General features: G+C 40.3%; 2 protein-coding genes across 2 annotated transcripts in view; both read right to left on the bottom strand.

The window, feature by feature from the left end:
* Nucleotides 1-10751, bottom strand: part of PDCL2 (phosducin like 2) — a 26138-nt gene extending 15387 nt beyond the window's left edge. The window contains exons 1-3 of the mRNA XM_024216235.1: nt 10746-10751; nt 2555-2675; nt 858-948 (exon numbers count right to left, since the gene is read on the bottom strand). Coding sequence (XP_024072003.1) covers nt 858-948; nt 2555-2675; nt 10746-10751 — 218 coding nt within the window. The remainder of the gene's footprint in view (nt 1-857; nt 949-2554; nt 2676-10745) is intronic.
* A 5443-nt stretch (nt 10752-16194) lies between these two features.
* Nucleotides 16195-49247, bottom strand: NMU (neuromedin U). Its single transcript, XM_026647792.2, has 9 exons — nt 48905-49247; nt 39064-39122; nt 34057-34107; nt 33894-33953; nt 33009-33038; nt 32853-32903; nt 30777-30851; nt 18483-18536; nt 16195-16230 (listed from the first exon to the last, which is right to left on the bottom strand). The coding sequence occupies exons 1-9, from the start codon at nt 49245-49247 to the stop codon at nt 16195-16197; spliced, it is 759 nt and encodes a 252-aa protein (XP_026503577.1).
* Nucleotides 49248-72089: the final 22842 nt, after the last annotated feature.

Raw genomic sequence — 72089 nt, 5'->3', positions numbered from 1 at the left:
GTTTGTTGCAGATAACCTGAGCCCAGATTCCCCTTAAAGGGGCAAGCAACCTCGTGACAATGTCATACACTGTATTTTTATGAGTCATTACACAATACTACCCAAAGATCTTGGCAAAAGTATACTTTGTAAATTATTGCTATAAAATACTTGCTATACACATGGGGTCAATATGACTAAATTGACTATACCCTAAAAATCTTGGGTGTAAGCTTCTATGATTTTCTGACCCAGAAGCCAAAGTGCTTAGACATATTGATTCTGTATCATACTGTATGTAAGAAAGCATTGTATAATAATATTAATAGTTTATCAGGGATTTGAGATTATATATAATCATTCATAATAAATACTGTGTATATATAAATTATTAGTTAGATAAAGCCATCCTTCTGAATTAAGAAATAGGAAACCAAACAGAATGGGTACTAGATAAGGGGCAAAAAAAGAAGGTTCTGCATATATGGGACCAACAATAGATGTATTAAAAATCTTTTAAAAATACTCAATCGTATGTGCTAAGGGTTCTAAAGTAGTAATTACAGTGTGTGAATGAAATACCGTACCACTGAATCTTTAATTATAAATACACTACACATACATTTTTCTTTATTACCGGGATATATCTTTAAAACATTTACTCTATCTGCAAACCAATACCATCCAGAAGGCAAAGTAATATTTTTCTAACTAATAGCATTAATTTTTAGCTGACTATTTAATTTTCAAATATATAACTATGTAGGTAGTTTTTCTTCCTTTCAGTTTGTGGATGGAATTTTTCTTTATCCCATATGTGTGAAACATCCTAAATAACAATATGTACTGTGAATATGGCAAGAAACATCTTACTGTACCTATACATTTCAAGAGCTTTCATATCATCCTCATCAAAGTCATCTTCAGCTTCATTTAGTTCTTTAAGAGTCATTCTTTCATATGGTTTCACTAAAAAGAACAAGCCAAATAATTAGACAGCTTTTGTCCACTAAAAAACTATGCATATTTCAACATTGTTATGTACAGAATCTTTAGATGCAGGCAGGAGAGCAATATCAGTTTGAAAAACATCTCAAATCTCACCTATAAATTTGGCCAACTCTGGAACAATCTTGTGCAAGAAAGAGAAAAACAACTGAAGTTTGAGTAACTATAAGTTACTTTATATGCTTTGTCATTTTCATATTATGTTGCTCTCAGACAGCATGTCACAACATAACATGGTAATTCGTGGATTTAACTATGTCTGTACTGGGGTTAAATTTTCATAGGAGCCTCAGATTTCCCATTTTGTTCCAGCCATTTTGCATCTTTCAGGTAACGCAAAGTCTTTGGATTTTGGCCAGAAGCGACCAACAGAGAATTCTCCTTACAACAGGGGAACTCCCAGTGTCATAAAGCAACTTGAGCTAGCTCCTACACTAGCTGCATTCCCGCCACCAATGTAAATGGCATGCTGGGAGTTGGAGGAGGCAGAGTGGGAACGAGGCAGGGGCATGACATAATTCTGCTCCACTCCTCGAATCTTCCACTGAGATAAGATCCCTAGACTGCTCTAACTCATGCTAGGAATGGCTGGCACAGATTCAGGGAACTGTAAATAGCTTCCTGACAGCCTCCCAAAACCTACATCAAACAGGGCTGAGGAAGAGGGCACAATTGAGCCTGCACTCTCTACACTGGCACTAGCAGTTGTGCACATGGATGTTTTGAGGCACTCTAAATCTTTGCTTTGAGTACACATGCTGACTAGATAAGCGTAACTACCTAGGCCCCAATCCTGCAAATACTAAAATGTGTTTAACTCAGCACAATGAGTAGTCTTATTGAACCTCCTGGCACATAGTTAAACATACGTGTAAGCATTTGCACGATAGATGTGGGCATGCAATCTAGGCCCCAAGGTAAAAGGGAATGAAAATATTTGATGTGCCAAGCAGTGGACACAAATTCAGAGGTCTCTTGAAAATTTTGCCCTTATTATTTTGGGTCACATACACTGTGTAAAAATTTGTTTTGCAGTGCTGGATACACAAAACACAGGGGGAATTTGGAGTACTGGAAAGCAGTTACAAGAAGATAATTTTCTGAGACATATTTTCCTTCTGAAGACTGATTTTCTGATTCGATCCCCTTTGTTCTTACCAGCCTGTGTGGGTAGATAACTGATCAGTAGTTTGTTTGAACGTCAATATTGCTTACGTCAACCACCCTGTGTGGTAAAATCCGAAAGTAGGTTTTCCTTTTCCAATGGTGAATTGTTGATTTGTCATTTTACATACCGTGTATGGTAACATTTGTTATTAGCACATCTATATATTTTATTGTGCTATTATTCTGTTATTTTACAAGTATATTGCACTGAATAAAATAACCAAACACAAATAAATGAAAATTAAAAATAAAAAACCACTACCAAATAAAATAACCAAAGTATTCTATTTTTAAGAGTGGAATTACGTTAGAACTTTTGTGTCATGATAAATGTTTCTGAAGAATCCTCAGATCTTCATACTTTGCTATATTAAGAGCATAAATTTTAAACTTTACTTGCCCTCTGCTTCTTTCTGTAAACGTAAAACCATTTCTTCAGTTTCATCTTTTGGTTCATCTTTTGGAGGTAGTATTCCAAAATCTCTTAATATGTCATTCCATTCCGTATCTTCATTTGGATCCTATTTTGAAATTATGAAACAAAACAAAAATCAACAGGTTAATCTACTCCCGTATTTTTGTTTAAACAAGAATGTTCCCTTTTGCACTTTGACATATAATACAGAGCATGACATTACAATAAAATAAGTTAAAATTATAACCAAGCCTGGACAAAGAAAAGACAGCAGTACATTCATGGACTATTCTATTCAGAAGAGAATTGATATCACAACTTCTGTATTGATTGCTAAGGAGGAAATATTGAATTTATGAATATGAAATGTAAAATCAAGCTTAGAAAATTGAAAACAAAAATAAACTTTCTTTTAAATCAGTATTAACATTAAGAAGCCACCCTAAATACTACGACAAATGGTTCCTTTTTATAATATAGAACACATGAATGTGGAATTCTAAAAATATATGGCAACATCAATGGGACACTCAACAGAAAGAAACTGCTTGCAATTTGACAAATTATATTTTTATTTCATTGAGATTATCTTTGCTATCAGAAGCATCTCTTTATTATAGCGATTTATTTTGGAATGATGGAATATCCGAGTAGGACAACTGATGTATATCTTCAGATATGGACAACAAGAAAATATTCACTTATTGTCATAACAGATTTCTAAATTAGGTAGTTAATCAAAACATGTACAGTTGACTCTGATATACTACCTTATTTGTAAATGCCACAAAGTTTTATGGTGGAAATAAATAGCACTGTTTTAACATATAAGACAAAAGATTATACAAAAAAGTGCTTCATAAACACTGTTCACTTGAACCAACATGCAATCCCCGGGAAGGAATATAATACATATGAACAAGAACACTACACAAGAGCTTTCACATAATGAATGCTATTTAATTTTTTTGCTTGTTGGGTAAATGCTCATAAACCATTCCACAAAGGTGTGTCAGTCTAAAATCCCACAGATATATGCTAATATATATATATCTCAAAGTTTGCTAAGGGTGAAATCATTCCTTTAGCGCTTAGGGGAATATATATCTAAGAAAGCCCCGAAGAAAGACAGAAAGACAGTACCCGCAGGCAAGAAGAAGAAAGTGGAGAGTCTGTACAGGGAGTCTCCACAGAACCTTACAGGGCTGGCCTTACCATGAGGAGAACTGAGGCAGCAGCCTCAGGTGCCAGACTGTGGGGGGGCGCCACTAGGACCCAGAGTGTAGAAAACTGTGTCTGCTGCTGGTGCATATGTATTCTCTCTGCTCTAGATGCACAGAGATGGTGGAGTGCTGTGCTGGAGGAAGGAGGGCACAAGAGACATAACAGGCAGGCAGGAGAAAAGGTGAGAGGGAATAACAGAAAGCAGCAGGAGTTGCAAGGAGAGAGAGGAGGAGGAGCTTATGTACCTCTTATGTACCTCTCTAGCACCCAGGAGCCTGGACTGATTAACACCAGCTTCTCAGGGAGCTTCCTGTTTCCTGCTGCTTCCCTGAACCCACTTGAGGAGAACAGGCAGTCAACTGAAGTAGTAGGAGCCCAGGCCCTTAAGACGCTGATATCTTCCCTCACTCAGGCTCTGCTACCAGCCTGCTTATTTGTCCGCTTCAATTGAGTGTTGAGAGCTACTATAGCGGGCACAGAACCGCAGTCATGAGTGAAAGAAGAAAACGCCCCTCTGGGGCAGCATTCAGAAGAAGAAAGCAAGCAAAGGAAGCTTTTCTATCTAAGCAGGAAGGAGCTCTCCTGAGATACATAGACACAAATGTTCATGGTGAGCCTTCCAGCCCCAGTGAGGATGTGAGTGGTGAGGAGATGTCTGATCTTCCAGTTAGTCAGAGTGCAGGTGACCTGGCAGCTACTGCAGCATCCATATCTCCATCTCAGATGGATGTAACCATGCACATTCCTGAAGAAAAGTGTAGATCAGAGAAGAGTGTGGTGGAGGCGCAAGAAACAGCTGCTGCTGAGTTTAGTTCCTTAAGTCTAGATGAGCCAGGACTGTGGACCCACTTGAGCAGTAGCCTGAGGGACTTCCTTGTACTGCATGGGCCATAGCAAGTGAAAAACTTCATGTTCCCCAAAAACAATGAAAATAGAAGTTTCCATCCAACACATTACTGGCATGAAATCCCCAATGGTGACAAAGTGGAGAGGCCATGGCTTCAGGCGTTTGAAAGTTAAGTGTTACTTAAAATTTTTGAACAAGGCATTTTAAGTTGTTAGTTCTCCTTTATTGGGGTAGGTAGCAGAGCAGTACCATGAGAGGAGCAGAACAGGAAGAAGGCAGAATTGAGACCTTTCAAAGTTTTGGCCCAAGCAAGGAGGCATGGGGGTGTCATTTGAGCTCCCCGCCTCAGGTGCCAAAATGTTGTGGGCCTGCCCTGACGGTCCTACAGCCCGCGCCACTTCCCGCAGCTCCCATTGGCCGGGAACAGCAAATCGCGGCCACTGGGAGCTGCAGGCGGCCATGCAACTATAAACAAACTGTCTGGCAGCATGCCAGCGGATTACCCTGACACGCCACGTGTGGCCCGTGGGCTGCAGGTTGCCCACCACTGCTTTAAATCAAAATTTGAGGACTTCAGTAACTCAGTCACAGGTTATATGGCCTATTGCAGGAGTGGGTGGATGGGATTCTGGGGCATGTGATGTGCATGATAATCATGATGGTCCCTTCTGTCCTTAAAATCTGTGAGTCTAAGATCATATTGATAGGGTCAGCATTATCCTATATGAAGAAATCTCCATGGGATTGGTGGGGAGTGATGGTACAGAGAACAACTCTCCTCAGGCCCCACTCTGAAACCATCTATGACCATCCGGATGTGAATAGATTATACATGTGTAGGTGTGACAGATTTTGATTTTGTGGGTTTTTTTAAATATAATTTTGAAGGATAATATAAATTTTTATTTTTAAGCAATCTTTTCTATATTAATCAATTTAAATTTTCAAAGTTGTAGGATATTATGGGTCATGGTCAGACAATAAATATTTATTGACTGTAGACACTGAGATTCAAAAAGTTAAAGCTTGATAACCATTAAAATACCAATTGTCAACATCACGTCAGAATATACAAAGTAAATATCCTTAAATCAAACTCTAATAAGTTCTCAAGCAGCATTTTTTTTACTTTGTTTTTCTGTACATTTCTGTTATTGATGGAAACTTTTTTTTTTATTAATTTGTGTGTGTGTGGTAAAATCTATGTTTACTAATAAAAATCGAATTTTTCCAAGTTTACATATGTGCCTCTGTGAAGTTGGAAGGAGAGAAGGAGAAGATGCCACTCAAGCTTTGCCCCTTGCCCGCTCACAAACTTTGGCTCATTCTTCTAGGCTTGTTGTTTTCCTTGCTTTCTACAGATAAAGCTCCATTATTTGGCTCCTTATCAGTTGCTGATATCTGAGCAGCTTTTTATTATGTCTATGTAGGTTATAACTTAAATATCCCAAAACATTTTGTTCTTTTCTGAAATATTAGTGTAATTTTCCTACAATACTAGAAATTTTGTGGAGAAAATGTGATAATAGAATAGAAATGAAACACTAAAGATATTTTCATTGATTCATTGTTGGTCAGTATTTAAAGGTAGAAAGTGGATTTAAATGTGTTTAGAATATACAGCAACAACAGTCAAAATTGTCATTTACCTTCCCATTTACTTCAATTTTAGTCGTGAGCTTTTAGACCCCACTTGAGAAATCATGAATCAGACTAATTTTTAGTCACAGCAGAAAGATGAAATGTCATTTATTCTTAAATCGTCACTTACAGTTCAGCTGCATATGAAAAGCTAATAGAAATTGCTAGCATAGCTGGAAGACTTCATGACAAAATGACTAAATTCAAAGAAGGGAAGAAAAATACAAAAATTGATATTTCAAGTGGTACAGCTAACCATTAGAGTGAAATTGTAGTTCTTAGTACAAAATCTGAATACAAGGATTTGGTAATGGGAACCAATGCAAGGGTTTTAAGGATGGATTCTTTCCCTCATCTTAGTGGCTGGGCACTGGGTACTTGCAAAAGCTAGATTATAGTAGTGGCTGCAGCCCCCTGAGACGTCACGTTCATAGGTTCCAAGGCCATAAGGGACCATTGTGATCATCTAGTTTGACCTCCTCTATAACACCAGGCCATAGAACTTCCACAAAATAATTCTTAGAACATATCTTTTAGAAAAACATCCAATCTTAATTTAAAAATTGTCAAAAATTTTCATTGTTCCAATTATTAATTACTTTCACCATTAAAATTTACACCTTATTTCCGGTCTGAATTTGTCGAGCTTCAACTTCCACCCATTGGATCATATTATACCTTTCTCTGCTAGACTGAAGAGCCCATTATTAAATGTTTTTTCCCCATGTAGATACTTACAGACTGAAATCAAGTCATCACTTAACCTACTGTTTGTTAAACTAAACAGATTGAGCTCTTTGAATCGCTCACTATAAGACATGTTTTCTTATCCTGCAATCATTCTCATGGCTCTTCTATGGACCCTCTCCAATTTATCAATGAAGATTCTATGAGAGTTGCATGGACCTCTACTACACACCTGCCACTACTAAATCTTCAAAATTCCTCTTCTGTGTTCATGTAGAGATGACATGAAATGGTGCTCAAGCAGGGCCGGCCCACAATATTTTGGCACCTGAGGCAGGGAGCTCAAATGACTCCCCCATGTCCCCTCGCTTGGGCCAAAACTTTGAAAGGGCTCAATTCTGCCTTCTTTCTGTTCTACTCCTCTCATGGTACTGCTCGGCTACCTACCCCAATAAAGGAGAACTTACAACTTAAAATGCCTTGTTCAAAAATTTTAAGTAACACTTAACTTTCAAACGCCTGAACAGCAAATGTAACTTTTCTTGTTTGCGTAGTAAACACTGGCATTTTTATCTGTTTGAATAATCAAAGTGGTGCTTTCCATACCCTCTTGGTTGCAAAGATTTGAACTGCTTCCTGCTGAAGGTCCACAGTCTGGGCCAGCTCATGCTCTATTGAGATGGTTGCAAGGCCGACCAGCCTCTCCTGTGTCATTGTGGAGCGTAGATGTGTTTTTATTTACTTCAGCTTGGAGAAGCTGCATTCTCCACTGGCAACTGTTACAGGAAGTGTAGAAGTATGTGCAGAGCAACAAAAACATTTGGAAATAGGGTGGTCATCTAATTTGTGCACATATATTCCAGAACAGCCTTTGGAGTTGATCCTGCTGAAATGTATCTTGAAAGGGCTTTCAGTTCATCACCTAAATCACTCGCATCAATATTGCGCATGTCATCATGAGTCAACACTGTCTCTAGTGCCCTGCATTGCTGGTGTAGGTCTTCTTCAGGTATAGTGAGGAGTTTTGGAATATCATACAACATCTCAAACATACTGCTGCATTCCTTGAGCTGCATGAAAAGTTCTTCAACTGACTGTATTGCACAATCTAGCACCTAGTTAAAGAATTCAACTTTGAATTGTTTGGGGTCTCTTATGGGATTATCCAGTGCCTCGTAATCAAAATGTCTTCTTCTTCGGTGACTCTTGTATTCTTGAATGGGTGGGAAAATAGCTTCAGTGCGAAGTTCCTCTGCCAACTTCTGTGCACTCTTCAGAATGTTTTGAAATCCCTCATCTGACCGGTAAGACTGTAGGTATGACTTTGCTTTGTCCATTTGTTCCATTGCTCCAGATATATCAAGGTCAACACGTTGGAGTCTCTTGCTTACAACATTTATTTCAAACAGTATGTCATGCCACAACACTAAGCCACACAGTAATTTGAAGTTATGTATGATTCTGGTGATTCCATTTCCCTCTGCCACTCTTTTCCCACAAACAGTTCCTGTCATAGCATTATCCTCCATAATGGCAACTATGGCATCATCTATCTTCCCAATTTGGTGTTTGATAGGTTTTATCGCCTCCGCTCGACTTTACCATTGTGTGGCACTCAGTGGTTTCAGTGTCAGAGAGGATGTTCCCAGATGTTGCTTCAAAATTTGCCATCGATGAGTTGATGCAGAGAAAAATACATAGATGCTTTGAATTACATTAAAAAATTCAGCAGCCTCACTAGAAGCCGATGCCGCATCACTGACCAGCAAGTCCAATGAACGAGAACTGCATGAGACAAAAAAAGCTCGAGGGTTTAACTCTCGGATCCGTGTCTGCACTCCTCTGTTCTTTCCTCTCATGTTGGCACCATTATCGAAGCCCTGACCTCTCATGAAGGCTAGCATGTGAAATCTCTACTGAAATCTTAAAACTTACCAATATACATAATCATTGCAAGATGTGCATATGAGTAATATTTGAGGAATAATGTAACTATATTGAAAACTATGCCTTATGATACTGAAGTACAACTTGGTTATCACGGAATCATATGTTTCGCTGATGGCCCATTCAAGTGGGAGGGAGTTGTCACCCCTTCCTGATCAGCCAGTGATGTAACGCAAGCTTCAATTGTCTGTCCTTGATCCATCCCAGAACTGTCAAGGGAAAATCATAACAACTACAAACAATCAAATCCACTTGGAGGAAAAAAGGAATGTTTGACAGAGGATCATCCTGTCTCTGAATAAAGACAAAAGACTGATTCAATATATCAGTGTGGAGAAAGACACTCTGTATCCCTTCACTAAGGAGCCAGCTTGTTGAGTACAGGGGTGTTTCGAGAATGGCTAACCAGGATCCAGTCTATTATCTCTGCCACAGACTGTACTTTTGGGGTAAAAACCTACTTTATTACAGAGGTTCTCAACCTTTTTCTTTCTGAGCCGTTCTCTCTCTCCGCCCCCCCTCCCCCAACATGCTATAAAAACTCCAGGACCGACTTGTTCCATAACACAGTTTTTCTCCATATAAAAACCAGGGTCAGCGTTAAGGGGTAGCAAGCAGGGCAATTGGCCAGGGCTCTATGCCTCAGGGGGCTCCGCAAAGCTAAGTTGCTCAGGCTTCGGCTTCAGCACCGGGTGGCGGGGTTGGGGCTTCAGCTTTCTATTCTGGGCCCCAGTGAGTCTAACGCCGGCCCTGCTTGGCAGACCCCCTGAAACCTGCTCAAGGCCCCCCAGGGAGCCCCAGACCCCTGGATGAGAACTGCTGCTTTATTAGATAGGAAAGGTAACTAACTAGAAGTATACATTCTAGTTCTTGTTTTATTATTTTGTTTTGTACTGCAACCATTTGTTTCCATCACACTCATGTTTCCAGTGGGACTTCTGTTCTTTCTTAAATAAACCTTCTTTGATTTTATTGTAAGTGCTCATAAGTGTCATAAGTGCAGTGTGTTATACAGGAATGATGATTTAATACAAAACTCGTAAACTGAGGGTACAATGCTCCTATGGGAGCAGAGAATCTGGGATTTCTGTGAGTAGCCAGTACCAGGGGCTGGAAACCACAGGGGAATGCTTCAAACAGACAAAGGGACCGGGGTGCACCTCTTGTTAACCTGCAAGGCAAAGACATGGTTGGAAGAGCCTGCAGGAGGGTGACTGAGTGGCTTTAAGGCTGGTGGTGTCAGGGAGCTAACCTCCAGTCACCATAGGCAAGAATCCCTACAACTAGAGGCAGTGGGTAACAAGCTGACTGATAGTCCTGAGTATCCTGAAAACCAGCACACCCAACTCCTCCATCCAGTCACGGCTTCAACACCTTCTTGCAGCTTCCCCCCTACCCCCCCGCCCAGTGTCCACATCTTTGTGGCACTCCCTCCCCAGTTCCAGCTTCCCCCATCTCTGGCTGCAGCTTTCACACCTTCGCTAGAGTGACCAGATGTCCCAATTTTATAGGGACTGTCCCAATATTTGGGGCTTTTTCTTATATAGGTGCCTATTACCTCCCACCCCCCGTCCCGATTTTTCACACTTGCCATCTGGTCACCCTAACCTTCACACATCTGCTCATACAAATCCGTCCACACCGTTGATACCGCTGTACAGCTTCACATCTTGCTCAGCAGCCCCCAGCGTCACCCTTTTCATCCAGCTGCCCCAACAGCATCTTCACAGCCCCGCTGCATGTCGGACACCCCCTTGCCTGAAATTACACACCTTCCCCCCAACCCTGCCTGTGGGTGCACGCGGCCTGCACTTCCCCCAGCTCCCTCACCTTCATGAAGCTCCCACTCTGACTTCTGCATACAGGTGGCTCCCACCCCCACCCCTTAGCTCGCCCCCAGCTCAGCTCAGCTCACCCCTCCCCCTTCCCACCCAGGCTCGCTCACTCCTCCCCTTTCCAACCCCCAGCTCAGCTCAGCTCAGCTCAGCTCTCCCACCCCAACCCTTCCTCCTCCAGCTGGGCTCACCCCACACCCCCAGTCCGCCTGCAGTGTCGGCGGCTGCCCTCTCCGAGTCAGGCTCTGCTTTCACCTGCATGGCACACACGGGGGTGGGTGGGGGTGGCACTCGCTGTCCCCACCGATGCAGCTGGTTCCACTCGCGGCCCCGGGGAAGGGTGTGTCAGGGCTGGGCCCTGCGGAGGGGTGGGGTCGCGTGGCACTGTCCCTGCCGCAGGGCAGATCCCCCCTTGGCTGGCGCTGTAGCACCTCGGTGTGAAGCGGCCGCGAGCCCGAGCGGTTATTTGGCTGCTTAGAACGGTCTCCGCTTAGGCACAGCGGAGTGGGCGGGACCATGAGAACGGTTATTTGCGTATTCAAATCAGTGTCCTCACGGCCGTTAGAAACTGGCCGGGCTACGATGTGAACGAGCGCTCTCCCCGAGGTTTAACGGCCGCTGCGCGAGCTCCTGCCGTCGGGTTCTAGAGGGAGACGCTCGGCTGCCTCTCGCCTCTCGGGCAAATCCATCTGCCGTGAAACCCGCGGGAGCTGAGCTCCCGTTGCATCCAGCGCTCCCCCAAGCTTTCAGGGCCCTCAGAAGTGCGTGTGTTTGCGGTGGATGTGGAAATGCATAGCGAGAGTCAATGTGTAAATAATGTGACCCCTTACACCAGATGCACCGAAAACGGAACTTTCTCTGTGCTGCGCCGTTCCGACCTCAGTGGCTACAATCCCTGGCTTATGTCAGAAGGAGGCGATTAATGGTCCAATTTAGCTGGTTCCCTCGGTCACCAGCGCTAAATAGCAACACACAAGGACGTGGGGATGGGTGTGCGACCGTGGCGCTCAGTAAAAACAGCTGCACGTGGTAGATTGCCTGATTATTAAGGTTGATGGTGGCACCAGTCCTTTAGAACGTTTTTCTGTATCATATTAATGAACCTGTCTGACATGGGTATTTGGAATCTCCAGTATATTTCTTCATAAACCAAAGGGTGGTTAATAATATTTAGCAACTTTTCCTGTAACTTTATGTATTTTATATCACTAGGACTGATTGTAAATGGTGGATTCACAGGACATTCAGGTAATATGTCCTTACAGCTTAGAATCCATACCCTCTGAGTCTCAGCTGACCTGATCCAAGAGATTCACCACTCTCTTCAAGAAGCAATATATGTAATAGGCTAAGCATGGCAGCTACTCAATTTCAGACAGATTTTGGCCCATTTTAATGGGTTTTCAGCAATTTTTATTCCCTCTGTACCTAAAGATGGAATTAATATGGCCTACAATATTTGTGTCTGAAATATTTATCAAATATATACAAAGGCTGAAACTAGACCACTCCTCTTTTGCTGAATTGCCATTTAAAGACATCACAGCCAGTTAAAAGACAAATAGCTAAAGAGGAAACAAGAGAGTGAAAATAACATGGTATTTTATTTTATGCTGTTTGATACAAATAGCTTATTGGATTCATTCACAACAACTTGGTCTAGCAATGTATTCCAAATATTTGTTTTATTACTTTTGTAAAAAAAACAATATCTGTTCTGATACCATGCTGGCTTTTGATAAATAGTGATTTGAACTGATTAGTTCATATAACAAATCTCTAATGAGATCAGCCCATATCAGGAAGTAATTCAAAATTCCAGCTAAGAAGAGCATGGATTTTCCATTTGGGGAGATTGAGGAGAGCTCTGCTGGTGGAAATCACTCTGAGGGTATCTCTTTGCTAGTAAATTAGGTTTTGTTATAGTATGACTTTGAGGAGTCATGGTAACTAATAGAATGTTAAGCACTTTGGTCTTGACTAAACTGGGAACTTTCATCCTCTTAGATTATGACCCTGAGGAGTTGTGATAACTCCCTTACTGTCTTGTGCCAGCTATACATACCACTGCTCAAAATGCAGGAGGGGAAGAAGGCTCCGCAAAGCTTCTACATCTCTGCTACCCCTCATGCAGGCCAGTGGGTAGTGTAGCAGTGCTGGTACATTAGCAGATGTATGCTGCACCACATATAGACACAGGATAGTTTACTTCCTCCTGGAAGCAATGGGGAGGCCAGAAGCCAGTTAGCAAAATCACAATCTCTTTCCTGGGTTGCTCAGCAACATGCTGGCCTTTGCTCAGGTTGGATCATTACCTCATGATCTATTGTAGCCCACAGAGTTAACACAAACTAGTACTCAGTGTAGACAGGGACTGTTATGTTAATTATTGTGTCAGCAGGTAGTGGGTAACTCAAGGAAGAACTCTAACAATGACCAGTAGACACAATATTAAACACAACAATACCTGTCAACACTGAGGGCTGGTCCACACTACCCACCTAATTCAGCGGGTAGAGATCGATCTTCTGGGATCGATTTATCGCGTCTCATCTGGACGCGATAGATCGATCCCAGAAGCGCTCCCCCGTCGACTGCGGAACTCCTGCTCGCCGAGAGGAGGAAGCGCTGTCGACGGGGGAGCCTGCCTGCGCCGCGTGGACCCGAAGTAGGTACTTTTAATTCGATATAGGAAACATCGACTTCAGCTACGCTATTCTCGTAGCTGAAGTTGCGTTTCCTATATCGATCCCCCGCCCCAGTGTGGACCAACCCTGAGTGATGTTATGTTTACTATTATGTTAATTACCATAACCCCTCAAAATCTTGTTCTGACACAACTTAATTTGTTAATGAAAACAAACCCTGAGACACATGTGGATTCAGCCTATGAAGACTGAGGCCAGCTCTGCTCTTGTGGGAAGTATTTGTTATCTCCACATAGGAGAGAGATTCCACATCAATGTGCATAAGTGTTTTCCTAAATCAGGGCCATAATGCATTTGTGTTATGCTAGCTAATACAATTAAGTTATGATTATATTTTAATTTAAATAAAGTAGAGCTATTTCTCTTCTAAAACAGTACAAATTGTTTCATTTTGCCAATCTAAATTAAATAACAAGGTTGAGAAAACACTCTTTGAAAAGGGCACCACTTCCTTTGTTCATCCCTCCTAAAAAAATGAATGAAATGATTACTTGGAACATTTTCTTAGCTGAAGTATTTGCATTCTTTCCAACTGCATACTATTCTAATGGCTCTTCAGGTACTGTTTTGTAATAATGCAGTTGTATATACAATAGCATTGCAACGAAAATCATATTGGAAGAGTGAGATTTCATGCACCATTTTAGAAAAATCACCATATGGGGAAAGTTTGGCTTGCTTTTATGTATATATGTGTCTGTGTGCGCGCATGTGTGTATAGGGTCTGATTTTCCTCTTTCACATGTTTTACAAAGATGCAAGTCTCTTGACTTAAATGGAGTTACTCTTTATCTAGGCACGAGAGCATAGTCAGTGCTCTAGTGTACAGAGATAAGCCTATCTGACTCTGAATCGGCATAGATTTTATATATACACACACACACACACACACACACAATATAATACGCAGTGTTAGTTTAACAACTTAAAAATGCCTACTCTCAAAATGCATTATGTAAAAATAGAAAATTCCTCAATAAAACATTCGCATTTAAAACAACTCTCTACTGAGTGCCTTTATTTACAACAAAAAATAAATGTGTATAGCAATACTGGTAGGGACAATGTTTTTTGCATGCAAGGATCTTACACTAATTTTTTTGTTTACATTTTTATTACACACAATGGTATACATCATGACACTATAAATCAATGGAATAATTTTAAGATGCTTTTAATATACTCAAGAAATTAAAGAAACATTGGCAATTTTAACAAAATCTGATTTAGGAACATTTACATTCTAGTGATTTTTTAAGAATTGTACAAGTGGCAAGGAATAATTTTTGTGAGCAAAACACTATGTCCGTGTATTCTGCATTCCCACAGCATTAGTTCTGGTAAGGAATAAAAATCTTGAAAAAAAAAAACATTAGTTGTTAATACAGTTATATGATGTGATTCTACATATCTAAGATACAATAAAGGGAATAAAAAGATACTCAAATACTGAATCATAGTATTGGTAAAGGAAATCTTTCATGTACCTCTCCGAAGTTTTTCAATTAGCTAACACGTTTGAGATCCAATCCTGAAGTCCTTACTTAGTTTCAATGTGAGTTGTGTCTTTGTAAGGACCTCTGGATTTAGGCAAAGGTCTGTTCTCTTCTCAGTATACACATGCAACTTTCCTTGATGCTAATGGGATTTGTAGTGAAGTTCTACTCAGAAAAATTATAAAAACGACATTGTGGGGTTTCCTGTTCATTCTTCTTTAACGATTTCTGGATGAAATTTTCACAGATTACAGTTCTAAAAGTCCCATCCCCTCCCGAACTGTCACTGGCACTAGCTCTACAAACTTGACTTTCAGGTTCCAGGTTAAGTTGGATTCGGTCTGGTTCATATATTGTCACTGGTAAGTAGTAACTTCCCAAACTGTCCGTAGATTTTGGGTTCCTCAAATTTTTAACTGAGACACCTATGGCCTGATTCTTAGGTTACCGTACACTTGGAGCAGGGGATGTGATTCCCAGGTCAAGTTGACATACTCAGCACAAGCTCTCATTAGCTAGTGTGCTAAAAATAGTAGTGTAGCTGTGGTAGCATGGGCTACTCACCCTGAGTATGTACCCATCATGTCCAGGTGGGTGTAGCCAGTCTGTGCCAGTCACTGCCCATGCTACCACAGCTACCCTATTTTTAGTGTGCTAGCCTGATGATAGCTAGCACAAGTATGTCTGCTTGAGCTAGGAATCACACCCGGAGCGCCAAGTATAAACATACCCTTAGGCCTGGTCTACACTAACCCCCCAATTCGAACTAAGGTACGCAACTTCAGCTATGTGAATAACGTAGCTGAAGTCAACGTACCTTAGTTCGAACTTACCGCGGTCCAGACGCAGCAGGCAGGCTCCCCCGTCGACTCCGCATACTCCTTGCGCCGAGCAGGATTACTGGAGTCGACGGCGAGCACTTCTGGGTTTGATTTATCCCGTCCAGACAAGACGCGACAAATCGAACCCAGAAGTTCGATTGCCTGCCGCCGAACCAGCGCGTAAGTATAGACAAGCCCTTAGAGATACTAAGCATCTGAAGCTCCCATTGACTTCAATTTGAGATGTGGATGCTCAGCAATTCTGAAAATCAGGCCATAGGGATCTCAAACTGGTTACCCTAAAGTGGTGGCACCCAAATTAGTGGACATTTTTTGAAGATGTGGACCTTGGTTTATTTGTATAAAGGAAGCAGGATTTGGATGTGCATCTTGATTAAAAATATGTAATAAATACCTTTTCAGCGGAAACCTGCTGATCTCCTTCCATTGCGTGGCTACAAAAACAACAAATATTTTGTAAGAAATTAACACTAAAACCATCCAGGGTTTAAAGAAGGTCCCAGAGTAATCCTGTATCAACTGCATTTTGCAAATCCCTTGAGTTATACCATATCTTTTACAAGATAATTTCTCAGTTAAAGTTAGGATGATGATCTTTAAAGATATACTGAAATGAACACTTGTCTATGCTTTTCAACTTCTGAAAACTGTTTATACAGCAAATTTACAACCGTTAAAAATGGAGGGCCAGACTGAGCCCAGTTCTGTTTGAGTTTGTAAAGGGGGAGGAGAAGAGGGCACAAGGAGCTCCTTTCCATTCTTTCCTCCCCTTTCCATTTTCACACAGCTCTCATCATGGTTATCCAGACCTTTGTTACCTCATGGCTAGATTATTGCAATGCACTGCAAATGGGACTAAACCTTTGCTATTTGTCTAGTATTACCAGTGCAGAATACACAGACCCACAACATATAGTACTTTACACCTGTGTTCTCTGATCAGTGATTGATCTGGGTTAACTGTAAGGTGTTGTTTTTGACCTTTAAAACCTTGAATGGTTTGGGTTTTATCTATTGGAGAGCCTACCAGGTCTTCCTCCTCATGCGTTACAGGTACAGTTCAGGTCCTGTAAGGCACTTGAGTTGAAAGTCCCCTATAAATGGAAAGGGGTTTGCAGCAGGGAATTGTCAATGAGGCATCATTGGCTTTGGAATTTGCTTCCCTACTTAGTCCTCTAGAATTTGAATTTGGTGGGTTTTTTATAGCGCTGGTGCCGCAACTACACAGCCACGTTAAAGCACGACCGCAGCAGCGCTTTAACGTTGCTAGTGAAGACATACAATTTAAGTCCTAATGGTACCACACTTGTGAATACACTAGGCCAAAGTCATGTGTAGTATATCAGAGTTGGCAGGGTCTCATTTACTTTACACTGCCCTGTTAATAGCTTTCTTGCTAAATCCTTTCCACCCTTCCACTGGTGTACATTTCACTAATTTTGCATACTCAATGAGGGGCTGATTCAGCTTCCATTAAAGTCAATGAAACAACGGCTATTGACTGTAACAGGAGCTGGTTCAGACCCAGAAAGACTACCTTTTATCTGACATGTAAAGTACACCACTGTTTATGTTACCCTTGAATTTTATTTGGCCTTTTCAGTTAATCATAACTCTCTAACTCCAAGTTTCATACTAGAGAAATGTAATATACAAAACATGTGTACCATTTGCCAGCCAGCTTCATACTTAAATAGAAAAAAAAATGTGAAGACTTTACCCAACAAAAGTCAGGAAAGTCGATATTAAGAAAGATTTGTCATCCTTAACTTAATCTATTATGTTAAGAAACAGAAAAAAGGCTTAACAGTTTAAGTTTAGGATGGACTAAGTGTATTTTGAGGAGGTATTTTTTACATCCACTTTGCTGAAGTGCAAATAACAAGACAAAATACAAGCAAAGTGGAAAATCAGGACTATTGTGTATCTTGTTGCAATACAAACTACTTGTGTATATATATCTCCTGGCACTGCGTGTATTATATGTAACATGTAGAAATACTATTTTGAATAAAGCTTTTATTTACCAGGTAGACAAGGATGACTTATGTCTGTCTCATGAGCTCTCAAGCCTTATTAGTTCAAGAATTATACACATGATAATTGATAGTTTATTAAGAAATAGCATGGGAACATATCAATTCAGCACACATTAAGATAGCATGCCAAAACTTCTTACTGTATTTTTGGTGGAAAAGTTTTAGAAAATCAGTTTTAGACACGATCTCAGAATATCCATTTTAGTAGATTAAAAACATTTTTCAACTGGTGTGTAGGAGAAAATGTTCCCATGTCAAGACACTGACACACACTTCTGTCAAGGGTAAATATTTACAATCCAATTACTATCTAATCTGAAAGTGCCTAGCTCTGACAACACCTATTGATTTTTATTTAATATTTCTTTTGCAGTAGCACCCAAAGGCCCTAGCCAGGCCCTGTTTTGCTAGTCACTGTACAAACACACATTCCCTGCCCTGAAGAATTTACCTATAGAGCTCAATAGAAGTAGCAAGTGCTAAGCACCTCTAAAAATGCTAAGTGTTTATAATGGGAATGCAGATAGATCCTTTACTATAATGAGTGCTGCAATGGAAACAAGCTCCCCTGGCTCTCACAGATGTTGAATACTGTACTTTTTGCAATCTAACAATTAGTTTGAAAAAGAAAAAAATAACAACCATACCCTGAACAAAAAGTAGCCCCTGCTTTGAATCCCTCCAGGTCCTTGAAGTTCCTCCTGAAACAACAATGCATTTCAAAACACACAAACTTGAATAACCCAACTGATAAAGAAAATTATCCAAATACAACAATACCCAGAACTCACCAAGGAAAAAATAAAATTCTATGCTATTTGTATTAATTTCATTTCAACATTGAGATGGAGAGAGAAGGTGTCTAGCAGTTTCCCTTTAATACATATGAAGCTGTTAGTATACATAACACAACCATTATACAGTACCACTGTATCCTCTGATCCCCTTATAGACATACTTTATGTATAATTCTCTCCTTAAACAATACAAGAGAACTCATCTTCAGAAATAATTTTGACAAGGAATAACCTTTTAACACTCGAGGGCCAAATTTTGTTTCCAGTTTTGACTCAGTTGAGTCAGAATTGTTTTAGAAATACACCAACATATCTGAGCAGAATTCGGCTTTGACTTTCCAAGTTGCATCACTCATATTTGTGACTGTGCTTGGGGATAGCTTGAGAATTCTCAGAATTCATGGGCTTAAGGACTCTCCTCCTTCCCACATCTAGCTGCAAAGAAAAGGAGAGTTGTGACCTTTGAACCTGTTCATGACCCACAAGTTGAGAACCAAAGATCTAATCAACTATATAGTAAGAAAGATTGGTGAATAAACAAATTCCATTTTGTCATATTAAGCCCAGTCCTGAAAACCCTCCAGACATGGAATTCCCTTTGGCTTCACTGAAAGTTCCGTGTATAGAGAACTTGTAGGTTTCATGACTCATGGGTCTGAAAATCGGGTCCGATTTATACGAGTGACCCTGCTCCAACCCTCCACTTGGTAGCCTACTGACATCTGCTTACCTAGGACCACAAAGCCCAGCTCCAGTTTGGAGGCTCTGCCTGATGTCCTATTGGCAGAGCCCTAGAACAGCTGATTGGCCCACTGACTCTTTTTAAGCCAGCAGCAGGAACAGGAAGCTGTCTGAACAATGGGGCTCCAGCTCCCCTGGCTTGACTTCCTGGCATTCCAACCTGGCTTGACTCCTGGCATCTGACTTGTGGTTCCTGACCTCCAGTTGTCTCCTGCCTCTGACTCCTTGACATCCTGACCCAGCCTGACTCTGACTCCCAGTTCTATCTCCAGTTTGTCTCCTGCTTCTGATCTCCTGACCTAGCCGACTCTTGACTTTTGTCTTGTGACTGTGGAATCCTACTCTGACCACTAGATCTGACTCACTACTAACTGGCCATGACAGGAGAACTAAGCCAAATATTTGTAGTGTCCATTTTGAAAGCCGATATTTCACAAAGATGTTTGTTGTTAACATTAATCCAATCAAAGTTCAAGACAAAATGGTTCAAACTTTATGCTTCCCACAACACCCTTAGATCTAGATTCATCCATTTATCATGAACTCTCTCAACCACCACTGGTATCTCCTCATTAACAACTGTCTCTTCATCAGGGTATTACAGATTACAATCAGAGTCAGAATTCTCCAATAGAAAACCATGTTTTGTTAGCTCCTAATGTCAGTAGAAGTCTATAACAGCACTTAGAGGATCCCTTTGATCAGGATGGCCTCATGCATCTCCAACCATAGGACTCCCCAAATCTCAGGAACCTCTCCAAGAAAGTAAATTGTACATAATTTTCAAGTCTTGTAAAGCATGGTAGGACCCTGTTTTACTTGTCTCAGGGTACACCATTATCACCATGGACCAGTTATGCTTTGACTTGTAGGGATTGCCTGTATGATTTTCTTTACATCATATGCTTCTTTCTAGAATTATATATATTTATAGCAAGTATAATAGTTTTTATTTGAAAAGACTAAAAGAACAGTGTTTAAAGTGGTTTCTCTGGTTTGCTTATATGTATATATATTATGTGAGGTGTGCTACCAGAATGCATGTTACACTAGATTTAGAGGAAAGAAATACTGAAAGATGGAAAGCTGTAAAATAATTAAATACATAGAAATACAATAGATACCAGTATCAAGTCACCTCTATTTCCCTCCTCCATCTTGTTTGAGAGGTACATTCTTTAAAGGGAGCAGCAGTCTATAAGTTGCTAGCAAATGGGGAAGGAGGAGAAAGATGCAATGGGGTAAATACAGTAGAGGGCCAATGAATGAAAGTGTTGTCACAGAACTTAGTGTAAATAAGTTTGCACTATTAATAGGTTCAGCAAGAGTACTAAGTTCTCAGGAGGAGGTGATACTATCAAACAGCAATAATTAAAATCGTAACTTGCAGAGAACAGATAAAACAACAATGATAAAATAATTAACAAAAAAGATCAAATAGTTGTTAAAGTGATGTGTACTTTACCACATAGTGCAGCCTGCATGAGTGCATCGTCTCTCAGCTTGAATATACAGAGTGGTTCTCTATAGGATTTTTCAGGAGTTTCTGCTTGACAGCTCCCATTTAAAATCAATGTTCACGGAGTCACAGATGCATGGACATTCAGCAGCATGGCTGTTTTTCTCATCAACTGGTTGTAGTTGATCAGATACATGCACTCAAAATAGGTATCCCAAGGCATCAGCGCACAACAGAGGAATGCAGCAAACAGGCCCATCCTATATGATGTTCTCCAACAACTCTGACTCCTGATCATAAATACAATAATTCCAAGCAACACTTCATTGTCACTTAACACCTGGATCTTGCTGTAGGATATATCTCTTTGCAATATGGTCCTTATTCAGAAGTTGACTGGGTTGTCCAGTGTTCATGTGTATTCTGCAGAAAAGGTCCTTTCAAATGTCTGTGTTCCCTGCCAGTCTAAGAGAGGATAACTTCTTAAAGTGTAGTATCCTCCATGGGAAATCTTTTGTTCTTGCATATTAATGAGTGTCCTTGAATAGAACAGTTGTGCTAAAGTAAATATTGAGGGACAAGGCCAAAAGAGAACTCAGTAGTATACCTCAGCTATGCTTCCCCAAGATGGTATGCACAATGTCATGATTTTCCTGAACTTTTCATAAAGTTTGCAGTAGACAATGCTGTTGCTACATCATCTTCCTTAATAGCATACCATTCTACTACACCTCAGGGCTATAATTTATATAATAAATTTCATAATATGCCTATTAAAGAAATCCAAAGTAACTGTACCTACAAGTACAAGTACAGATTCATCACACAGAGGCCTTGTTTACAAACAGAAATTGCACTAATTAAACTTCAATAGGTTTTAACCCAATTTCATGTAACTGGTGCAAACTCTTGTGTGGACACTTTTTCAGTTTATGAGTGGCTTATTTCAGTGTAGCTTAAACCTGTTTCAAATTGACTTAAGCTAAAGTAAAATAATGCCCTCTTAAACCAAACTATGTGTGTGCAAACAGGGTTTTGCACCAGTTTAGCTAAATCAGTTAAAAAAAAAAAAGAGTCACACTTTAGGGGCTTGTCCGTACAGAGCAGCAATACACACTGTGTGGTTGCGATTTTAAAAGTGCAGTAACATGTTGTGCATTAATTAGTCCATGTAGACCATGCTGGTGTGCACTAAAAGTTCTTTATTGCACTTTAAAATAGTACTGTTGCAAAGGTCTCAAAAGACCAGTATACTATAAAATAAATATAAATATAATATAATTAATATAATGATAACATTAAATGCTACAGTTCAACTCCACCACCACCACCACCCATCTTCCCTCAACAGAAAAGCTGCGCTGATATTTAATATAACCCAAGTATTAGACATCCTTTTCTGAAGCTATTTTGGTGGTGGCACCTCCTGGTTTTTGTTTCCGCTATGACCACATTCTTAGTCTTCTTTCCTAGAAATATCTAGTGTCCATAGTCCTCTGATTTTTTCTTAGAAATCATGGCAACATAGGTTGTAATAAGTGAAGATCTGATCAGAAGCTCCCAGTGAACTGAGAGCTTATGTAGTGTTCCAGACAGGAAAACGAGGTGGATAAAATCTCTCCAACGCCTCCTTTCTGCAGCATTTCCGTTTAAGAAAATGGACTATACTGTAAGTACAACACCTTCGCTACACGAGGTTTCCAATTCAACTCTTGTTCTGGTTTCTGAACTGAAATTGGCAGAATTGAAATTGCTCCATATCCTAAAATGCCCGTTGGAGGCAGGACCTTTTCCAGTGAGCACTGAGAAGTTAAAATAATTACTGCAAAGCAGAGCATACATAAGGAAAGAGAGTCTCATAGACTCATAGAACTGAAGGTGTAAGGAGCAGTTCTGGGCCCAGGTGACTGTCCTCCTGAACACTCCAGCTGGAGAAAGGAGCTTAAAAATGTAGCCAAACAACTGAGATGGGGGAATAGGACAGATCTGCCCAGAGAACTCCTGACCCATGCTGCCACAGAAGTCTCCGCTTGGGAGGAAGAGACTACCAGCTGAGACCCGCCGGGCTGAAGGTTCAGTTACCCTGATTTTTTCCTTTGATATTTTAAAATGGACTGTGAGGCTGGGGATGGTAGGAAGTGGCCCAGGCATTTCCTGGTTTCTGACATTGTTTGCCTCTCATAGGGCTCTGGGTCAGAGCCTAGTGGAGTGGGAGGGCCCAGCCCCCCTACCAAACATCCTTGCCATAAAGGGACATAAACCTTATTTCCTCTCCCAGGAGTAAAGATAGAGATACTGAAATCCTCATGGCAAGGTTGAGCTACCTACAGGGGCTAAGAGATAGACTGAGGGTCCTTCCCTGTCATTGGTAGGGTGACCATACGTCCCATTTTGGTGGGGACAGTCCCTTTTTAAAGCCCTGTCCCAGCGTCCTAACTCCCCCGCCCTCAAAAGTGGGCATTTGTCCCATTTGCTCTTGCTGACTTGATCAGTTGCCAAAAGAAAACAGGATAATTGCCCACTAGGGAATGCCACTGGTAATCCTATCACATTACCAATAAATAATTAAAATCAAAAGTCATTAAAAGTGGTATCACTTTGCATTTTTTGCCTTATGAATAATGTTTCAGAAAAATGCATGGCAAGTGATAAAATTCAATGTCCTCCTTTCTAAGAGACAGTAACACAATGGAGACCAAGTTAGAAAAGGACATCTGAATTGAAGGAGCAATGGCCTGTTAATGATCACACTTATACTACTTAACATTGGCTTAAGTAAGAGGAGAATCAAGCCCCAAGATTGACACACCATCCTCTCTCTCAGTGTCTGAACATGATATTTATACAATAACTATAGACAGAGCTTTAAAATGTTAAAATCCTCTGCTACAGGAAACCTAGAGTAGATGCAACCTGAGATTTACAGAGCTGTATCTAGTATCAGAGGGGTAGCCGTGTTAGTCTGAATCTGTAAAAAGCAACAAAGGGTCCTGTGGCACCTTTAAGACTAACAGAAGTATTGGGAGCATAAGCTTTCGTGGGTAAGAACCTCACTTCTTCAGATGCAACAGGACCCTCTGTTGCTTTTTACAGAGCTGTATCTGTAATTCCCAGGAAATAGTTACTGTGGAAGATCAAGTACAGCACTCTTGAAAGAGATATCTACAACATAGTTCACTGCTTTAAAATGTTAATATTATAGTCCCGCCAAGAGGAGAAATGCAATATCTTTTTCCAATTCATGAAGATCTATTATAGTTTTGTATAGCAGAGTTAGCATTTTAAGATACTTTTATAGCATGCTGAAGAAGTTACGGAATTTTACAAAACATGAAATCTTCTGCAGTTTTCTAGGAAGTACAGACTAAGTTATTTCTTGTTACATTTTTAAAATCTAACTTTATTGCCTAATATTAATTCTTGTTTTGGTTCTAGTTGTTAGCCCAGATTCCATTTGAATTCCATTATGCCACCTGAATCAGACATAATACATCTCTTTACTCCATTTTTCTGCTTCCCCCATCAATCTGATGATTTTACAGCATTTTTTTCCTTTTCTGTTTTGACACATTTCCAGAAATTTTCATTTGTAGTTCATGTTTCCAAACAACTGATGAAAAGACATTTAAAATAATCAGAATTCTCTTATATTAGGTGATTTATTACATATTGATAGCTTTCTCATCAGAGTGAACAATTTTTAAGAAGCAGGGAAAAGAGTCTTCCATATACTTTAAAAGGTCACTGCATTAGAATGATATCATACAAATTGTTTTTTATTTTTTTCTTGCTAGAAGGCAACTGACTATTAAAGTAGTTTTTGTACATCTTCAGTGTATCCTCTCTAGATCTCTTGGGGAAAAAGCAAATGGAGCTGATGTTCTCAGAGCCAAAATATCAAAGGGGCAAGGATATAAATACAAACATTTTATAAAAAGAGAGCAGCCTTTTCATAATGGGTGATAGAGTGTGCTTCCCTGTTGTCTGAATTCTTTGTCGTGACATATCTGTGAGTAGCAAAACTATGCAAAAACTGAAATGTATGATCCACAAACTGACAGCTTTATAAAGAAGAGAAACAGATATGTTCATAGATAATGCTGCATAAAGAATGAATATAAATGAATAGCATATTTCACCCCAAATGTAAGGCACTCATGCTTAATACTGCTATGAGTGTTTTGATGCATTAAGATACTTTGAGATACTTCTTTAAAAAAAAAAAAGGGGGGTGGGGAAGGGAATCTGTTTTTAAGCTCACTGTTCCCCAATCACTTCCTCCTCATTTTCAAGCCTCTCATGCAGAATCTACATCAGATGCTGAAAACAGAGTTGTTTCATTAGTAAGTCAGAAAGCTAGCCAGGAACAAGTTTATCAAAGGCATTTTTAAAGCTCCCCCTGGATGAAATATATTGTCTCTCCAAAGACCTAAAAACTCTGAAGAGGAATGTGCCCTCCAGAATGCAACTGACTGTTCCCAGTGGAGTCTATACAACTTTGATAAGGCCTCCAATTTTTGAATTTGTATTAAACGTCAAGGGAAAATGACAACTATGCATAGTTACAGTACAGTGTTCCAGTTAATCCACAGAAAAAGGAAATATGCTGACAAAAGTGTTTGAGATTTTATTTCCTGTCTGAACTGCATTTTTAATTATGATGATGTTTTCTAAAATGTGTATGTCTAAATATAGAGTGTAGCCATGGAGGTTTGACTGGCAGGAGAGGCTAGCCCTCCTGCCAGTTGTCTTGGATGGATATGTACTCAGGCAGCTAGCCTCCTCCCATGGGAAGCACACTCCCATGTATAGACATACCCTAAGTTATGCATGGCCTTCTAGGTCTCAGAAACTCTGAAAATGCCACAAATGCTGTCTGTGCATCAGAGATACATCCTGGGAAAAGGCCAGCTTGCTTTATAACGCCATAAAGAAAAAACTCCATCCAAGACAGTCCTGAAGTTGGGGAACTTGTGTTAATATATGCTGTCATAACTATAAAGGGAAGGGTAACAGCTCTCCTGTGTACAGTACTATAAAATCCCTCCTGGCCAGAGACTCCAAAATCCTTTTACCTGTAAAGGGTTAAGAAGCTCAGGTAACCTGGCTGACACCTGACCCAAAGGACCAATAAGGGGACAAGATATTTTCAAATCTTGGGGGGGGGGAAGGTTTTTGTTTGTGCTCTTTGTTTAGGGGGTTCACTCTTGGGACTGAGAGGGACCAGACATCAATCCAGGTTCTCCACATCTTTCTAAACAAGTCTCTCATATTTCAAACTTGTAAGTAAACAGCCAGGCAAGGCGTGTTAGTTTTCCTTTGTTTTCTCAACTTGTAAATGTACCTTTTACTAAAGTGTTTATCTCTGTTTGCTGTACTTTGAACCTGAGACTAGAGGGGGGTCCTCTGAGCTCTTTAAGTTTGATTACCCTGTAAAGTTATTTTCCATACTGATTTTACAGAGATGATTTTTACCTTTTTCTTTAATTAAAAGCCTTCTTTTTAAGAACCTGATTGATTTTTCCTTGTTTTAGATCCAAGGGGGTTGGATCTGTATTCACCAGGAGTTGGTGGAAGGAAGGAGGGGGGATGGTTAATTTCTCCTTGTTTTAAGATCCAAGGGGTTTGGATCTGTATTCACCAGGGAATTGGTGAAGGTCTCTCAAGGCTACCCAGGGAAGGGAATCAGCTTTGGGATGGTGGCAGCGGACCAGATCTAAGCTGGTAGTTAAGCTTAGAAGTTTTCATGCAGGCCCCCACATTTGTACCCTAAAGTTCAAAGTGGGGAAGCAGCCTTGACATATGCTCTTCCTATGATGGACCTAACCACATCAGCCACACCATCAGGGGCTCATTCACCTGTATATCTACCAATGTGATATATGGCATCATGTGCCAGCAATGCCCCTCTGCCATGTACATTGGCCAAACTGGACAGTCTCTACACAAAAGAATAAATGGACACAAATCAGACATCAAGAATTGTAACATTCAAAAACCAGTAGGAGAGCAATTCAATCTCCCCGGACACTCTATAACAGACTTAAAAGTGGCAATTCTTCAACAAAAAACCTTCAAAAACAGACTTCAACAGGAAACTGCAGAACTGGAATTAATTTGCAAACTGGACACCATCAAATTAGGCCTGAATAAAGACTGGGAGTGGATGGGTCACTACAAAACGTAATTTTCCCTCTGCTGATACTCACACCTTCTTATCAACTGTTGAGAATAGGCCATTTCTACCTTAATTGAATTGGCCTCATTAGCACTGACCCCCCCACTTGGTCAGGCAACTCCCATCTTTTCATGTGCTGTGATATATATACAGCTTACTGTATTTTTCACTCCATGCATCTGATAAAGTGGGTTTTAGTCCACGAAAGCCTATGCCCAAATAAATTTGTTAGTCTCTAAGGTGCCACAAGGACACCTCATTGTTTTTCCTGATACAGACTAACACGGCTACCACTCTGGAACCTGTCAAAATCTCTACAGTATATGAGTACGTGTTTATAGGTTTGGGATCTAAATTAGTAACAAAAATAATATGACAATGTGCCCAACAGAAACAATTTTACAACATTCCCAGAGGATATATACAGAGTTCAGAGATATGCAAGAATTAAAGGGCCTGATTCAGCAAGGTGCCGACTGCTGATGTGCTCAATTGGCTTTATTCGGATTTGAGATTTCCCAGTAACTTTCATGATAGAACCCATCTACACATTTGTGACAGGCTGAGCTGCCCCCTTAAGGATAGTGGCTCCTTTAAGAGTGCAGTCATGGACCACTACTTATTCCAGGGACCCCTTTAAGATTTTGAGATGTCTGATAGGCAAAGACCAAGGAGGCTTTGGGAGAGAGGAAATGGTTCCTGGAATAAGTAGTGTTTAGAAAGAATCCCATTACTGTCTCTTTAAGGTACCAGGAGCCTTGCAGAGTGGGTAGGGCAAAGTGCCTCACTCTCCCAGCCAATTGGGATGAGCTCTAGGAAAGGGACCAGCATATATACTGCATCCTGCCTCATAGCAAGGCAAGGACTGGCAGAAGAAGGCTGACCTGATGAACCCTCCAAAGTGGAGGGCTAATTAGGGGAAAGGATCCAGCTGAAGGAGAAGCTGACTAGGCTTTACTGCTGGCATAAGCCCCAGCTTGGAGGAAGAGAGTTGCGGCAACTCCTGTCTAAAGGAGGGAGATCTTGACAGCCATAAGGCAAGAGTCAAAGAAACTGCCTGAAACACAACCCCAGATCCTGAAGGAGGGAGATACCAATTGCTTTAAGATAAGAGAAAGAGAAACTGTTTGAACTACAGTACATCCCAGCTGCTGGCAGAGAAAGCACCTCTGTAGCTGGCTAAGAAGAAGGCATAAGGAGCCACAAGTCCAAGATGGGGACCTTGTAAAGACCTGGTAAAGGGCAAAGGTAGGAGCAGCAAAGGGACTGGAGGAAAAGTGTGTAGCTGTAAAACAAGATCCCTGGGCTGGATCCCAGAGGAGAGGGTGGGCCTGGGTTCGCCTACTTCTTCTCCAGACTAAGAGGGGAAGTACAGGCATCAGGAGTGAAAGAGGCTAAGAACTATGAGTCCCAGGCAGAGGCCAAGGACTGAGCTTAAAGGCCACTAGACTGAGTTTTCTTATATTTGGATGTTTCTGTTAAACCTGGAAGGGGAATAGATTGACAGGTGACCTGGCTGGAGGCTAAACCTTGGAAGCAACAGAAAATTGTGGAACCAGGACAGATAAACCCTAGACTGAATGAAAGAAACCCTTCAATACAGTGCCTTGAGATGGGGCAGGGTGAAAATGTGCACATGCATGCTCTGACAGTGAGTATGCCATAGCAATATTAATATCAGGAATATTTTTTAATGGTTCTGTTATTTCTATTAGAGTCCTATAAAACTTTTTAGTCTGCAAAACATCTAATGGATTAATTGTACTTCAAGTCTAAAAATAAGACACGGAATTAAGAGTTTTTTTGGGAAAATGTCCATAGCTTGATTCTCCTCTCACTTATACTTGTTTTACTCTAGTGTATACACCGTTGAGTTCAAAGGCATTACTCCCAATTTACACAAACGTAAGCAAGAGGAGACTCAGACTGTACAGACTGAGTAATATTTTGCTCTTATCTATTTATCTTGGATCAGTTTACACTAGCAATTTTTTTTAACAAGCTTATTAAAAATAGAGGCACAAAGCAAGAGAAGAATCTATATTCTCAAAGGCCATGTTTCTACAGCTTGGAAAAATAAGACTTTTGAGGCTCTGGGCAAAAATTAAAAAGAGGGAATTTTCTGATCTGTGTCTTAAATTAAGCCATATTTCTGTCTGTAATTACTAGGAAAATTCTTGATGTTACAAGTATTTAAGTCATAAATACATTTTAATAAGTAGATATTGTTCAGTCTTGTCAAAGAGGAAAAAAAAAAAAGAGCCCTTAGACAAAATTAAGCTACGGTATATGATAGCACAACACTTGGCTGAGATTTTAAAAACTGTATAAAACATCTAGATTCATTATACAGGATATGGCATCTGTTATTGTTCCTTTTTCAGGCATTACTTATTAAATGTATGTTATTTTAGTTCTCTTTTATAAATGTTAAACATCAATGGCGCATGAGTATTTTCCAGTAAATAGGACATTCAAAACCTCACTTAAATAGCATACTGATATGATGATGCACCTTGAAAAAAATGCTATGATCAAAAAATGCTATGAACCACTTAAATAGGATGTTTTCAGAAAGAGGTAATGAAACCACACAACGTAGGAGTGCAAGTGTGACACTGAGCAAGAAAGCAGGCTAAATGACCCAAATGCTGCCTTTAAAGACATATTATAAATGGTAATTAGGGCCATTCCTTATAAATAGCTAACGAAGCCATGTTAGATAGACTAGAGCTTTGAAATGCAGACTTGTATTGTTAGAAAATTAGTAGAAGATAGTGATCTTACTTGTCTGTGGTTACCTCTCTCTTGTTAGAGGTTAACATTGTAACAGATGGTTCCTCTTTGTTACTATATTCTATTGATTCAGAGATTAAAAGGGAATATTAACATTTAGATGAAACTTGAGTGTAATAATAAAATTGTCTATATTTCTCTTTGAAGTTTGTAGTAAAACATCTATGAACTGCTTATGAATGCAACCAATTACCTATGTATACATAAGAAATAGCAGGTTTTACTTCAAAGACACAATGCTTCCCCCAAGGAATGCCTGCTGTCAGAGATCTATAAAAGAACTAAGGCCTCAATCCTGTATCTCAGATCTGCTTAAGCTTGGTCAGGGGAAGCTTGAGTCACAAGACTGAGGTCTCCAGCTCCAGTCTAGATTACCCTGCTAATTCTCATGGAAGAATTTGAACAAACTCTATATATGGACCACCTATTTGGACTATAACCCGATGAACTGATTCTGGAAAGAACCTTTTGCAACTCAGCAGCTCACCATCTTTACTATGAAACTGACCTAAGAACTTTATTCATATCTGTATGTATAATCTTTTAATCACAATACTCTCTTTTCTTTTTAATCTTAGTTTAGTTAATAAGAATTGGCTGTAAGCAATTATATGGATAAGATCTGAAATATTCATTGACCTAGTGGGTAATGTGTCCGATTCCTTGGGATTGGTAGAACTTTATATATGATGGACAAGATTTTCAGTAATCCTCATCATATTTGACTTGGCTGCCTGGGTGGGAGCCCAAGGCTGGATTGCTTTAAGGGAACTGTATTTCTGGCTTCGGGGTAACCAGAGAGGTAATGTAGAAGCTGTTTTGTTGCTGCCTTAATGAATCTAATAGAATAACCACCAGTTTTGGGGATTGTCTGCCCCATTCTTTGCAGTTTGCCTGGACTGAGCATTCTCAGCGTGCCCCCCCAGGCACCAACGGTCACAGCAAGCATACATAGTTTAAAGTTACATACGTCTGCTTTGTATCTCTTCAGTCTTCTCTCATGAAGTTGGGGAACAAGTTGCAGCAAAGGATGCAGGACAGACGACTGAGAGGACATGAACACAGACACATGAGCAACAATGAAATCCTGGTCTTGTGATGCAAAGAATGTCTCTTATTATACTACTGGTTTATGGACAAAACATGCAAAACAAAGAACTGAAGATGTTAACTGATAGTTAACTTTTTGGGTACTCTGAATTTATACCTGAAAGATATAGCATATTTATTTAGTCCATGAATACATCTCCTAGAGTGGTAAAGTGAATCTTCTCTACTGTGTTCATTATAGGTTATTGTTTGTATATTGTTTTGTCAGGGGCAAGTCCCAATTCTGACTTCGATCAACCTATGTGAGTGCACGGCTAGCTCTGTGAATATAGTGAACTGTGCAGAGAACATTTTTGGGAAGCTTTCATTCTCCATTTCTGATTACTACTGTTTCTAAGATGATCTGCTATTGTAATAGACAGCTTCAAATTTCCTGGCACTCAAAGTTAATTTTGCTTTAAAATAGTTTGAATCACAGGAATAAAAGTGGTGTTCTATTAAAAAGTAACTTCTAGTAGTGTTCATGCCAGGATAGATATATATTTGAAGTAAAATCAGCAAATATGATGCAGGTCGCCCTATTAGCTTCAGGAAAGACAAATTAAGGCCAAGAGTCTGCAATTCACATGCTCAGGCACATTGATGTGCTTGCACTGATCCCTGTTGAGTTCAGTGGGGCTCCATGCAGGTGCAGCAATGTGCCCCTATGCAATGAATCAAAGGATCAAGGCCTCAGTATGGATTATTTATTACATAAGGAGTAAAATGTTCCGAGAAATAAAGCAAACTATAATTACCTGTATTCATTCAACTAATTTTTAAGCCCAAATTGATCCCCTTGTTTAAACAAGAGAACATGGTTCATAACATGGAAAAACAGTGCATATCTGATATTACTTTTATACAAAGTGCAACAAAAAGGTTGAATTACTATTGTAACAAAAGTTACAGCATATTTAATAGGCAAAATGACACTGTCATTTTCTTTTATTTGTAGGGTACAGAAACAGAGCAGGGGCTTAAAGAAAATAGCATTTCATGCAGTAGAAAAAACATCAAACCTAAACATGAGCGGCCGAAGTCCCAAAGCAGCTAGCAAAGTGCTATCACCAAACTCAGCTGCCTTGGGTCTATGCATGATAATCAACCAGGAAACATATTGACTATAGCTTTAACTGGAGGTTTAGAAAATAACTTGTACTGTGTTCTAGCAATGATGCAGTATATTCCCAATGGAAACATATAGCACAAGACAACAGTGAACATAAACATGACAGAATGATTACCAAAAAGGGAAAAGTCTGAATGTTACACTCTCAGAATGCAGTGATGCACAATGAAAGAGCATGATTGCACATAGAAAACAAATATCTATGTTATGTCTGCACTTTAAAAGCAAGAGCTGATCAAAATGTAGTTTATTTGTTGAGTGATGAGATTTTTTTAAAATATCAGAACATTAGGATATTTGATTTATTCTATTTTTTGTTTACTGTGAAATCCAAAATCTTAATTAGCATCTTATATTTTGCCTAAAATGCTGTATTAGATATATTTAATAGTTTTCAACATTTAAGGCCAGCCTCTCAACTAGTATAAATCAGCATAGCTCCATTGACTTTGGTGGAACAACACCAGTCAACACTAGCTGAGGATCAGGCACATGAGATCTTAATTTCAACATGTAATTATATTAGATATGCTGTTTATAAAATACCAGAAATGAACATGGTTTTATTTTTTCTAGGATAAACATGTGTCTTCTGACACCTTTCCTAGATTTTGAAGTTACAATGTTCAGACACAGGCACCATTCCTTGGACATTCCATTATTTTGTTTAAATGTACAGTATTAAGGATACTGTGTCAAACTCCACAAATTATTAACTTGATTTCCAGCTGGAGAGACTATCAAGACTACAGCTAAGAGGAATACTGTCTTGTTTTTAAGTACAAGCACACATTTGTTCACAAAAAGAGGAGTGGTGAAACTTACCATGATGTCTGAATTGCCTGAGTCATGAGTCTTAGAATAATGAAATAAGAACTGTTCAGAAAAAATTAAAAGTGGGATTTTACTAAAAGACAGGTTAATGGGTTATGGTTTTCTTGACAATATAAGTGTGACCAAAAATATGTGTGACAACCTTACCCTTTTAGTGTTGTCTTTTTCCTCTAAACTCTGTGGGAACAATAATTGGTATAGATGCTTTAATTTCTAAAACAAGCCAAGGTCAGTTTTAGTAACATTATAAACATCTTGGTACTTTCTTGGAACATTTTACTCTTTTAATAATCACATTATATTTCTTAAGTTGTCAAATTAACTGCTGCTTTCAAAAACTATTGCGTACTGATTGCTTTCCACCAGAAAACTTGACTAAATAAGTCATTTTTAGTCATTACATACATTTCTTTACAATCATTAACATGCTACTACTGGGCCACTTTCTTCTTTCCACTATTCAGAATAGGAGAACTTTATTGCTTTGACACTAATAGACTTAAAGGAGTTCATGTTTTAATGATTCAGCAAGGTGTGAGGCCCCATTCTCCAGTAAAAGTAAACTACCAATACAGGGAGGACAGGAGACTCCCCTCCCAGGTAACTGAAGGAAACTAGTTCATTCCTACACTGGAGGCTGTGTGGTTACTCTAACCCACAAGCTACAAAAGCTCCATAGACTGAGTATTCCAGAGGCGGAGAGAGATTGTTTCCCAAACATAGGGCTTGGTCTAAAGCTAATCAAAATCAGTCTTTCAGATGGGTTCAGTGGGCTTTGGATGAGGTTCATAAGACATTGCAGAGTGAGGGAGATATAGATTTATACTATTCCTCCAGGACCTGAGCAGCAACATAACATGCAGCTGGAGGCTGTGGCAAGCTAGTATCCATGGTTATCCAAGGACTGCCCAGCTCAGAAAGCTGGGGATAATTACTATTTGCATGGATCCTCAATTTATTCTAAAGTTTCAGGCAGTTAGTATATTGAAAATCATATTTCAAAAAAGGAAAATAGATTTGAATTTGCACTACCTGAGGTTTCTGTAGAAATCCCATGACCATAAAGCAAAGTTCTTCCAGTGCACTGGATGTCTATTGAAAAGGAAATGTGAACTCAGACACCGGATTACTTATTTAATGGCACTTGAAAAACAATTATAAATAATTAAAATAATATTGCTCTAACTAGACTCACCTCAGGGTGAGGATCTATGATGGACAGGTAAGCAGAACATGCATCATCTATCTGTAAAAATTGAGATGTTACATCTTAGAAAGTCAGACTGAACAGTGAGCAGATAAAATGTATACATTTTCAAATAGCGTTCAGTGTAGCAAAAGGTATGACAGGATTATCAAAATAGGTGGTTTGTATATGCTTTGCATGTACTCTTGAGGTACAAAGCTGGGTTATTTTCTCTCTCTCTCTCTCTCATGTTCCCTGCATGTAAATATATTTTTATTCAAGTAAAAAAAAATTGACTGAACAACTAAGATTTGCACATGCCCAATGTCAGTAACCACACGGTCATATTTCTGTACCCCTCATCCTTCCTCACTTCTCCCACTTCCTACCGTCTGTCACCTTCACTGAGTCATATCTTAAAAGTTAATTGTAAACTCTTTGGGCAGGGGTTGCGATATCTCTTCTGAAGCAGCTGGAACATTTTGGGATTCCAGACTCTAAATAAAATAATAATGCCATGCAGGAGGTACATAGGCCATAGCTCCCCAAGAGTGACTGAATTTCAGCTTTCCTGGGGATTTACTATATGTATATCCCACTGGAGCTATGGTATGTATGCCACCCCTTCTGTGAGACACTAAGCACCCTCAACTCTCAATGACTCTACTGATCTCAGTTGTCACTGAAGGGTCTCAATACCTCATATGGTTGGTTTAAAGGGGATGCTATATATAAAAATCACAGTGCCAATGAGATATATTCAAACTCAGACCAAAGGGCACTGCTGGAGGTGTGACTGATTGACTGTGGACCACCTACATAACATATAACACCAGTGACAGGAATAGACACTTATTGATCAGTTCTCAAGTAATCCAGGACTGAGTGAGGAAAGGGAAATAGGGGACTCAAAGGCATATGAATTCAAGTAATTAATATTTTCAGTGAAGAAAGTTCAAGAGTACAGTATACTCCCATTTATCCAAATGGCCTGGGGCGCATCCAAAATCTTCAGATAACCAGGTGCTTGGATGGAAGTGCTATTTTAAGCTGCAGTTTTGCTGATACAGACATATGGGGAATGAAGGGAGTAATGCTGCTGTTTGCGTAATACTTTTGCTTTAGATCCAGCACAGATCTTTTTTTTTTTTTTGACATGATCCTGCCAATATGCTGTTGCTGTTGAAATAGGATTACATCTCAGTAACTGCAGGTAACTGTTCAGAGCCACTATACAAATATAAAGCTGTTGATTAGCACTAAGTGAGACCTTATTAACAAGTGATTGAATATAGGGCTACATGGGGGACACAAAATGTGGCTTCAGATAACTAGGATTTTCAGATTAAAGGAATTCAGATAACTGGAAGTATACCATATTTTATAATGAAAAAGGAAGGGTTACCAAAGCCCAGAATGCAGGACCAGGATAGAATACTATAGGGAATTTTTTTTAAAAAGAGGTTTAACTTTTCATGACAGTTTAAAATTTGTGTCACATGCAACGTACAGTAGCATGTGACACATTTTCCATAAAATAGCCTATATTTTTTGTCCAGATGACAAATACCTTTTGCAATCACGCTCTCAATCATGCATTATGTTCCAGGGAAGTGGTTTTCAAAAAAGACTGGACAATACAATAAGTTCTATAACAAATATCAGAGATAAAGAACTCCAAACGCTACACCTTGGCAAGCACAAGTTACAAAAGAAGATACAAATAATGTTGGTTCAGGTGCTTTAGGAGAAGCTTTTCTGCTCAGAAATTAATCATATGAAAAAAACATTAGGAGAGATTGAGGGGAGGCGAGTAGCTCACCACACTCCCTCTCCAAATAGCCTTTTATGTTCAAATGTCTCCTCCCCCTCCCCCTTTTCCTGAATCTCTGTGTCTCTGGGAATACTAATAGATTATTAAACGTTGCTACTGTGGACTTAGTGTTGAAAATGTATAGGTGTAAAGCAAAAGTGGATAAAATAGACCAATTCAAAAATCATATTTTGGGATCCCAGGCTTTAAGCCTGATTCCCACCTAGGACAATCCCTTCCTGCTGCTGGAGGTCTCTGTTAGAGGGTTACTGTAATTCATAAACACTAAGCAAGATAAGCTGTAGGCCATCTTGGTCTCAATGGAGAGCAAGACTGAGAATCTATCAGCCAAAATTTACTTTTAAATGGTTGAGTTGAGAAGAATCTACAATATCTAGACTCGGAGAATGCTAAAAACCAAGAACTCACATTAAAAAAACCCTATAATTTTTATCTTTGCAGATGTATCTCCTCAATACCTGCCTTTTCTTTTCAACATCACAAGGGTGTTATGATGATTAAAAATTGTGAAGTGCTTAGATACTATAGTAATGTAAGGACAGAGTACAAGTGCATTAAATTCCCCAGCAACCAGGGTGTGAGATTCTGGCTCATGTAGACATACTGAGTTAGCTTTAATCTAGCTAGCTTGGGTCCCAGAGTAGCAAAGCTGCAGCAGCACATGCTTCAGCATAGGCTAACCAGGCAAGTAATTACCTAGGGTCCAGGGTGGGTGTATATAGACCATGCTGAAGTATGTGCTGCCCCAGCTTCACTGCTTGGGTACTAAAGCTAGCTAGATTAAAGCTGGTTTGGATATATCTCTATGAGCGGCACTCATACCCCATTATTGCAGTCAAGACATAGTCTAAGAGTAACACCTGGCAAGTATTCTGTTATTCTAGGGATGCTGTCTCTTGAGTGATCTGCTAGTAAGAATTAAAAGGAACCAAACGGGACCGCTGATTCTCATAACCTAAACAACTACCATGATTTGGAGGATCTTACTACCAGGAGATGGCTGTATCTCTTTTATTAGTTTGCAGTCGTGCCATATATAATCCAATCCCACATTAATTTTGCTGTAAAACACACACTTTGTAACTGTTTGATTTTGTTATATCATTCTATACAGAGTTCATCATATTATGGATTGATCCTGCATCCACTGAGATCAATGGGAATTTTGCCTTTGTCTTCAATGAGAGCAGAAGCAAGCCTTTTGTTACAACACGTCTAATTCGAGGGATGTATAAAACAAATGTCTTCTACGTTTCTGATTTTTCATCTAAACCCCTAAGTGGTTTGGGACTCATTTTCCTGAGACACTGTCCATCAACTCATATGATCAGTATCACAATGGTTGTATTCGGTGCTGGTGTTTGCACTAATACTCCTGAGTTTAAAAGGGAGCAGAGGCTGGCAGCAAGGCATTCCCTGGGAGGGGTCTGACTCTGGAACTTCCTCTGTCCCCACCCCCTTGATCCACCAGAGCCCAGATCTGTTAACTTTCTAAGAAAAATTTTGCATTATTCATTAGGTTTAAGCTTACAAGAAAGTATAAGGCTGCTGTTTTATTAGTACTGTACAGGGCCAGCTGTGCTGCCCCAAGCAAAAAAAAAAAAAAAAAGGCCCCCCCCCCCCCCAAACCCCCCCCCCCCAAACAACCCCCCCCCCCCCACCCCCACCGAAACACCCCCCCAGCATCGCACCGCCCCGCCAAAACACCCGCCCCCCAGCGTCACGCCGCCCCGCCGAAACACCCGCCCCCAGCGCTGTGCCGCCCTGCCGAAACACGCCCCCTGCCCAGAGCCGTGCCACGCTGCTGAAACAAAAACAACCCACCCCTCGGAGCGCCGCCCAGCCGAAACAAAAAAAAAAAAAAAAAACCCGAGCGCCCCCCGCCACCCCAAGATTGGCCACCCTTTACAAGGTGCTGCCCCAAGCATGTGCTTGGTCGGCTGATGCCTGAAGCCGGCCCTGGTACTGTATGCACATCCTTTTAGAAGAAACATCTTGAACTTTTACTAGTAAGTTTACTGCATGCATATATATATAAAATGCATCCTCTTCCTATGATCAGTCTCCTGTTTTCTAATAGCATATAGCACCTTAAGGATGTGGCGGATGTGAGTGTATGCATATCCTGAGGTAAAGCCCTTCTGAATGTTATATGTCAATGCTTTGTCCGTATCACAAGGCACAGAACAATGCACTCTGGCCACCTAACACACATGTAACATATTGTAATCAAAATACTTGTACATAAATCTAAAAACCCAGAACTGAGACTACAACATGCTATAACATCAGTCAGCACCCACAATGTTAAAATATATAATTGAAGCAGTACATAATCCAATATCAAGTGAACCAAAATGATAGGATGTGATTCAGTAAGTGTTTTAGTACCATATACAGTATCTTTGGAGTAATATCTTTTGCTGTAACAATCACTACATTGTATGTATTCTACATTATGATTATACGTATTTTCTCTGTGGCCCATAAATATGCCTAATCATTGCCAGTTACATGAAAGCTTGCCTTCCACTACCAAGTCTAGCTCTGCATGAGCCAACACAATTTGTTTCTTACTCTAATGACCTCCCAACTCCCAGCCTAATGATCATTTTAGTATTTGGGTTAAGACAAAATATTTAGTATTCAGCAATCTGAAAAAGGTGGTTGCATCCCATCCCCAAAAATCAATATAGAAGGGTACAATCTATGTAGGAGAGGTAGAAAGGGACGGAGGAAGAGCTCCACCAGTATGTCAGAAATATTTACAGTGCAAGATGGGTACATGTGTGAGCAGTAGGAAGAACACTTTTCAATGCACTCCAATCTGAATCTACTCTGCTTATGATCAGAGATGACTTGATTAGTTCGTGTAGTTCAGTATTTCCTTCTTTGGGGGAAAACCTGTGCAAAGGATGTGGAATGCCAAAAAATAAGTCTCTTTGATTGAGGATGTCAGGAAACTATGGCAGCTCTCAAACTCCAGCCATGTAGCAGGGATCATATGGAGTATATGGCCCTGCGTGAGGAGGGGCTCTATGATAATGCATCAGTGGTGTTCTGATCTTTTATACCTGCCCCTTATACAATAAATTAGCAAGAATCATCCACAACTGCCAAACTGTAGCAGAATATTATTAAAACACATGGTTGATCCAACACTTGAAGATATTGCTGCTTACTTCATTCCACAGCTGCAAGTCTTGTTCTGCCTGTAGTTCTTGAGATGGCACTGGTACACCTGAAAACAGAGAGAGTGATACCATAGAACAAAGGCTATAATTATTCTATTTATAATGATTTTTCTCATATATATAGTATCTCATATATATAGTCTCATATAGTATGTCAAGTAGTTTATATTGCTAAGGATTTGATGCCCACAATACACTGTTAGAATGCACAAAAGTGAAAGATACAGGGAGTTACAGTATACAGGAGCCTGTGGCCGCAAACATTATTATATTTGCTCCAATTGTTTCTGTCTGATGAAGTTACTTTCTTCATTGGAGCAGAGTTCCTTTTGCCATTCACAATACAGTTGCAGAATAGCTTTCTTGAAGAAAATGGAGTTACACAAAGGTGGAAGGTGGCCCAATACATTTTAGCTATTCTAGCTCAGATTTCATGTCATTTACACTGCTGATGTAACTGACAGCGGATTTTGACCCTCCATATGTAAAAGTTGTGGAACTCATTCTATTTCTATCATCATTCATGCTGATGTAACACTGTGGTAAGCTGTAAGTAGCAGGCTGGAAACATTGTCTAGCAGTCCCAGACAACTAAAATCCCAGTCTAAAAAACCATTCCAATTCTTCTCAAGTCCCATAGCTCTCCAAGAGCTCATCTCACTCGGTGCATTCATCAAAGAACTGAAAATAGTAACTATAGCTCTGACTTGTTAATTTATTGTATATTACACTAAACATATGTAATATTGTATAGGTTCACACATGAAACATTTTTATGTGTATTTTGTTTAGTGGTACGGATAGCATTTGATTTTGACTTTTTGAAGGCGGCATTTTTGACAAGATAAAAAAATGTTGCATATCAGCTTTGCATTCTCTCTCTTTTGAGTGTATGTGGAAATGCTAAGATTGTTGTAAGATAATAAATATCTGTTAATTATTAATTTATGTGACACTGGAAAGCTGGAGCCAAGTTTGTGTTTTGCCTTACAATTTACAGTTTGTTGCTATGTGCATTGAGGGTAATATTATTGTTGAATTGAAAATGAGTTTCTCAGGGAGCATATTAGTGTGTTGGGATGAAGGAGTATTGTGATGGTAATGGGCAAATGCCTGGAATTTAGTGCTGAGTTGGGTGTGAATGCTGCCTTAATTTATGCCTAGAGCTAGTTGGAAATTTCTGTCAAAATGGTTTTTCATTGGAAAATGGAAATTTGTCAAAAGAAAAACATCTCACGGGAAAGGGTCAGTTCAGCTGAAACTTTTGTTGGGAAAGTTTCTCAGGTCCAGGATGGAATTTCTGATCTTAACTGGAAGAGGAGGGGCAAATGAGCAACAGCCTAGTGGCTAGTATCAGAGGGGTAGCCGTGTTAGTCTGAATCTGTAAAAAGCAACAGAGGGTCCTGTGGCACCTTTAAGACTAACAGAAGTATTGGGAGCATAAGCTTTCGTGGGTAAGAACCTCACTTCTTCAGATGCGCCTAGTGGCTGCGGCACTGACCTGGGATATGGGACACCTAAGTTCAACTCCCTGCACCAAATCAGACAGAACTTAATTGAACCTTAACTTCCCAGGCAAGTGCCTCCACTACCTGGCTAGTCTGGGGTGGGTCTCTCTCAGTCTCTCCTTTTGAAGCTGTTCCATTTTGTACAACTAGTTAAATATTAATTCAGCACGACTGACTCCCTCCAAATTAAGCAGAGCAGAGATCTTAATGTGCGTACCCCACATCCCAGGTGAGTGCTCTAATCACTCAGCTATTGGTTATTCTTCTCTCACACCTGCACTTTTCATAAAAACTTCAGAAGGTCCCAGTTTCATCCCAATATGGAACAGGAAAATTTTTGAAATCTCAAACATTTTGGCAGGATAGGAAGCCATGTCCCCCCAGCCCTATTTACACCTTCCTTGCCTCTCAGTGTTTACGTTAGTTGCAGGAAATACACTGTAGCAACCTTAGCTACAAATTAATGAATTTTTTTGTGTTCAAATTTCCTGGTTTTCTTTTATGTTTTTAATTAATGTATCCAAACTTGGGTGATATCTGGAGCTGGAGAAAGGACCTATTTGGAAAGTAAAGCTGCGGAGCAGATAATAATCTTATCTTCTCCATTTAAATCTTTGTCGATCAGGAAGAGAAAACTTTCATTGATGCTCCAGCTGCTTCTGTCTAGCTCTCAAAGCTTTTCACATGAAACAACAGGAGCCTGACAGAATGAAAAGCTTTGAGCACCAGGCAGGAAAGTTTCAGTATTGGTTAGAATTTTCTAACCAGCAGTATAAACTTTTCAACAGAGTAAGTACAATTGTTTCACCAGCTCTGGAGTTTCCTTCCCCCTTCCCCTGGCCAGCTCTATTCCCAAGAATTTAGGATATATCTACACTATAAGCGCTACAGTGACACAGCTGCAGTTACACCACTGTAGCATAGATACTTACTATGGTGACAGAAGGATTTTTTCCAATTGCTGTAGTAAATCCATCCCCTCAAGAGGCAGTAGCTATGTCAATAGAAGAATTCTTCCATTAACCTAGCAGTTTCTCCAACCAGGGCTTAGGTTGACTTAATTAGGTCTCTCAGGGTGTGCATTTTTTCACTCCCCTGAGTGACATAGCTAAGCTGACCTAAGTTTTTAGGTGTAGACTACGCCTTCTTCAGTCTCTATCCCATGCTTTAAGCCCTAGACAGGCACTGTCTGTCCTACAGCCACCATCACTGCCCCCTCCACTGCCTCATCCAGTGTTCATCTTGTAACCTAGATGGACTTCATTGATATAAATTGTATACAATTTTGCCATATATGGATGAAATATCCATGTATAGAAATTATGTGTAGAAAAATTAAGCACTTAAACCCTGATTCAGGAAGGCATCCCTATTCAGAAAGGCCACTTATGAGGAAATCCAAAGACCAGGCTAACTTTGTCCACTACAAATTCATTCTCTCATCTTTCAGTTCTTCCATTTTCCTCATATCCAGGCTATGTCTAAGTTTTGCAAACTTTCTGCATAACATCTCTTTCCTAACTATCCACACAGCTAAAACTCTCATCTCGGTTCTCAGTCTCTAGTTTCAATTACTTCTGTCTGGCCTTGTCAGTCTTGCCCTACTCATATCTGTTGAGAAAGCTGCTGCAAAGATCATTTTCCTAGCCTGTGTCACTTTGACCATCTCAACCCTTTCTTTGCATTCCTCCACTGGCTCCCCCTTCTTTATCACATCAAACATAAGCTACTAATCTTCACTTTAAAGGCCCTTCATGGCCTATCCCCACTCTACCCATCATCTCTCATTCACTACTGAGATGTTGATTCCCAACTGAAATTGGCCCATGATACCAGCCTCCATCAACCACTTGTTACATTTTCAGTACGTACCTTTGAACTTTCTCTGATGCTGCCCCTCATGCTTGGAAGGTGCTCCACATAAATATCTACACAACAAACATTATTCTCCTTCATAAAACTCTCCTTTGCCATGATGCCTACAAAAACTTGAGAACAGGCCACTGATGTGCTGAGACAACTGCCTGTCATGCTGAGCAATATGGTCTCATTGTTTCCTTGTATTCCCCTGTTGGTCTGCATCCATCTGTTGTCTCTTATCCTATACTTAGATTGTAAGCCCTTTTTGTTCTCTGTTTGTACAGTGCCTAGAACATGGGCTCCTGGTCCATGACTGGGCTCCTGGGTGCTGTGGTAATACAAACAAATAAATAATAATAAACTTTAAACTCATGGTTAATTTAATTAATGGAGATATCCTATCTCCTAGAACCGGAAGGGACCTTGAAAGGACATTGAGTCCAGCCCCCTGTCTTCACTAGCAGGACCAAGTACTGAGTTTGCCCCAGAACCCTAAGTGGCCCCCTCAAGGATTGAACTCACAACCCTGGGTTTAGCAGGCCAATGCTCCAACCACTGAGCTATCCCTCCCCCCTTAAAATTAACAGCATTGCCAGCTCTCATGATTTTATTGTGGGTCTCCTGATATTTGGAGTTTTTCATAAAGGCACAACTTCTGGAGGCATGTGATTAGGTGGAACTTTCATTTTTTTGTTAAATGAAAGCTAAAATTAAATTTCTAGTCCTCATACTTGCTGAGAAAAGCTTGAAAAAATGACCCACATGCATACTAAAGACTTAAAAACCCGAAAACCCCAATTCTATGGGTTTTTTTAAAATCACATTATTTTTAAACTAATCTACTGATTTTGGGAGTCCTGATACACAATTTTTAAAAGCTTGGGATTTGAAATGCTGAGTTAAGCACATGCTTAAATGCTTTCCTGAACTGGGGCCTTAGTTTACAACCATAAATATGTAGGTACAGTGGAGGATACTGAAGGGGTGGGAATGCTTGGGATTAGAGGGCACTGGAAGAAGGAGCAGCTGGCAAGAGGGTTTCCCAAAGCATGCAGAAAGTCCAGGAGAGAACCTGGTGGTACACAAACGGCGGGACGGGGAAATATCTTCTGTAGCCATTAGGAAGTTGGCAGAAGAGCAACATCATCCTGCAGACTCCGCAAAGTACAGGGGATCGAGAAGACAAGCTCAGCCAGTGAAACAGTGAATTATTTTACTGGCTGAACTGTGGGAAAGCCCTTATCCTGTAAGGAATGCTTTCTCCATTAGCTACATCTCTTTACAGAGTAATGTCAAACAATATAGCTAACACTTTTGGTTTTTAGATGACTGATTTTTAAAATAAGTCTATATGGGAGATCTAATGACGAGTGATGAATATGAAGTTTGAAATCTGAGTGTTGTAAACCTCTTCTGATTATAAAGATTAGAACTATGCTAAATTTTAAAAAGGAGAGATTTGTAAAGGTTCAGAATAACTAATTTAACATAATAATTGTATAGTAAATGTAATTAGGATCTGCTGAACAGATACTGTAAGCCTGGGGATGATTAATTTTCACACAAAAAACACCACCTTAGGATTTAAATCTTGCTTTAACTGAAAATACAACACAGCCTTAGCAATGGGAGGCATCAGTGATACACCTCTACCCCGATATAACGCTGTCCTCAGGAGCCAAAAAAATCTTACCGCGTTCTAGGTGAAACTGCGTTATATCGAACTTGCTTTGATACACTGGAGCACACAGCCCTGCCCCGCCCGGAGCACTGCTTTACCGCGTTATATCCGAATTTGTGTTATATCGGGTCGCATTATATCAGGGTAGAGGTGTACCTCCATAAAGTCAGATTTTACATGCATAAATGTAAAATAAGTAGTTAAAAACAGCCAGCTCTAAATAATTTTCCTCTGCTCTGTATATAGTGTATTTACCAGTCTCTTGAGACTTTTATTTGATTCTTGTCTACAATGATCCCGACCCTGGATCTAGTAATCCTGGTTAGCCCAAACCTGAACACCACAGATAAACAGCCCCTTTGCCTGAGCCTCATGAGCCCAAGTTAGCTGCAGTGTAAACATATCCTGGGACTGTTCACATGAACAACGCTGGCAGGATTACAACATTGGTCCCTACAATTACCAATCCTGGATTCAGGAATTAAGTCTGTGGGGTTTTTTTTTTTTTTTTAAAGTAAATAATTTGTGGCTTACTAATATAAAGTCCAAACATACAAGGTTCTAAGCCTCTCCAGTGAGGAGTACAGAAACACCCAAAAAACCTAACTCTATTCCACTCCAATCTGAAATCAGTGGGTTTTTAGGCTACTCAGCACTTTAAAGGGTGGGCCTGTAGTTTCCAAAATAATAATAAATATATTTAAAATAGGTTATTCAAAATCATCTCAGTTTATTAACTAAAAGGATTCACATTTCATGTGTTAAGTACTCCAAGTTAACATAAATAAACTGACTTTACAGTGTAAAAAAGATTAGCTCTTTCTACTATTTCACTAGTTTAGTAATATCAGATCAAGTCTATCAAGATGAATAGAAGTTGATTAACTTTATGATTTAAAATTACTAAAACTCCAGAATTAAAATGTTATAGAACCTTTCGTTAAGAGAAAATGAAATGTTGCCTTCTTGAGTGAAAATAACTACTGTAGATACAAATATAAAAACATAAGAATGGCCATACTGGGTCAGACCAAAGGTCCATCCAGCCCAGTATCCTGTCTACCGACAGTGGCCAATGCCAGGTGCCCCAGAGGGAGTGAACCTAACAGGTAATGATCAAGTGATCTCTCTCCTGCCATCCATCTCCACCCTCTGACAAACAGAGGCTAGGGACACCATTTCTTACCCATCCTGGCTAATATCCATTAATGGACTTAACCTCTATGAATTTATCTAGTTCTCTTTTAAACCCTGTTATAGTCCTAGCCTTCACAACCTCCTCAGGCAAGGAGTTCCACAGCTTGACTGTGCGCTGTGTGAAGATCTTCCTTTTATTTGTTTTAAACCTGCTGCCAATTAATTTCATTTGGTGGCCCCTAGTTCTTATATTATGGGAACAAGTAAATAACTTTTCCTTATCCACTTTCTCCACACCATTCACGATTTTATATACACCTCTATCATAACCCCCCTTAGTCTCCTCTTTTCCAAGCTGAAAAGTCCTAGCCTCTTTAATCTCTCCTCATATGGGACCTGTTCCAAACCCCTAATCATTTTAGTTGCCCTTCTCTGAACCTTTTCTAATGCCAATATATCTTTTTTGAGATGAGGAGACCACATGTGTACGCAGTATTCAAGATGTGGGCGTACCATGGATTTATATAAGGGCAATAAGATATTCTCCGTCTTATTCTCTATCCCTTTTTTAATGATTCCTAACATCCTGTTTGCTTTTTTGACTGCTGCTGCACACTGCGTGGATGTCTTCAGAGAACTATCCACAATGACTCCAAGATCTCTTTCCTGATTAGTTGTAGCTATATTAGCCCCCCATCATATTGTATGTATAGTTGGGTTTTTTTTTTTCCAATGTGCATTACTTTACATTTATCCACATTAAATTTCATTTGCCATTTTGTTGCCCGATCACTTAGTTTTGTAAGATCTTTTTGAAGTTCTTCACAGTCTGCTTTGGTCTTAACTATCATGAGCAGTTTAGTATCGTCTGCAAACTTTGCCACCTCACTGTTTACCCCTTTCTCCAGATCATTTATGAATAAGTTGAATAGGATTGGTCCTAGGACTGACCCTTGGGAACACCACTAGTTACCCCTCTCCATTCTGAAAATTTACTATTTATTCCTACCCTTTGTTCCCGGTCTTTTAACCAGTTCTCAATCCATGACAAAATACAAGACAAAATTGTATTGTATTGAGTAATTAAAGGAATTAGAAAACTTAGCACGTAGATTTAGGGTGCACAAAAGATATCAGTGGTATTCTACAATTTGACTCATAATGTTTGTTGAGACTGTCTTTGTATAAGTATCACACGTAGAACACTTGCCTTCTAACATTAGAGTAATATGGAGACAAAAAAGATGAAACACTAACAATATTGACAAGGAATGGTACTGAAAGCCTTGCTTATTTTTATATTGGTATATTTAAAATGACGCCACATTCTCTACATGACTAACTATTTAAGACTATTGTAGAATTTCATTTCACTTCACACACAGGATTCACATAAATGTAAACATCTCTCTACACCATTTTAACAAGTTTATGCCTAATCGACGACTAATGGCCACTGCATTTTATAACTTTGGTAATATGATTTATATTCATTTAAGGTCAAGGGGAATTTTGGCTGCACAAAGAACACAAGACTGTACCCCTTGTAGATTTAGAACATGATCCAACTCCCATTAATTACGTTTCCATTGATTTTAATAAGGAGCCAAATCTGATCTGTATTCATTAATCCAATACAGGTATCTGATGATGTGTAGCAATCAGTATGAATATATTTATTTTAACAAGTATGTTCTCTTAAATTAAAAGTATACAAAGTATGTACACTCAAGAAATTCAGAGTTTTGCCCAATATCTCTGTAGCTATGCAATTTCAAAGAGGTTACTTTTTAAAAAAAAAAATGGCCATACCAGAGTACTTAGCATGATGCAATATTTAAACCTCCCTCCTTCCTGGTGTTTTTAAATATCAGACTCACAAATGAAAAGCAACCTTCAGATAAGCAACACAAACAAAACAAAAATACTCACTGTAATGACTTATTGTGTGACATACCTACTCAATGAATACATAACTAACTACTTTGTAAAGCATCTGAAGATATGCAGAATAGAACAATACTATAAAAATACAAATTATATTATAACACCTTTATAAATTCGTAATTTTCAGGTTTAATGTCTTATGCCTTTCAAATGAAATCAGGCTGCAGAATAGTTGATTATTTTTTTCCTGTAAAATAAATTGTTTGAGAACACTGAGCCCATTTTGACTCAGAGTAGCAATAAAGAAATAAATATTTCATGCCTTGTCATTTTCTTTTATGCCAAGTTTTCGGTTTAAAATAATATTAGCTTTAATAAATTAACTTTTTCCATAGTTCTTTCTAAATTTGAACTTCATGCCTTTGCAATTAAAATATATAAAATTGCAGACTTATGTGTGTGAAAATTAACTAATAATCATGTGCATTACTTGTTTTTGTAATTTTTCACTATGATATAATCAGGTTTATTACACTATTCTTGCTTCACATGAATAAAACTGTATAAGCAGTAATATGAATAAGAAATTCAGTTAAGATTGCCACAGTGGTGTCTATAACCTGCCCTGATGTGCTGAGGTACTGCTGGATGTATCTTGGTACGCAGGTTGGTTTGGAGTACTATTCTAAAAGTAATGATAGAGACTCAAACAAAACAGTGGCTAGCAATATTTACAGGACTTTGTGCCACTACAGAGCTTTTCTCTGTGATTTCCACATTATTTTCAAAGGCAAATGAAATGTCTGTGATCTCCCATAGAATGTAACAATCTGGTCTCATTTCTAGAGTTGTTTTAAACCATCCTATACAATTTAAAATTGAAGTATATAAAATTCTGAGACATGATTAAATTAATCCACAGAAAGGACATTGTTCTCTATTAACTTCTATCATGGTTTAGATTTAGAATTTTATAGGATCCTATTGCTTTTATCCCTACCAAAATATTTCCTAGGGACTTCCCCATAAGTGTGTACATTTCTGGGGGGGTACCTCTGTATGTGCTCCAGTAAGTGCTTAAGGTAGCTGCCTGGACTCCCAATTTCGTTGCTCTTAAATTCAAGAGAAGGTTTTCTGTATTCAGGATTACTGCAGGGCAGTATCACTGCACCCTCCATCCGCATGTTCAGAATGGGATGATTAACTCAAACGTCTTGTTCCTCTCCTAGGTTCAGTGCAAGGTTGTGTCCCAAGTCTCCCTTCCGTCCCAGCACCTCTCCTGTGAGCTACAAACATAGAGGAAGCACATACGCTTGGTGGCGACACCAGATTAGGAGACTTCCACTCCGGAAATTTTACTCCTGGACACCTTGAACCTTTTCAGGTAGCCGCATCCCTGAATAAACTGTCACAGGTACTGGGGCGAGTGGGGAGTTGGAGATTCAGCTCCCCGAACGCTTACACAAGCCCAAGCCTTGGATGCAGTGCAGTTGTAGCCCCGGGGGGCTGGAAAGCTTGTGTCTCTCACCAACAAAAGTTGGTCCCATAAAAGATATGCCCTCACCCACCTGTTCTCTCTCTCAGCCTAAGCACCCCGAGAAAGAGAGGGACTCGCGGGGAACACCCTGTAAACCAGCACACCGCCAAGGGGAGCAGAGAAGGGCGGGGATGGGGCTAGGAAGCGGCAGGACCCAGCAGCAGCTAGAGGTACCCCAGAGGAGCAGGGACAGGGTCTGGGGACGGGGCTGCTTCTCACCTTGGCAGGCGCACGTCCAGGAGGCGAGGAGCAGGAAGAGCAATAACAGGGACGCTTCTGGCACGTTGCTGTGGCGCCCCGGCTGGTTCCTAAGGCTGGGCTGGCTGCCGCGGGGGGAGGCAGCGTGGTGCTGAACGGGGGGCTGCTGCTGCTGGCAAGAGCCTCTCCTGAACATGGTGTCTGCCGAAGGGGGGCCCAGCTGGCCCCGAGTCTGCGCCGCGGAGCCCTTCCCTGCCTCACCCGCTGCGTCGCTCGCTTCCCTCCCGCTCTGGAGTCGCCAGGCTGCGGAGCCCGCGGTCCCTTCCCAAACTTTTAAATCTCCCGGACACGTGGACTGCGTCATCCTGACTCATGGCGAGCGCGTCATCCTCGCTTCCCCGCATCCACGCGGGTCCCAGGCCCGCGGAGTCCCACAGCTCTGCCGGGCAGCTCGTGACTCAGCCCGGGCGAGGGGTCCCTCCCCACCCACAGCAGGGCGGGAGCGCGGGGCCCCTTGTAACTCGGCCCGCGGCTGAGTGGCTGGGAAGTGGAGAAGAAAGGCCAAGGCCGCCTGGGGTCCCCCAGGTTCCACGGGAGGGGGCCACAGGCATGGCGGGATCAAGGTATACCACCCCCCCCCACACACACACATTTGGACCCTCTCTTTAACGGATTTTTTTCCATGAAAAACCACCCCAAGCTGTGTTTGTGAAGGGTGGCACACAACGCCCTTCGCGTGCTCCGCTGTGCGAGCCCTGCCTGTTTTGTTGAGAGTCGTTTGTATTTGGTTAAAATACTGTATTTTGCATTGTAGGATGTTGCATTTGGAATGGAGTATTTTGGTTAAAATGACAATTTTTTAAGAAATAGGACCCTGTTAACCCAAAATAAGTGGGTTAGATTTGCACCCAAGTAACTAACGATGTGAATGAAAATCAATGTAGTTATGTGGGTTCCAGTTTCTGGGTAACCAAGACGTAAAACAAGTGGGGGAGAGGTATGGAAAATAAGGCAAAATTCTGGTGTCAGATGCATCCATTTATGTTATTTCTAAAGCACTGACCCCTGCAGTATCTATGCCGACTCTTGCCTTCCATTCTTCCCTACAAAAAATGGGAAAGCAGCACGGCGGAGTTAAGATCTTTAGCCCCCCAGTTCAAGAAGCTACTTAAGCATGTGCCTAACTTTAAGTATTGTCTTGTGACCTGCCAAAATTTTTGGGGAGAAAGCCTCCTGAACAAAGTTTTTTTTTTTCACACTTGTGCACTTCTAAAACGACTAAAGGGATTTATCTCAAGAATCACCTTTGAGAAGAGAGCAGTGGTGGTCAATTTCATCTCTAAAGTTTATGGTGCAGAAACGTTTTAATTAGAACAATTAGGAGGATGGAAGTTCTGCTTCATGAAAAAGTTCAAGATTTTGAAGTGTGGCTTCATTCCAAACTGGAGGGAAAACACAATTTTGAAATTCTCGGTGAAGAAAAAGTATACAAAATGTTTCAAGTTGATTAGAATCTTTCATTTAAATGTTGACTTTTAAAAAAATACATTTTATGTTATAATACAACATTTTTTTCTTCCAAATAAAAATTCTGGTGAAATTGGACTGATTTTGTGAAGCATTTTGACTTCCGTGGAATATGGTTCTGTCACAGTTTATCTGACCAACTAAGCAACTAGAGATAAATTTTCAAAATTGAAACCATTTTAACAACTTAAATGAAATACAATTAAAATGATAGATTATTAAATATAACACATGCAAATTGCAGTGTTTGTGGATTAAAATCACATTGATTCTGGTCTGCAAGGTTTTCCCTGAAACTTCACCTCTTATCCTGTATATACTCTTATTTATTATCTGTGATGCTCATCCATATTACAGACTTCCAGTAGAACTTCAGGGTGAGATTTTCAAAAGCACTCACTGTTAACCTAACTCTGCTCCCATCAAAGTAAATGAGAGTTTTAACCTGTGCACAGGGACATACAAGGAACTTTCCTTCTCCCCAACTCTTGTATGTTGGGGAGTATGAGGTTGATCAGTCATGCCTCTAAGGGAACATGATGCTGGGAAGGGGAGGAGATGGCAAGGCTACAGCGCACAGCAAGGCTGATGCATCTGGGGCCACAATCTAAAGGATGAAACAAATTACTCACCTCACCACCTGCATGCAAAGAGCAGCTGTGGAAAGATTGTGTTCCAGTGAGTTGCACCTCCTGGGATGGCACAGCTTCACACTGTTCCTTATTCAGGGCAGTGTCTTCAAATCCACAATCTTGCCCTAAATTTTTGGAATTTTCTATCAGTCCTTAATACTTTATTTGTGAAATTTTGTTTGTTTGTATTGCAACGTTGTATAATGCTTAAGCAATGACAGAATTATGGACAATATACATGAGCCAGGTACCCTCAAATAGATCATACTGTTATGTTTTAGTGACAGGTTTCAGAGTAGCAGCCATGTTAGTTTATTTGACAGGTGAGGAACAGTAAATGATGGAGTAAGGCTGCTTGATAAGAGTTGGTTATACTGTGAAACAAAGATCTGATTATACCTGCAACAACAATTTCATCCAGTGTCCAATCTTCGCCCTTAGTACCAGTCACTCTGCCCTACCTGTGGCAGATTAGGTATGTCACTAATTGTCCTCTACCGCCCGGAACAGCCTCACAAACCATAAAACCTGTATTCTTTGATCAGTCTACCAACCACTGTACTAAAACAATACAAAATTCTCTGTCATAGCAGTCCTTTTCCTGTTCCCACTGGAGCCAATGACAAAGCTCTCACTCACTTCATTGGAAACAGAATTGGGCCCAGTGTCAATAGACTATCAGTCATCAGAGCATTAAATTAAGTGAATCTGTATTTTAAATATCATATTACTGTGTTTATCTCTGCTTAATGAAAAGTGTTTGTTTTAAATCAATATAGATCATGACTGTGTTTCTGTCCTGGTTTCTGTTAAGAAGTAAGACTTGCCATTTCAAAGAGATTAGCCCAAATTAGTAGGCATCATCTTTGCAAAATATGTCCTTAATCTTTAATTTTGGTCCAAATTAATGAATCAGTGTCCTGTGGTTTGGTCAAAGGAAGGATTTAATTTACTATGTATGTTGTTAATTAATACACATGTTAAATATTGAATGCACCATACAGCAATATATTAAAATATAAACAAATCTGATGTTGACATAGCTATGACTCTTCCAGACATATTAAACAATGCTACAAAATGTTTTAAGAAACTTTTCTTGACCTAAAGCTTGAATTAAACTCAATCTTTTGTTTGAAAAAGATATTTGATAACTGAGTTTCATCTGATATCTGTTTTAACATTGTAATCTAAAATCTTAAGAGCATTTTAAATGAGATTTCTACAATGAGGACAAAATTCTCCAGTAGGATGATCCACCCACTCATCTCTCCATTTCCTCTGGATCTGCAGTAGAACCTTTATTAATCTTCCTATGCCTAACACTTGATTTTGTGTGTTGCCTCCCAAATCTTCAATCCCAGCCCCAAGTTTGGTTAACAGTTGAATTCTATGCATGAGAAAGATCAATAATAATTAAACATGAAATCTGGTTTGTACCCTGAAGTAATGCTGCTGTCCAAACAATGGTCCTCCTCCCCACCCCCTTTTTTTTTCTGAATCCTCATGAGGTGAATTCTTCCAGTATTTCTGGGGACAGAAAATGTCAGTTGATTACTCAGAAAAAGTTCCATCCACAAATTTTAGCCTATATATTCTTACTAATTTTAAAGAACATCAATGCATTATTGTTCTTTCCTGATGGCAAAGTAATGTGAACAGGTTTGGGGGGAAAGGATAATCATTCTGGTCATGTCACCAGAGAGCAAATTCAATTAATAATGAAAAGGCATGTTACCATTAGGCCAAATCTGAAGTCTGCACTGAGATGAAATTTCTACTGAAGTCAATGGGAGTCTTACAGAATAAGCATAGTAAGCCAAGCTCCACTCTGGGTTTTCAGTGTGCTGTAGCAGAGTTCACAAGGGATATTACTGCATATCAAGTTTGTGTGCTGTAAATTCACACGTTGGCTTGCAAAGCGGTAACTTGCCATATAAAAAGCCCCAAGTATTTAGAAATTCACCCTTAGTTTTCATAAAGCTTTCATAGTTGATGATGATTAACTTTGTCCTGAAAAACTATAACAGTAATTTGCATAATTGCAAGTAATACAACATCCTTAATAGGAGGAGGAGAAAATATGGCATGCTGTATCTGTTCTTGTTTGGGTTAATTGCTTGATGAAATTGATGTTACCCAGCTTGCAGGAATAAGGCACATCCTTATTAAAAGGATATTTCCAGTTTAGGATGTTTTGGAGTTCATTCCTTTCTGTGCTCTGATGACTGAAATTAGTTTCACTGGAATATTTGCATTCTTCCTATTGTTGATTGACTAAACACTAATTCTGGCTAATGGAGAGGAAATCAAACAGCTGAGGATGTAAAGGCACCATTGTTTCTGTCACCAGAAGAGTCAAGGTCAAGAGATCCATCTCTGAATCTATCCAGCTTTAGTGTACATATAGAGAGCCTGTAAGAAGTCAGTCCATGCTAGTGGTTTTGTCACTTCATTTGTACTCATATAGTAGGGAATTATTACACCCATATTGGAACGTAAACACAAAGAAGTGGTATCTACACTTGGGTTTACTTTACCAAAAAATTCCCATCATTGCTACCACCAGTCCAGCTACAGCAATAGTAACAACAGCAGGGGGCAATGGTGGAGACCAGCCTCCAGTGACATTAGCTCCAGGCCTAATCCTTCCAAGGGCAGGTCTACACTTCATGATGCTTAAAACACAGACATCCTGTCTACACTAGAATTCCTACACAATTTTTGGGAAATAAGTCTAGGGTAGGCAAGGCCATGATGGTCAGTCAATCCCTACTCAGAAGACACTTGGGTCTGATGTACTTTCTTAATATCTTACTGACAGCATACTCATAGTAAGAGTATGAAGGGGCCAGAGGCAGAACCATGAAGTTCACCAGAGGGTTGGATATGAACAATCAGCATCTCTGATTGAGCTTTTGTTGCAACCCAAACTGACTCCAGTTTGACAAAAGCCTTTAGTTGCATCTCCTTACAAGCAATAAATTCAAAACCAAAGTACAGACAATGCAGGGTACAATACTTCCTAAGTTTCCCTAAAACAGTGGTTCTCAAACTTTTGTACTGGTGACCCCTTTCACACAGCAAGCCTCTGAGTGTGACCCCCCCACCCCTTATAAATTAAAACCACTTTTTAACATATTTAACACTATTATAAATGCTGGAGGCAAAGCGGGGTTTGGGGTGGAGGCTGACAGCTCACAACCCCCATGTAATAACCTCATGACCCCCTGAGAGGTTCTGACCCCCAGTTTGAGAACACCTGTCCTAAAACATCCTACCTTGATCTGATCAACAGAACTCCTCAACTCTCCCTTCTGAGAGTAGTATCCTTAAATGTGTGGAGCTTGGATAGACCCTGCAGTTTCTAATTAGCTCCTAACTAGGAGTGCTTCCCTGAGCTGACTTGGAATCCTGGCTGGAAATTAACCCTGTGACGGCTGTTGTCTCACCCAGTGAGGTCTACTTCTGGGAACACTGGCATGGGGTGCACCAGACATTCAGGGATGTTTCCAGGTACTTCCATAAGAAAGATGTGGTTAAACCCATAGGTAGGTGAGAGAAATCTGTGTAACAATATACACGATGGGCCAAATTCAGCCAGCTTATAAGTGGGTACAATTCTTCTAGATTCAGTGGATTTATAATCACTAAAGAGCTGTATTTGACCCATTGTGCACATCTGAATCTGAAATCCTCTATCCACAGAATATGTACAGCATGGGCACTGTCGACCCGTGTCCCTCAATCCAATCTTGAGGGGACCCTTTAGACTGAAGGAGGTCATAGAATCACAGAACTGGAAGGGACCTTGAGAGGTCATCTAGTCCAGTCCCCTGCACTCATGGCAGGATTAAGTATTACCTAGACCATTCCTGACAGGTGTTTGTCTAATCTGCTATTAAAAATCTCCAATGATGGCGATTCCCAGGGCCGGCTCTAGGCACCAGCAAAACAAGCTGGTGCTTGGGGCGGCACATTTTTAGGGGCGGCATGGCCGGCACCAGAATGCCGCCCCTAAAAATGTGCCCCAGCCGCCCTAGCTCACCTCCGCTGCTGCTGCCACTCGCGCGCCGCGGCCGCTCAGGGTCTCCCCCTCCCTCCCAGGCTCTCAAACAGCCGTTTCATGCGCCACTGCTCCCCCTCCCTCCCAGGCTTGAGAGCCTGGGAGGGAGGGGGAGACTCCGAGTGGCCGCGGCGCGGGCACCGCTTCTCCCCCTCCCTCCCTCCCTCCTAGGCTTGAGAGCCTGGGGGGAGGAGGCAGGGCTGGGGATTTGGGGAAGGGGCGGAGTTGAGGCGGGGCCAGGGGTGGGGTAATTAAAAAACGGGGGGGGGGGAGGGGGAAAAGGGCGGCCAAAATTGTTTTTGCTTTGGGCGGCAAAAATCCTAGAGCCGGCCCTGGCGATTCCACAACCTCCCTAGGCAATTTATTACACTGCTTAACCACCCTGACAGTTAGGAAGTTTTTCCTAATGTCCAACCTAAACCGCCCTTACTGCAATTTAAGCCCTTGCTTCTTGTACTATCCTCAGTGGTTAAGAAAAACAATTTTTCTCCCTCCTCCTTGTAACAGCCTTTTATGTACTTGAAAACTGTTATCATGTCCCCTCTCGTTTCCAGACGTCTCTTTTCCAGACTAAACAAACCCAGTTTTTTTCAATCTTCCCTCATAGGTCATGTTTTCTAGGCCTTTAATCATTTTTGTTGCTCTTCTCTGGACTTTCTCCAATTTGTCCACATCCTTCCTGAAATGTGGCACCCAGAACTGGACACAATACTCCAGTTGAGGCCTAATCAGCGTGGAGTAGAGCAAAAGAATTGCTTCTCATGTCTTGCTTACAACACTCCTGCTACTACATCCCAGAATGATGTTCGCATTTTTTTGCAACAGTGTTACACTGTTGATTCATATTTAGCTTGTGGTCCACTATGACCCCCAGATCCCTTTCCACAATACTCCTTCTGTGGCAGTCATTTCCCATTTTGTATGTGTGCAACTGATTGTTCCTTCCTAAATGGAGAACTTCACATTTGTCCTTACTGAATTTCATCCTATTTACTTCAGTCCATTTCTCCCGTTTGTCCAGATCATTTTGAATTTTAATTCAATCCTCCCAACTTGGTATCGTCTGCAAACTTTATAAGTGTACTCACTATGCCAGTATCTAAATCATTGATGAAGATATTGAACAGAACCGGACCCAGAACTGATTCCTGCAGGACCCCACTTGTTTTGCCCTTCCAGTGTGACTGTGAACCACTGATAATTACTCTCTGGGAATGGTTTTCCAACCAGTTATGCACCCATCCTTATAGTAGCTCCATCAAAGTTGCATTTCTCTAGTTTGTTTATGAAAATGTCATGCAAGACAGTATCAGAAGCTTTACTAAAGTCAAGATATACCACGTCTACTGCTTCCCATTTATCCACAAGGCTTGTTACCCTGTCAAAGAAAGCTATCAGGTTGGTTTGACACAATTTGTTTTTGACAAATCCATGCTGACTGTTACTTATTACCTTATTATCTTGTAGATGTTTGCAAATTGATTGCTTAATTATTTGCTCCATTATCCTTCTGGGCACAGAAATTAAGCTCACTGGTCTGTAATTTCCCGAGTTGTCCTTATTTCCCTTTTTATAGATTGGCACTATAGTTGCCCTTTTCCAGTCTTCTGGAATCTCCCCCATCTTCCATGACTTTTCAAAGATAATAGCTAATGGCTCAGATATCTCCTCAGTCAGCTCCTGAGTATTCTAGGATGCATTTCATCAGGCCCTGGTGACTTGAAGACATCTAATTTGTCTAAGTAATTTTTAACTTGTTCTTTCCCTATTTTACCCTCTTCTGATCCTACCTCATTTTCACTGGCATTCACGATGTTAGACGTCCAATCACCACCAGCCTTCTTGGAGAAAACCAAAACAAAGAAGTCATTAAGCACCTCTGCCATTTCCACATTTTCCGTTATTATTTCCCCCCCCCCATTGAGTAATGGGCCCACCCTGTCCTTGGTCTTCCTCTTGCTTCCAATGTATTTGTAGAATGTTTTCTTGTTAACCTTAATGTCTCTAGTTAGTTTGATCTCATTTTGAGCCTTAGGAAATTAATCACTGACCTCTTTGTTGAGACTACAAAAAGAGTGCCATTTCCTAGTGGCTGATTTTATGAAGAAGATACCTGTGCAATAGGACTAAACTGAAAACCACTAAAATGACTTTATAGAGGCCACTAAGCAGTTTCAGTCACTATTTCCTGGGATGGATTTAAATCAATCATTTAAAAGTGAAAAGCTTTGCATCCCATTAATAATCCCTTGAACCATCCCGTCCATCAAAAGCAATCACCATCTTTAGAGCAGGCAGACTTCATGAGAAATATACTCAATAAAAATATATAATTTTCATAGCCTGGCATTCAGTTTAAAAGTAGAATTGGTCATGGACCATAAACTTTTCTCACCCCATTGATACCAGGCAATGCTTCAGTTTTCCCCCAACATTCCTCATTAATTCCACATACCAAACAGGACATGGAACAGAATGATTTATTTACTTTATGAAGTTCTGATGCTAAAAACAAAAAGTTGTAAATATATTCAGCCAGAGAAAGATAATGAACATCTACAGTCATTTATGAATCAGGTGTGGTCTGATGAGATGTATGAAAAATGGCTAATATTCCAAAATACTGAAATCTCTCAGACACAGCCTGAAGAGAAAAGAAACATACTGTGGTCTAAAACAACCCAAGGCACATCAGCAGCAGTGAGCCTTTAAAAAGATTAGTGACTAGCTTTGCCCTGGAGAAACAAGTGGTTAAGCACACTGTCAGTGACTAATGCATAATTAATAAAATAATAACAATCTCAAATTGATCTGTAGTTTTCAGACTTTATAACTAAGAAGATGTTAAGCAGGAAAAGAAAAGAAATTCAGAAGTGTGACCATTCAGTCTATAAAGAACTGTCCTGTCTTCCAGATGATCATGAGTTTGGAACTAAAGAGAACTTTAGAACTACTGTTTCCCTTTGGAAAAGAAATAAATGATACAGAGAATTCTTCTCTATTTTACTCACAATACATGCACAAATCTTGTTCACCAGGAACAAACCTGGCACACAAGAAATTCTGCTTTCAGAACTCTAGAACATTTTTGGCAAAAGGCAAAAGTCTGCCACCCCCATTGACTTCATTGAAAGCTACAACTGTAGCTGAATTTGGTGCACTGTCTAAGAGCAGAGATCTTATTGAAATTGGAAGGTAGTAAGGTAAAATGCAATCCTGTCCCTTGGTTTTTAACCTCCACTTCAGATAGTGCTCAATCCTGAAAGATGCTGAGCACTCTGGCCTCCATCCAGCAAAGCACTTAAACACATGCTTAACTTTAAACATGAGTACTCCTACTAACTTCAATGGAACTACTCGCAAGTTTAAATGCTTTTTATAACACTCAGAACCTTGCAGGATTGAATCCATAGAGGGGCGCCACACCCAGCAGGGGGAATGACCCACCTGCAGTTCCCAAAACTACAACTGGAGCACATGACAAGGATAGGACAAACAAAGAGTATTTGGACAGAAACAATTAAGATGTCACTGGAGTTGAAGACGACTGATTTTTGGAGTCTGAGTTTTGAATGAGCTAACGGTGTTACAAAATTGCTGCTGCAGATTTGTAAATAAACATAGGCTGTGCTGGATTTGCTTTTTAATAACCACTTGTGTGAAAAAGTATTTGAATTAGGCCTGATCTGCACTAGGAAATTAGGTTGGTATAACTATGTTGCTCAGGGGTGTGAAAAGTCTACACCCGAGCAACACAGTTAAACCAACCAAACCCCACTTGAGGTCAATGGGAGAATTAGGTAGACAGTGCTAGATCGATGGGAAAATTCTGTTAACCTAGCTACCACCTCTCGGGGAGGTGGATTATCTACGCTGATGAAAGAACTCCTTTCGTTGGCATAAGTAGTGTCTTCACTGAAGTGCTACAGCCACGCAGTTGCACCGCTGCAGCACTTTAAGTGTAGACAAGCTCTTATTGCTTAGATTGTAGTTTGCAGTGTTGTAGCTGTGTTGGTCCCAGGATATTAGAGAGACAAAGTGAGTCAGGTAATATATTTTATTGGACTAACTTCTGTTGGTGAAAGACCCAGAGCTCTTCTATCTGGGAAAGGTACTGAGAGTATCACAGCTAAATACAAGGTGGAACAGATTGTTTAGCATAAGTAGTTAACACATCCGGTGCACTAAATGTCCTAATGACAACTATGGGGGTGAAACAAGACAAATCACTACACTCTTGAATGAACTCATGCAGAAAAATGATAAAAGGAAAATGCACCATATCACCCCTGGGCGAACACTTTTCTCAAAGCGATCACTCCATATCTGACCTCTTCATCCTCATAGGGAACCTGTACAACACCGTCAAAAGATGAGCATGGGAGCTTTATAACTTTGCTAGACACTAAAAATCATGGACTTAATAAAGACACTGGATCTATAGTTTATTACAAGAATCTGTAACCTATTATCCCACCTTTTTTGTCCTATTACTGCAGAGGTGTTAACCTGCCATTTCACCTTGAATGGTGTCTTACAATATGCGTTGACTACTTATGCTAATCAATCTGTTCCAGTAGTTTTTAATAGAGGTCTTCCAGGGGGTACATCAACTCATCTAGATATTTGTCAAGCTGTACAACAGGCTACATAAAAAGCACTAACAAAGTCAGTACAAACTAAAATTTAATACAGACAATGACTTGTTTATACTGCTCAATACACTGCACACTGAAATGTAAGTACAATATTTATATTCCAATTGATTCATTTCATAATTATATGGTAAAAATGAGAAAGTAAGCAATGTTTCAGTAATAGTGTGTTGAGACACTTTTGTATTTTTATGTCTGATTTTGTAAGCAAGTAGATTATAAGTGAGGTGAAACTTGGGGATACGCAAGACAAATCAGACTCCTGAATGGGTACAGTAGTCTGGAAAGGTTGAGAGCCACTGATCTGTTCCACCTTGTATTTAGCTGTGACACGCAGGTTACATCTACTGTGATAAAAAAAAACCTGCAGCCCCATGTCTCAGAGCCCAGGTCAATTGATTTAGGCTCGTGGGGCTTGGGCAAAGGTGCTAAAAATTGCAGTGCAGACATTGGGGCTTGGGCTGGAGCCTGGGCTTTGAGATCCAGCCCCCTCATGATGTTTCAGACACTAGACTCCAGCCCAAGCCCAAATGTCTACACTACAATTTTTAGCCCCGAAGCCTGAACCCCGTGAGCCCAAGTCAGCTGACCTGGACCAGCCATCACCATGCCGTGGGACTTTTGTTGTAGCGTAGATGTACCCTCTGTGTACCTTTCCCAGACTTGAAGAAGAGTGCTATGTAAGCTTGAAAACTTGTCTCTTTCACCAACAGACGGTCCATTAAAATATATTATTTCACCATCTTATCTTGCTTAGAGTGTAAGCTTTTGAGGGTATGGACCATCTTTCCATTAGAGTGTCTAGCACAATGGAATCTTGATCCTTGTTGGATTCAAGGTGTAACACCGACAGACTCCGGATGTCGGTGGGCGGGATTGAACCTGGGGCCTCTGGAGCTTAGTGTATGAGCCTCTACAGTGTGAGCTAAAAGTCAACTGGCTGTTAGCTAAGGCTGTAGAGCAGACTTATTTAACTCTCTCTAAGTGGTCTTGGTGCCACTAGGTGGGACAGAACATCATACCCAGGAGGTGTGTGGGTTACAAAGGCACTATCACAATACAAATAAATAAATAATATTTCATCAGGAAACTATGACAATATTGCACATAAATAATAAATGTTCCCAATCTTCTTTATGTGTCTAAATGACCGATGCTTGAACAATGTGTTATACACACTTGGCTGGGATTGCAGTATCTGTTACAACTGTGTTTGCCACTATTCCTAGAGGTGTAATGCAATTGATTATTTTAGTGTGCAAACAATTATATTTTGACAAGAGAAGTGCAATGAAAGTTAAAGAAAAGCTGCTATTGTTAACGTCAACGCCTGCCAAAACTCAGTGAAGCAAAAATCAATAGTTGCCAAATGGAAAAAGTCAAAATCAGTGGGAAAGAAAATTTTATTTTCAGACTTCTAGGGATGTTTTACAACAACAAACAACAACAACAACAAAAACCTGAGAGTAGGGGGGAAATGAAAAATATAAAATACTTACTTGACAGCTTATTTTTTAAATAAAGAAAAAACTCCAGGGCAGAAATGGTACTTTTCAATGTCTTTTAGTGCTATATTCTCTTCTATCCAGTAAATAGCATAAATGTTGATATTACCTAGGTAGTTTTAATGTATTTTCTAAATAAAATGCAAATGTTTTCACTTTCTTTTCATGAAAGCAAGCATAGTTAATGACAGCAGTGCATAAATATCTTATAGAAACTGAGAACTGTCTATACATCAGATCCCGCACAGGAGCTGCATTATAAAAGACAAACAATCTTAATAATACATCATTCAGAGGTTTACTTTTTTACCTTAAATTTGCTACACACATGAGCTGCAGCAAAATAATGTGCATTAGAATGCACACTCTCAGTCAGTCCACAGTATTGTAGTGTCATGGCTCCCAACCTTTTCAGTCAGCTGTACCAGTTTGCCAGGCTATGGGCCTAATTTTCCAAGATGCTGACTGCCATTCAGGATCGCCAACACCCCTATAGGATCAGGCCCTACTACCTCTACTATAGTAGCTAGTGGTTGCCACCTCCCATTCAATTAGACCAGATCCTGCACCATTTAAGTCAACGGGTGTTTTTCTTATTAACATCAATGGGAGAAAGATCAGGGTTTTACTGTGCTCCTAAACACAATAGATCATTGGTATCATAACAGACAAGTTTGGAGTGGCTTAAGCTGCACTGCTGGTTAGAATATGGAAAACTGAATACTAGGTGGAAAGAAGCAGTATTCAGAGACTCAGCATTAGGGGCGCAAAGCTGCAGGCTTTACTCAGGTAGCTACCAACGGACTTTCCATGGAAGCCATGCTTGAGTAAAGATATCAGGTTCAAGGTTAGGGAGAAACCGAGAGTAGCAGTCCCAAATGGTACTATGAACCATATATCAGTGGCTAAAAACCAGTGGTGGTATCATTGGACTTTTATCAATCTTGTCTCTTTCACTAGAGTGACAGGGTACCAACTGATTATTTGCTGTAAACCCAATGAGCAGCCATTTTCTTGCTGAAGAACAGTAAAGGTGACATCGCTGAGTTGCTGCAGTCAGATAAAACTGAGAAATAAATAACCAGTAAAGAGGAAGAGAAATATTTTGTATGTGGATAAAAGATTCAAGAACAGGACAGCCATGAAAATCATGACAGATTCTTTTCTGTGTTTCTCAAAATGCAATTAAAAATTTAAGATATGTCAACAAAATTTCATTTTTTCTGTCAGGTACAGCATAATAATATCACATCTTATGGGGAAAAAAATCACTCTGACCTTCACCAATATGAATATCCTGACTACGTTATTTTCCATTTGCAATGTCTTTTTGATTTAACATTGCTTTCGTCTCACACAAGATGACGGTACAGAAAGTTAAATAATCTGTTTAAGAAAACAGATTTACTTATAATTTCAGTTATTATTAAAGTTGCTAGAGTTTGTTTCTCTTAGTGACTAACAACAATTAAGGAGGACTGCAAAAAAAGAAAGGATGACTGAATGACATATTCATATTAGGCAGTAGGATAGATGAAATGCAGGATAGTGCATATTTAGAAATACAGGCTAAATTACTTTTTAAATGGGCTCAGAACTGATCTCCCAAAGAAAAGAACTAGATGGCATTGTTTATCATACAATAATGATAATGTCTGCACAAAGCATAGCAGCAATTAAAAAGCAAATAGAATTATTGGATGCATTACATAAGGGATAGAATATATTATGGGGTCAAATTGTTTCTCTTATGCTTGAAAATCCACAGGAGGGTATTTTCCCATGAAATTGTCCACAAAGATTCCCTGGCAGGGGGTACTCCAGCAGCATACTATTAGAGGAGGTCAGATTTTGCCTCCCCATGAGAAAGGCCATCTGGCCTGCCCCACACACTGATACCAAGACCAGGCTTACTTTTAGAATTGCAAACTAGACCTGGGCTTAGTATCTGACTTTTTCAACATATTTTTACAAAGTAGCATGTTGCAGTCTTCACCTCTGTCTGCATCTCATGCAGTAATTTGCATAGTGATGTAAAATACTACACACTCAGAATGGAAGCATTTTATACCTTTTTACTGAGGTAAATGTCCATACAAAATGCAGGGCAACTTGAATCAGACCCATATACTTTAAATTATCATGCCACACATTTTTCTTTCTACAGATGATGTGAATGAATGACATGTGAGTGAAGTTGATTAAAATGGGGGAGTCATTGCACTGGGACAATCCCATTCTCTCAGTTGCTGAAGCTTGGCCCAGTGGCACAAAGATTGTTACAACTGGAGATTTCTTTAGCTGCAGTGGATAGCCATGACTTCTGTAGTGCCCCATCATGCCTTTCACCTTCTACAATATGTTGCTGCACTGCTTTTCAAGCCGTTGGACTAATATATGGTCTCTTCTGCCTTGGCTACCAGAACAGTCTTTGTATGCTTGGGAAGGCAATCCCTAAATCACTGTCAGTTTCCACACTTCTGGTTACCCTCACCTGGTTTAGCCCACCTGCCGAGGCGGTTTACCGGGATGTGGCCGCTGTCACATACTTACAGCTACGTGGAGCCACAGGTAACAGATGGATGTACAGTGAGGACCAGAGAGGAAAAGAACCACTCAAGGAGTGTGGCAGTTCAAATCACTCAAAGGTACTACCTCTCCCATACACCCCCTTTCTACAGATACCACCAGTGAAATCTAGCCATCTCTAGGGTGAAAGTCATTGTTATTTTTCTGAGCCATATACATCCAAAAGAATGACCTGAAAATTTCAGTCAGGAAAAGTTCCAACTAATACATACAACAAGAATCTATTTAGAATTACTAAAGGGCTGAAAAATAACAGTGCACTTTCTAGGGCTATTAGGAAGGAAAGTTTCCTTAAGTTTGAATCACCATGTAACATTAACACGAAGGTTGAAAATACTATAGAGGTTAAAAGAATCACACGAGGTGACACATAGTCATGTTTTTTTGTCCCCTTGGGCAATTTTCCAGAATGTCCAGAAAGTGAATAGCCATTACACTGTCATAAGCTACTGAGGGTAGATGCTTTTTTGCTTTGCTTTTGCTGTATTTCTTTTCCACTCATTGCATATTGTCACTGACAGATCAGCTGCATCTCATTACCTCAAGGATTCAGGCTTCATAACAGTACTAAAGAAAGTGAACACCCTGAAATGTTATGACCTTTTCCAAGCGAGAAAAAATGCCACAGAAAAAAAGAAAGGAAAAAGAATTGAAGAAAACAAAAAGAAAGCAAAACACAGGATTACAATGATTTAAAGTAAGTTTTATTTTACAATATATGCTAACATAACATTTATATAGACGTTAATAAGCCTACAAAAATTCAGTGCATAAATGGCTACCTGAATATGTACAGATGTATAACAGAAAAGTTTACAAGTCAGTTCAGGGGGAAAATATACAAACACAACCTAATTGCTAACAAAACACATACTTGAGAACTTGAATATACCAAGGAAAAGAAATGTGCATCCCATTCCAAGTACTAAAATCCTACAAACTATATTCAATGTAGCCAGACAGAAGGAAAAACAGAAACACAGGGTTTTTTTCAATACCTTTAGCACAAAGACCTTTCTAAAGCATATTTTAAAACATTTAGTTAGATTGGCATCAGCCCCTTAAGAAATTTTTAAAAATACATATTAGTTGCAGTTCCACAGGCCTGATTCTCTGCTCTATTACCTCTGTTACTGGTGAAATTCCATTGAAATTAATGAATCTACACTGGCATAAAGCTGGTATAACAGAGTGGAGGATCAGTCTTCATTGTGTACTGTCTCTGTTTTAGAAGTTTTTAATTTATATAAAAATATAAAGATTAGAAAGTTTTTCTATTTTCATAACTCATGTACAGTATGACAGCTCCTAAAATCCAGTCAGATGTGATGAACACCCTGGATTCAGGAGTTCAAGCCACTAAAGGGTTCCTGACTTTTAACAGTATAAAGGAGAAAAATGGGCCAGATCCTGAGCTGGTGTAAATCAGGGCCGCTCCACTAAGGAATGACTTCAGTGGAGCTACCCTGATTTACACCAGCTCAGGATGTGGCCCAAGGAATTCAGAGACTATCCTAAAATCTAGTGGCTCGTGAGTTTGGCTTTATTACGCTTCTGAACATCACACAAAAACTTTTGACCCTAATTCTTTTCTTAGTTACTCTGGAGTTAGTGGGCTTACAATGGTATAAATGACAAAACAATTGGCTCCTTGCTAAGTTAGTTTTCACTTGCTAAATATTACAATAGTTAAAAAACATGAATGGGCTGTAGTCTCAGTGTGATTACCTACGCGACTATCAAGTCTCATTAATTTATTGTTAATTTGGAAATTTAACAGGTTAATTAGTATATGCTGAACTATTATAGTTCTTGTAATGATCTTGGGATTCATTAAACAACAAACCAGTGAATGAGAAAGGAATAAAATTTTAATAAAACAAAGTGGAGAGCTTCTATAGCGAGCTGCTGCACACAGCCATGTGGTGTTCCCAACCCCCTTTATAGATTTGGGTGAGGGTTAGGCAGGAAAGGGCTCAGAGCGTTGTGGGAACAGGGCTGGTGGACTATTGAACTTGTGACATTGTACAAGTCCTTTACCCCTGTCCACACTACAAACATGCATAGGTACAGGGCCATGCCATAGCCCAAGGCATTTTCATCCCCACACCTCTCAGGCATGCAGGCATTCTTGATCCATATACACTTTTTGAAGCCTGTGTTTCTGGGGTTTAGAAGTGGGGGGGGATCCTGGCACAACCACATGAATGGACCTGTGTCCAATTGCTAGTGTAGACATAGCCTGTGACACTCTCGTACAATATTGCCTAGTCATAGTCAAAACACCTCACTCACCTACATCTGATTGGTAACCCAGTGACATTCTTGTCATCTGTGGCAGCTGAAACATAAACAAACAAAGCTAGTTCAATTTTCTGGAACAAGTCATTTTCACCCCTCACTAAACAGAGCAAGCTTGCGTAGTAAAGAAGACCCAGTAAATTCTACTTTAAAACTTGATATCTTTTTGCCATATCTGAGTGGTCTGACTACCAGCACTTGAGGAAGGCCTGTTATGGCTTTCAATAATGAAAGCCATATCTAATAGATATTTACAGCTCCCTGTTGGGTTCGTTCACTGCCACTATGCATATAAGGGCAAAGGCCCTGAACTTTGTTCCACTAAACATTAATAAGCCTAAACCCACTTCTTTTTCTTTTTTAAACAGAACATAAAAGTTAACCCTCTTGAGCGTTACACTGGGTTGAGTACACCCACTCCTTTTCCTCACTGCACTTATCTTTTGAAGAAAGACTGTGGGGCACTTTCCCTCCTTCTTAATAGATTAATTAATTTTAACTTTATTATTTTCACTAAGAAAGGCAACGAGGAAAAGAAATACAAATATCTAAACCTGTGTACACTTCCCTCCTCACTCTGAGCAGAGCTCAAAGTCACCAATATATTATTTGAGAAGGTGCCTTAAAGCCTGGTGCATTTACATTACAACTATCCTGGCAACAAATTCAGATTTGTACAGCTAAGCACAGAAACCAGTCCACAATGTGCAAATGCACAAACATCTGCATCTATCTTCATATATTTCTTTATGTATACAATGTACTACTTCCTCCCTTTTATTATTAGGCCTTCAGTTGAGTATTATTGATATTTGTATCATTCAGTTGGGTTTGTGCTTTGTCCCCTGTATCTTGCTCCTCTTGATTTTAAGATTTCTCCTGATGGTTTCTAGCAGCAGAAGACAGCTCTATCACTACTACTTCTTTACTCATGGACTCTAATAATTTGTCAGGATTGATGAACATTACATTGCTTTTCTCCCAGGTTATTTGAAAGGTGGCTGGGTATGTTCTGACATTTTACAACCTTATCATTAAGGATCTGGCTGGCACTGCTAATAATTCTCTCTTGCACTGCACTGGATCAGAATAGTCCTGGAAAAACAAAACTTTGCCTTTATTATGTTCTCTCTTTTTGATGGCTGTTGTTACTGCTAATTTCATTTGGTTGTTCCCATAGCTGTATATAATATCTTTTAAATAGAATAGCTATTGCCTAGCTAAATGCCTTCCTAGATCTTTGTCTATTTTTTCTAACACAAAGCTGAGTTGAATGTAATGTGTTTTCATGATGTGGAGCATAAAATTCATTTCACACTCTACTGTATTTTTTTTTCTGGTGCCTGATCAAATCTGCTTGGAGGAAAGCTCAAATCAACATCTAAGTTCAAGATGAAAAAAGGCTAGTAATAAATCCTCTGAGCTCTCCTCTCTAATCTCTGGTATGTATATGAGCTTTCGGTCTGACTATTGGATAGACACTCAGGCTTCAATTAAACCTTAACTAAGATGGGTATTATAAGGGAACTCGACAGCTCTGGGGATTATTGGTTCTAAGATACCGAGGCTTTCACTTCTAAGTGACAGGTTCAAATTAAATTTAAGTTGGTAGTGACTAAAAGTTGTCGTCATCTGACATAAGCTTAAGTGAAAGAGTAAATGAGCTATTGGTTTCAGACTAGTTGCTAGTAGACAGGTGTCCTCATATCCTACAGTAATCTTTGGGTCTAACCCAGTTCCCATCAAAGTCACTGGCAAAACTTATTGAATTCAATGATCCAGAATCCAGTTCCTTTTTAGGTATCCCACACAGAAAAATAAAGCGATTTGGTAAACATGGAGGCCAAACAAAACAAAAGTTGTTTGTCCTTCCAGGTAAGGATTGAAGCACAGAGGGGGAAAAGTGTGGGGAAATTTTCACTGCTGCTACTCACACTGTTCCTGTTCTGTGAACAGAGGATTCAGTTTCCATTACTGTCTGTCTAGCATTCTCATGGTCTCACTTTTGTAAGTTAAACACATATTGCATGCACACAAGTGAGGAATAATCCTGTATTTATTTACATAGCCAATACACATGTTGTTACCCTTGCATTAATATGTCTGTACATTACTGTACAAAAAGAAATTAGCTGGTCTTAATCATGGCCGCAAACAGGCTTCAAAGCTCAGACACAAGTGAGGTGAATGGAATGGGGGAGGAGGGAGTTCCTACCTTTGCTGCTGCATTCAGCATTGACATGTTCCCGCAGAACGTTTCAACATTGGCGAATTGGCATTTTCCAACAGAACAGGGTTCTGTCCAAAAATATCCAACCAACTCTGCTTTGAATGGCTAAATGCCTAATTGTGCCAGGTACAAGAAAAAAGGATAGCAACATAGGTAACAAAAAGAACACTGAGCATCTATCTGTAGAATTTTGCAGAACGCAACAAAAATTGCAAAGGGACGCTGAAGTCTTCGACTCACGAGCGGTGCACTGTGGGTAGCTATCCCACAGTTCCCGCAGTCTCCGCTGCCCATTGGAATTCTGGGTTAAGCTCCCAATGCCTGATGGGGCAAAAACATTGTTGCGGGTGGTTTTGGGTACATGTCGTCAGTCTCCCCTCTCTCTCTCCCTCCCTCTGTGAAAGCAACTGCAGACAATCATTTCAAGCCTTTTTTTCTGGGTTACCCATGCAGACACCATAGCACGGCAAGCATGGAGCCTGCTTAGCTCACCGCTGCTGTTGCGAGCATTGTAAACACCTCGCACTTTATACTTCAGTATGTGCAGAACCTGGCTAAGAGACGGCACAAGGACGATTGTGAGGAAGACATGGACACAGACGTTCCTGAAAGCATGGGATGTGGCAATTGGGACATCATGGTGGCAGTGGGGCTGGTTGATACAGTGGAAAGCCGATTCTGGGCCTGGCAAACAAGCACAGACTGGTGGGACCGCACAGTGTTGCGGGTATGGGATGATTCCCATTGGCTGCAAAACGTTCGCATGCGTAAGGCCACTTTCCTGGAACTCTGTGAGTTCATAGAATCATTGAATAGCAGGGTTGGAAGGGACCTCAGAAGGTCATCTACTCCAACCCCCTGCTCAAAGCAGGACCAATTCCCAACTAAGTCATCCCAGCCAGGGCTTTGTCACGCCTGACCTTAAAAACCTCTAAGGAAGGAGATTCCACCACCTCCCTAGGTAACCCATTCCAGTGCTTCACCACCCTCCTAGTGAAAAAGTTTTTCCTACTATCCAACCTAAACCTCCCCCACTGCAACTTGAGACCATTACTCCTTGTTCTGTCATCAGGTACCACTGAGAACAGTCTAGATCCATCCTCTTTGGAACCCCCTTTCAGGTAGTTGAAAACAGCTATCAAATCCCCCCTCATTCTTCTCTTCTGCAGACTAAATAATCCCAGTTCCCTCAGCCTCTCCTCATAAGTCATGTGCTCCAGCCCCCTAATAATTTTTGTTGCCCTCCGCTGGACTCTCTCCAATTTTTCCACATCCTTCTTGTAGTGTGGGGCCCAAAACTGGACACAGTACTCCAGATGAGGCCTCACCAATGTCAAATAGAGGGGAACGATCACATCCCTCAATCTGCTGGCAATGCCCCTACTTATACAGCCCAAAATGCCGTTAGCTTTTTTGGCAACAAGGGCAGACTGTTGACTCATATCCAGCTTCTCGTCCACTGTAACCTCTAGGTCCTTTTCTGCAGAATTGCTTCCTAGCCATTCGGTCCCTAGTCTGGAACAGTGAATGGGATTCTTCCGTTCTAAGTGCAGGACTCTGCACTTGTCCTTGTTGAACCTCATCAGGTTTCTTTTGGCCCAATCCTCTAATTTGTCTAGGTTCCTCTGTATCCTATCCCTACCCTCCAGCATATCTACCACTCCTCTGGATTCTCCTTCTTCCCTTTTTTAAAGCTGGGGACTATATTTGCCTTTTTTCCTTTTTTCCAATTGTCCGGGACCTCCCCTGATCACCACGAGTTTTCAAAGATAATGGTCAATGGCTCTGCAATCACATCAGCCAACTCCTTCAGCACCCTTGGATGTGTTGCATCCGGACCCATGGACTTGTGCATGTCCAGCTTTTCTATAACCTATTCTTTTCCTTAACCTGTTCTTTCACCACTGAGGGCTGCTCACCTTTTCCCCATACTGTGCTGCCCAGTGCAGCAGTCTGGAAGCTGACCTTGTCTGTGAAGACGGAGGGAAAAAAGCATTGGGTACTTCAGCTTTTTCCACATCATCTGTCACTAGGTTGCCTCCCCCATTCAGTAAGGGTCCCACACTTTCCCTGACCACCTTCTTGTTGCTAGCATACCTGTAGAAACCCTTCTTGTTATCCTTCACATACCTTGCTAGCTGCAACTCCAATTGTGCTTTGGTCTTCCTGATTACATCCCGGCATGCTCAAGCAATATTTTTATACTCCTCCCTAGTCATCTGTCCAAGTTTCCACTTCTTGTAAGCTTCCTTTTTGTGTTTAAGCTCACCAACGATTTCTCTGTTAAGCCAAGCTTGTCACCTGCCATATTTGCTATTCTTTCTGCACATGGAGATGGTTTGTTCCTGTGCCCTCAATAAGGCTTCTTTAAAATACAGCCAGCTCTCCTGGACTCCTTTCCCCCTCATATTAGCCTCCCAGAGGATCCTGCCTGTCAGTTCCCTGAAGGAGTCAAAGTCTGCTTTTCTGAAGTCCAGGGTCTGTATTCTGCTACTCTTTCTTCCTTTTGTCAGGATCCTAAACTCAACCATCTCATGATCACTGCTGCCCAGGTTGCCACCCACTACTTCCCCTACCAATTCTTCCCTGTTTGTTAGCAGCAGGTCAAGAGGAGCTCGGCCCCTACCATTATGTTAAACCATTTTGTCTGAGGAATGTACGTTAAGATTTTTTCAGTATTTATCTTGAGAAGCTCAGACACTTCCTTCATAAATCTGGACACAAAATTATTTACGTGTTCCATCAAGATCTCATGTGACTGCCATACCTGGAGAAACACTTTTAGTAGGCCAATGATCTGGAGAGAGCTTTCTTTTTCCCCAACTTGTCAAAAGATGGACTAGAATGGGACAATCAAAGGAATTCAAGGCTATATGGAGGAACTAAGAGGAAACTTAGTGTCTCACTCTATTGTCTGCTCTTCTGGACAAGCTGTAGTTCTCAGGCCTCTGGGACCCGGTTCCTTCCAGACCTACAAGAGAACTACTCCTTCTTCGAAAGCAGACAGCCCCAGTATCCTTCTTCCTTCCTTTTATTTCTTGTACCTCTCCTTCTTATTTCCTCCAGCTGGAAGACCCTTCTTCCAGCCTTGACACTTGGGGCAGGGGTTGTTGGGTATGTGGGATTAAGAACTGTACCCTTAAGAGTTTTAGCTTCCCACACAGGAAGTGTGGGGAAGAGATGCTGTAAAAGCAGTTAGAACTATGTTACTAAATAAAGAGGATCTCTTGTAATACCAAAGTGATTCCTGAACACTGTGTATTACCAGGAATAAGTAGAAATTAAAGAAAATAACCTGAGTGGAAGAACAGCGCAGCTATAAGCTACACCAGAGCTGAAACTCTCTGGAGATGGGGAAGACAACGGTGTCTGCAAGCAATGGGTGCCAGTGACAAGGAAGATAATCAGAAGGCAGTTTTATCTCTGACAATACCTGTGTGCTGAGGTGTTGAGATGCGTTAATGTGGCCAGGCAGGCCAGTTAGCTCCACCTGGAATGCACTTGGAGGAGGAACTGGGGAGCATGCCACTAATTAGAAGTAGTCTCAGCTGGACAGAAACAGGCGGGGCCTATATAAAGCCCAGGAGCAGTGAGCTATAAGAGGGCTGCAAGAAGGCAGAGAATTAGGCTGTAGTTATTCCTGAGTGGAGGGATTTGGGAGATTAGCAAATCCAGAGAGGGGGGAAGCCTAGGGAAACAGG

The sequence above is a fragment of the Terrapene carolina genome, unplaced genomic scaffold (genome assembly GCF_002925995.2).
Source record: "Terrapene carolina triunguis isolate 2854851 unplaced genomic scaffold, T_m_triunguis-2.0 Scaffold66, whole genome shotgun sequence".
NCBI classification, from domain to species: domain Eukaryota; kingdom Metazoa; phylum Chordata; order Testudines; family Emydidae; genus Terrapene; species Terrapene triunguis.
The sequence above is the reverse complement of the archived record's forward strand: the minus strand, read 5'-3'. Positions and strand labels throughout refer to the sequence as shown.

Coding starts and splice junctions, on each gene's coding strand:
- NMU (XM_026647792.2), bottom strand. CDS start 49,247: ATGACGCAGTCCACGTGTCCGGGAGATTTAAAAGTTTGGGAAGGGACC. Junction 34,108..39,063: donor ACTTGCAGCTGTGGAATGAA/GTAAGCAGCAAT, acceptor CAATTTTTACAG/ATAGATGATGCATGTTCTGC. Junction 18,537..30,776: donor TGAAGAGATACAAAGCAGAC/GTATGTAACTTT, acceptor TTGTTGTTTCAG/GAGGAACTTCAAGGACCTGG.